Genomic DNA, 72,089 nt, shown 5'->3' with positions numbered 1-72,089 from the left:
CGGCACGTGGATGCTGCTAGGGGGAGGGGTGGCAGCGGCGCCAGCCTTGGCCACCTTCGGTGGTTTGGCGGCCTTGGAGGCGGGGCAGTTCTTGCGAACGTGCCCCACCTCCCTACAGGCATGGCACCGCACGCTGTCCGACGTCAGAAGACGCGGTAGGCAGTCCCCTCGTGCACCACATTAAAACTTCCCTCCGTCATCTCCTCCCGTGCCAGCCGGACAAAGAGCTGGCGGCGGAAGGAGAACACACGGCGCAGGCTGTTCTCCCTGAGGCCGAGCGGTATGGGGTTGATCCCTGACCTTCCCTCCCCCAGTTGGTGAAGGTGAGGGAGGAGGAGCCCAGCGGGAACAAAGGGTGGGACGTTAGAAATGATGACCCTCTGCATGGTGGCCTCGAGAGGGTCCACCGGCAGGAATGTCCCGCCCACCGTGAGCCCCTTTTCAAGGGCCAGGGACACCGCCCGCTCCGACCCCAGGAAGAATACAGCCTTCCCAGACATCTTGGAGGCTGCGACAATGGCCGAGGGGCCGACTACCCCAGCCATCGCCCGCACGCACTCCTCAATGCTCATTGTGGGGTGAGTGTAGCCCTTGATCCCGTGTTTCTTTTTATTAGTCTGAACGGTGGCAGGGCAGCAGGAGGGGCAGGAGGCGCCGTGGATGTGGACGCCGCCTGCGCATATGTCTTTGCTGGTCCTGCCACCGGCGTGGATGGGGTCGTCATCACGGGGTCCCTTTAAGGGTCACACCCACCCCAAAGTCACAGGCCTTAATGGTCTTAAATGGCCTCGTTGGTGTTTGAACAGAGGGAGCTCTAAAAGAGGCACACCTCTCCCCTAGTTGACAATTGGGGAGGGGCCTTGCTCCCCCTGCTCAGTTGTCTTAATTGTCTTATTTCCAAATTAGGAGGAAAGGGCTCTCAGAGAGGGAGGGGAGAGACAGAGAGAGAGAGAAAGAGTGAAGCGGGGTGGGAAAGAGGGAAGCTGTGAGGGCAGGTCTCCCCTCACAGCGATGGGTGGGTGTTTCTTGGGGTGCACTCCCCAGATGGCAAAAAACACAGTCTTTGTAGATGGTCTTCGGATGGGGGGAGAAGATGTCTTCACCTGGGTAGCTGGAGCCACCCAGGCACACACTCCCAACGTTGTAAAATAGGGTAATTAATGATTCTTCAGCCAGGTATCTCCAGCTATCCCAGGCTAGGCAATGGGGGAGGGGTGCTTCAGTGGTGTGTGGGGCCTAGCTGTAAGCAAGACCGCCACACACACACCCACCGCGATGTTCAGGCCCTCGAGATATCTTCTTTCCTCCCCCCACCGATACAACAAAGTCTTTCGGGGAATGCACCAAAACACACCCACCTGTCGAAGATTGTAGAAATGGCTCTCCCTCCTTCCACACTGGATGGTGTTTTCTCCGGTTGATCTTTTCCCTCTCTCTCCAACTCTCTGTAGTAATAATAAGTGATAAATTTTCTGCTCTCCTCCTCTCCCTCTGGACGTTGAATTGTAGGAAGCCAGCCCCCTCCTCCTCTTCCTGGGCTGGTCTCAGGGTTCACTCTCGGCCTTCCAGGCAGGAGCAAAGCAGGGAGCTCCTTCTCTCACAGCAACAGAGCTCCAACTGAATAGGCCACGCCTCCAAAGCTCCACCATTGGTCCACAGATCTCTTTTTGGGAGAAAATTAAAACATTAAATCATTAAATCGTGTCCCCCTGATCTGGGGGGCGCACCAAACATTTCCAAGGCCCTTTTTTGTGTGTTTTTTTCGGGATTATTTTTTGTTTTTTGGGGGTTTTTTGGGCACTAAAATCATATTTTTTCCTTCAAGTGTCCCCTATAAAAGGGGAGGGGGACACTAAAAACACCGTCAATTAAAACAAATTAAACTTTAAAACATAAAATCAAATTAAAATTTGGTTGCCGGGGGTGATGATGCACTCCAGTCCCTTCGGTGCCCACCTCTCGCGGAAGGCCGCAAGCGTACCGGTAGACACTGCATGCTCCATCTCCAAGGACACCCAGGCGCGGATGTACGCGCAGAAGAGAGGCAGGCAGTCAGGTTGAACGACCCCCTCGACCGCCCGCTGCCTGGACCGGCTGATGGCACCCTTGGCCGTGCCCAGGAGCAGTCCTACGAGGAGGCCCTTGGACCTACCCGCTCCCCTCCGCACAGGGTGCCCAAAGATCAGGAGTGTGGGACTGAAGTGCAGCCAGAATTTCAGGAGCAGCCCCTTTAAATAATAAAACAGGGGCTGCAACCTCGTGCATTCGGTAAAAACATAGAACACGGACTCTTCCAGACCGCAGAAATTGCAGGCGGCCTGGGAGCCCGTGAACCGGCTTAAAAATTTATTGCACGGCACTGCTCCGTGCACCACCCTCCAGGCCAAGTCCCCAACAAATACTGGGAGGACTCCCGCGTAGAGTGCCCTCCATCGGGGACCCCCGCCTCCTCCGGACGGCAAGATGGTACGCCATGGCGTGTCCGGACGGCAGGCGAGGATGGCAAAGTTGAGAGTGTGCAGGAGCAGCATGTACAGGAAACCCCTCCACGCGGAACTGAAAGGCACGGAGGGGAATTCCTCGAGGTGGCTCAAGTTGTGAGGCGCCGGCTCCCGAGGGAGGTTCCGGGGTTTGGCACCAATGAGGAATTCCGTCCGGATGGGGGTCAGTTCGGACGGGATCCACCCACGTGCTTGAGCCTCCTCGATGCACCTAATGGAGTCAGGGCCCAGAGCTGTTTTTAGCGACTCGATGGCATCGGCCGCGCGGCGGACGTTGGCGGAATTTAGGCGCCATCCAGCCTGCTCCTCCGCCATCGAGCAGGTCCCTGACCCTGGTCACCTCACCAGCCACAGCCCTCTCGTCCGACCACGTAGGAGGGGGCTCGACGTAAAGATATCTCTGCAGGGTCTGAAGACGGAAAGTCGCGAGCTGGGTGCTGACGCACACCAACGACTGACCGCCCTCCCCAAGCGGGAGACTCAAGACCGAGGCAGAGAACCAGTGCTTCCTGTTGTTCCAGAAGAAGTCCACGAGCTTCTTCTGTATCTTGGTGACAAACGCAGGGGAAGGGGTCAAAGTGACCAGCCGGTACCACAACATGGCGGCCACCAGCTGGTTTATGACTAGCGCTCGACCCCTGTAGGACAGCACTCGGAGCAGTCCTGTCCAGCGTCCTAGGCGAGCGGCAACCTTGGCCACCAGCTCTTGCCAGTTCGCCGGCCAGGCTTCCTCGTCGGGGCTAAGGTAGACTCCCAGATAGAGGAGATGGGTCGTGCTCCAGGCAAAAGGCGTGAGCTCCTCCGGCAGGGAGTCCACCCGCCACTGACCCAACAGGAGTCCGGAACATTTCTTCCAGTTGATCCTGGCAGAGGAAGCGGCCGAGTAAATCTCCTGGCACTCACGCATCCTCCGCAGGTCAGCGGGATCCTCTACCGTGAGGAGCACGTCATCGGCGTAAGCCGAGAGGATGATCGACACGCCCGGCCCTTGCAGAGGCAGTCCCGTCAACCTCGTCCGCAGGAGGCGCAGGAAAGGCTCCACGCAGATGGCATATAACTGGCCGGACATGGGGCATCCCTGGCACACCCCTCTCCCAAAGCGAAGGGGCGCCGTCAAGGACCCGTTAATCTTTATCAGACACTCCGCGGCGGCGTACAAAAGTCGGATCCGGGCGACGAAATGCGTCCCGAACCCGAAAGCGCGCAGAGTTCCGTGCAGATAGTCGTGATCCACCCTGTTGAACGCCTTCTCTTCGTCGAGAGATAGGAAGGCGACCGACAGACCAGCCTCCTGGGAATGATGGATGAGGTCCCGGACCAGATGGATGTTATCGTGGATTGTCCGGCCCGGGACCGTGTAGGACTGGTCGGGGTGGATCATGTGGTCCAGCACGGCGCCAAGGCGAGCAGACATCGCCCTGGCGAAGATTTTGTAGTCCGTGCTGAGGAGGGAGACCGGGCGCCAGTTCTTAAGGAGGCGGAGATCGCCCTTCTTAGGCAGCAGGACGATGACTGCCCTGCGCCAAGAGAGGGGCATCTCCCCGGTCACCAGACTTTCCCCCAGGACCCGCGCGTAGTCGCCCCCCCAGGACGTCCCAGAACGCCCTGTGGAACTCCACGGTCAGCCCGTCCAGCCCCGGGGCTTTTCCCCTCGAGAGTCGGAGAGAACAGAGCCCCGTAATATTCACGGGCCCTGTTGTTGACGCCCTCCGGATCCGAGACGAGAGAGCCGTCGTCGGCCAGCAGTGTCAAGAGCTGCTTACGGACACTCTGTCTTTTTTCCAGCGAGTAGAAGAAGGAGGAGCCGCGGTCCAGATCCTGCAGGAACCGGATCAGCGACCTCACGAACGCGCCTCGGGACCCGACGAGCTGCAGGTCCTTCAGCGCGGCCTTCTTCGCTTCGTTCACCATCCGCAGGGACGGGTCCTCGACGACTTGACCGAGACTGGACTCCAAGTCGAGCACCTCTTTTTCTACGCGCCCGACCCTGGCCGCCCGCCTCTTGGTCGACCCCCTCGCATACTCTTGACAGAAGACACGGACGTAAGCCTTGCCCATGTCCCACCATAGCCTCAAGGAGGGGAAGCCCCCCTGCTTCCTTCTCCAGTCGGACCAGAATCGACGGAACGAGTCCTGGAACCGCACGTCCTCCAGCAGCTGGTTGTTAAAGTGCCAGTACGCGGACCCCGTCCTCGCGCAGAGCGAAGCGAGCTCCGCCCACACCAGGTGGTGGTCCGAACACGGCACCGGCCGCATGGAGGCCGCCAGGACACAGGAAACGTACGCCCGAGACACGTAAAGGCGGTCGACTCTGGACCATCCTACTACAGGCCTCACCCAAGTAAAGGCGTTGGAGTCGGGATGGAGATTCCGCCAGATGTCCACCAAGTCGAAGGACCCGACCAGGTCCCTCAACTTCTCCATCGCCGTAATGCTCTGCGGGGCACCGGAGTGGGCCCTTGCCTCGAGGGTGCCGTTAAAATCCCCCCCGAGGACAATGCAGTCGCCGACGTCGACGGAGCCAAGAAGAGCGGACACTTCTTCGAAGAAGCACGTCTCCTGCGGGCCGGGATGAGGGGCGTACACATTCACGAGATGGAGTGGCACGTCCCCCAGCCGAACCGTGATGTGCAGCAAGCGGCCTGGCACGGGCTCCTCGACCCCTAAGATCTCCGGCTGAAAATGCGGGGCCAACAAGATGGCCACCCCACAAGAAGCGGTCGTGAGGTGGCTCATGCGGACCTCTCCTTGCCATTCCAGGAGCCACGTGGCTTCGTCTCCCGGAACGGTGTGGGTTTCTTGCAGGAAGCACACCGCATATTTCCCCTCCCACAGGAGCGAAAAATTGTTAAATCTACGGTGTGCCTCTCTGCTGCCGTTGATGTTGAGGCTGGCTATGGTTATCTTCATGACAAAAGCAGAGTGCAACCTCTACCTAACCTATTGTGGGGGGGGAGTGGAGTCGTTTGTTGACCTTCACTCCTTCAGCAGCCCAGCGAGGAACCTTTTGAGCCGGCGCAGCTCAAGGCCTTGCGCCTTTGATAAGGGCCCGCCCGCGGCCATGGTTTTAGCGGCGGCGCGGACGGACGCGACGAGCAGCCCCGGCTCGGACCTTCTTTCCAGGGCCAGATGGGCTCGGTTGCGGCGACCCTGGCTCTGGACGAAAAAGTCCCGGAGTTCCTTTGCAGGAATGAGGAGGGACTCAGCGGCGGGCACAAGGAGATCCACCGCCTCACCGGCGATGGACTCGAGATCTTCTCCCTCATTCCCCACCGAGTCCCCATCCCCCTCCGGGAGGTCGCCGCCAGCAGCCGGCCCGTCGACCGCACGAGGTACGGCAAACGGCCCGGCCGCTCCATCCGACCCTGGCTCTGCCCCGATCCCACCCCCAGGATCGTCGGCAGAGGGGTCCCCACTGGGCTCTTTTAAAAGCGGTGATGGGTCAGGAAGCGACAGCGGAAGGGGTTCCTCCTCCACCCCAGGAGCCGGGGAATGCGGAGAGACCTGGTCAAAGTAATTCTCCAGGTCCTCCAAGTACTCCAGCTCCAAAGTAGGGGGCGAGGGTTGTTGTTCTTCCCCCTTCCCACCGCCACCCCCCGGCCCAGCGTGGACAGAATCGTTAAAATTGTTCATATTTTCCGTTTCTTCCGGGCCTAGTGATTCCCGGGGGAAGTTGGTTAATAGCTGGGCGGGCTCAATTTCGGCCTTTCCAGCCCCGCCCGCCTCAGTCCCCGGGAAGCTCGACCCGGCGGCAACGCATTCCTCTGCTGGCCCCACGCCCCCCACGACAGGCAGATCTTCCACGCCATCCCCGGGAGGCAGAGGCTGGGCAGCCTCGACTGCCTCACCCTCCCCGGGGACAGATTCCTCGCACCTACGGCGCAGTTTGGGGGTGCTGGTGGGGGCGCGGGACACACGGCAGGCACTGACTCCTCCGCGGAGGGATGTTGTTTCCCCTCCGCCTCATTGGAACGGCGCCTCCTTTTGTTCCTGGGGCGGCGCGGAGGCAGGGAGACCTCCATGTCTGCCGAGGCCTCCCGCTCCACTCCCCCCTTTTTCTTATCTTGCCCGCACCAGAACCCCTCTGCGGTACTGGTCAAGGGCTCGGGCATGGGCTCAGGGCACCCCGCGCTCGCCGGTGACGGGGTTGGGCTGAGCGCGGTAAACAGATTGTCTGGCGCACTGAGGGGACCCGCCTCGAGATATTTCGCCTTCTTCCGCGCTTTCCTTCCGATCGGACGCTCTCTCTCCCCCCCTGCCGGACGCCGTGAAAACAAAGGCCCCCGACGATGCCCGCGCACCTACGGCTCCCGGCACGCGGACGCTACTAGGGGGAGGGGTGGCGGCGACGCCAGCCTTGGCCGCCTTCGGTGGTTTGGCGGCCTTGGAGGCTGGGCAGTTCTTGCGAACGTGCCCCACCTCCCTACAGGCATGGCACCGCATGCCGTCCGACGTCCAGAAGACGCGGTAGGCAGTCCCCTCGTGCACCACATTAAAATTGCCCTCTGTCGTCTTCTCCCACGCCAGCCGGACAAAAAGCTGGCGGCGGAAGGAGAACACGTGGCGCAGGCTGTTCTCCCTGAGGCCGAGCGGTATGGGGTTGATCCCCGACCTTACCTCCCCCAGTTGGTGTAGGTGAGCGAGGAGGAGCCCAGCGGGAACAAAGGGCGGGACGTTTGAAAGGATGACCCTCTGCGCGGTGGCCTCGAGAGGGTCCACCGGCAGGAACGTCCCGCCCAACGTGAGCCCCTTTTCAAGGGCCAGGGACACCGCCCCAGGAAGAACACAGCCTTCCCAGACATCTTGGAGGCTGCGACAATGGCCGAGGGGCCGACTACCCCAGCCATCGCCCGCACGCACTCCTCAATGCTCATTGTGGGTGAGTGTAGCTCTTGAGCCCGTGTTTCTTTGTTATTAGTCTGAATGGTGGAAGGGCAGCAGGAGGCGCAGGAGGCACCGTGGATCTGGACGCCGCCTGCGCATATGTCCTTGCTGGCCCTGCCACCGGCGTGGATGGGGTCGCCATGACGGGGTCCCTTTAAGGGCCACACCCACCCCAAAGTCAAAGGCCTTAATGGTCTTAAATGGCCTTGTTGGTGTTTGAACAGAGGGAGCTCTAAAAGAGGCACACCTCTCCCCTAGTTGACAATTGGGGAGGGGCCTTGCTCCCTCTGTTCAGTTGTCTTAATTGTCTTATTTCCAAATTGGGAGGAAAGGGCTCTCAGAGAGGGAGGGGAGAGACAGAGAGAGAAAGAGTGCGGTGGGGTGGGAAAGAGGGAAGCTGCGAGGGCAGGTCTCCCCTCACAGTGATGGGTGGGTGTTTCTTGGGGTGCACTCCCCAGATGGCAAAAAACACAGTCTTTGTAGATGGTCTTCGGGTGGGGGGAGAAGATGTCTTCACCTGGGGTAGCTGGAGGCACCCAGGCAAACACTCCCAACGATGTAAAATAGGGTAATTAATGATTCTTCAGCCAGGTAGCTACAGCTATCCCAGGCTAGGCAATGGGGTAGGGCTGCTTCAGTGGTGTGTGGGCCTAGCTGTAAGCGAGACCCCCACACACACTTCCACACACACACACTCCCCGCGATGTTCCGGCCCTCGAGATGGTCTTCTTTCTTCCCCCCACCGATACAACAAAGTCTTTCGGGGAATACACCAAAACACACCCACCTTTAGTTGATGAAGTTTCTCCCTCCTTCCACACTGGATAGTTGTTTATTTTTCCCCTCTCTCCAACTCTTTGTCGCAGTATTAAAGTTGTTGAGTTTTCTGCTCTCCTCCTCTCCCTCTGGATGGATTGGAATATAGAAAGCCCCCTCCTCCTCTTCCTGGGCTGTTTCACAGGGCTCATTCCAGGCTTTCCAGACAGGAGCTTCAGCAAGGAGTTCCTTCTCTCAGAACAGCACAGCTCCAACTGAATAGGCCACGCCTCCAAAGCTCCACCATTGGTCCACAGATCCCTGAAAGTAGCAGGTCAGGTGGATAAGGTGGTTAAGAAGGCATACAGAATGCTTGCCTTTATTTGCTGAGGCATAGAATATAAGAGCAGGGAGGTTATGCTTAAATTGTATAATACTTTGGTTCGGCCACCGCTGGAGTATTGCGTGCAGTTCTGGTCGCCGTATTACAGGAAGGACATGATGACACTACAGAGGGTGCATAGGAGATTTACTCGGATGCTGCCTGGAATGGAGAATCTTAGTTATGAGGACAGATTGGATAGGCTGGGTTTGTTCTCATTCGAACAGAGGAGGTTGAGAGGAGACCTCAGTAAGGGGTACAAACAGGGCCTGGACATAGTGGATAGTAAGGGTCTATTTCCATTGGTGGAGAGGTCTATTACGAGGGGGCATAGTTTTAAGGTGGTTGGTGGAAGGTTTAGAGGGGATTTGAGGGGGGACTTCTTTACGCAGAGGGTTGTGGGGATCTGGAACTTGCTGCCTGGAAGAGTGGTGGATGCAGAAACCCTCACCACTTTTAAGAGATGGTTGGATGGGCACTTAAAGTGCAGTAACCTGCAGGGTTACGGACCTAGAGCTGGAAAGTGGGATTAGACGGGATTACTTTTTGTTGGACGGAGCAGATATAATGGTAAGTACTGCAGGGAATAGAATACGGCCAGGGTGATCTCCTGGACTAGTTTCAATAGCCTGGATGGGTCGGAGAGGAATTTTCCCAGATTTTTTCTCCCAAAATTGGCCTGGGTTTTTATCTGGTTTTTGCCTCTCCCAGGAGATCACTTGGCTCCGGTTGGGGTGGAGTGTAGAATGTTTCAGTATAAGGAGAGTCACAGTTGTGGTGAGGCGGACTGGTTGGGCTGGGTGCTCTTTGCCTTACCGTCATTGTTCATAGGTTTATATGTAACCTTTAGGGCTGCTGACCAAGGGCCGTGCGGCTCTTTGTCGAATGGCGCGGACACGATGGGCCGAAATGGCCTCCTTCTGCACTGTAAATTTCTGGATTTCAGTGGAGGGAAACCAGTGAATATAAAACTGAACTCTGAGGTGAAAACTAGGAGTGGAGAACAAACTGTTGGAGCTAGTGTGATGGGTTTAGATTTCAGCACAGAGAGGGTGGGAGAGTGGGATGGGGAGGGGGGAGTGTGTGGAACAGGGAGGGGGGGAGAGTGTGTGTGTGTGGGGAGGGGGGGGAAGAGTGTGGGGGGGAGGGGGAAGAGTGTGTGGGGGGGAGGAGGAAGTGTGTGTGGGGGGGGAGAGTGTGTGGGGGGGAGGGGGAGAGTGTGTGGGAGGGGGAGAGTGTGTGGGGGGGAGGGGGAGAGTGTGTATGTGGGGAGGAGGGGGAGAGTGTGTGGGGGGGAGGGGGAGAGTGTGTGTGTGGAGGGGAGGGGGAGAGTGTGTGTGTGGAGGGGAGGGGTAGAGTGTGTGTGTGGGGGGGGTGAGTGTGTGTGTGGGGGGGAGAGTGTGTGGGGGGGGAGAGGGAGAGTGTGTGTGGGAGGGGGAGAGTGTGTGTGGGGGGGGAGAGTGTGTGTGGGAGGGGGAGAGTGTGTGTGGCGGGGGGAGAGAGTGTGTGTGGAGGGGAGAGTGTGTGTGTGTGGGGAGAGTGTGTGTGGGGGGGGAGAGAGTGTGTGTGGGGGAGAGAGTGTGTGTGGTGGGGGGAGAGTGTGTGTGGGGGGGAGAGTGGGGGGGAGGGGGAGTGTGTGTGGGGGGGAGGGGGAGTGTGTGTGGGGGGAAGGGGGAGAGTTTGTGTGGGGGGAGGGGAAGTGTGTGTGGGGGGAGGGGGAGTGTGTGTGGGGGGAGGGGGAGAGTGTGTGTGGGGGGGGAGGGGGAGTGTGTGTGGGGGGGAAGGGGAGTGTGTGTGGGGGGGAGGGGGAGTGTGTGTGGGGGGGAGGGGGAGTGTGTGTGTGGGGTGGGGAGGAGTGTGTGTGGGGGAGGGAGGCGGAGATTTACAGCTTTAGGGGAACGAGAGAGGAAAGAATGTTCCCTAGAAACTAGAAAGTCTTCTGAATTTCTTTGCTGTAGCTGCAGTGATGACTTTTGCAAATTAATTTTACAGGGTATTAGAAGGGAAACTCAAACCAAAGATCACATCAAGTTTTGACAGTCAAGTGACACATTAGGTCCTGAATATCAGCGGCCTTTCAGTGTGGATGGAGAAATGTTTGTCTGTTCTGTCTGTGGGGAAAGATTTCAAACATCAGTGTGACTGGAGAAGGCCCGAGACACACACACCCGAGTGAGAGTGTTCCAGTGCACTGACTGTGGAAAGAGCTTTAACCAGTTACACAGTCTGAAAACATCACCATTCACAGTGGGGAGAAACCGTACACGTGTTGTGTGTGTGGACGAGGCTTCAACTGATCATCCAACCTGGAGAGACACAAGGATACCCGCACCACGGAGAAACCGTGGGAATGTGGGGACTGTGGGAAGGGATTCAATTATCCATCCAAACTGGAAACTCATCGACACAGTCACAGCGGGGAGAGGCCGTTCACCTGCTCTGTGTGTGGGAAGGGATTCACTCAGTCATCCAACCTGCTGAGACACCAGCGAGTTCACAAGTGACTGAAGGGGTTGGATTCTGCTGTTATTGCTGCTGTTAATCACATCCAGGACTGAACCATGTTCACTCTGACAGTCGGGTTTGTTTCTGTTGATGATAACCCTATAACTGGGCTGCAGTTTAATATTCTGGATATGTAGCTTATTGTGTTGTCGGGGCTGCGGTGTCCCTTTATGAACCACTGTCTGTGATCTTTCCCCTTAACTTAGGAACTCTCGTCGCAAATTATTTTACAATAAAGTGATGAACTTTTACTTCAATCCTAAATTGATCTTTGGTACAAAATCCACAATTCAGTGTCTGAAAGGTTTCACTGATTAACGTCTCCAATGAGAAAGTGCTGATTAATCCTCGCTGACAATTCTTACTGATTTGCACAATACACTCAGTGGCCCCTCCATTATCCCCCAGAAAGAGGAATGGGAATTGGTGAGGAATCAGTGTCCCCAAATGTTGGCCCTCCCGTCAGCTACAGCAATCCCCTCTGCACGTGAATGGAGTCCAGTCCCAGTAACCGGCTGAGGTTAATCTTTCTGGGCCTGTGGGGTGGGTTTATATCAGACAGGAGGAGATTGGTGTCAGTGACTGTGGGTGGGTTTATATCAGACAGGAGGAGATTGGTGTCAGTGACTGTGGGTGGGTTTATATCATACAGGAGGAGATTGGTGTCAGTGACCGTGGGGTTGGTTTATATCAGACAGGAGGGGATTGGTGTCGGCGACTGTGGGTTGAGAGAATTATCCGTGGTTAACTAAGGAAGTAAAGGATAGTACCAAATTGAAAACAATGGTATACAATGTAGCCAAGATTAGCGATAGACCAAAGGATTGGGAAATTTTTAGAAACCAGCAAAGGAGGACTAAAAAAAATAATAGGGAGAAGATGGATTATGAGAGTAAACTAGCCAGAAATATAAAAACAGAAATGAGTTTCAACAGGTATATAAAAAAAGCGCGTAGCTAAAGTAAACGGGGGCGCTAAGAGGCTGCAGGGTAACTTGGACAGGTTAGGTGAGTGGGCAAATGTATGGCAGATGCAGTATAATGTGGATAAATGTGAGCTTATCCACTTTGGGGACAAAAACACGAAGGCAGAATATTATCTGAATGGCGGCAGATTAGGAAAATGGGAGGTGCAACGAGACCTGGGTGTCATGGTTCATCAGTCATTGAAAGTTGCCATGCAGGTACAGCAGGTGGTGAAGAAGGCAAATGGTATGTTGGCCTTCATAGCTAGGGGATTTGAGTATAGGAGCACAGAGGTCTTACTGCAATTGTACAGGGCCTTAGTGAGGCCTCACCTGGAATATTGTGTTCAGTTTTGGTCTCCTAATCTGAGGAAGGACGTTCTTGCTATTGAGGGAGTGCAGTGAAGGTTCACCAGACTGATTCCCGGGATGGCTGGACTGACAAATGAGGAGGGACTGGATCAACTGGGCCTTTATACATTGGAGTTTAGAAGGATGAGAGAGGATCTCATAGAAACATATAAAATTCTGACGGCATTGGGCAGGTTAGATGCGGGTAGATTGTTCCTGATGTTGGGGAAGCCCAGAACCAGGAGACATAGTCTTAGGAAAAGGGGTAAGCCATTTAGGACTGAGATGAGGAGAAACTTCTTCACTCAGAGAGTTGTTAACCTGTGGAATTCCCTGCCGCAGAGAGTTGTTGATGCCAGTTCATTGGAGATATTCAAGAGGGAGTTAGATATTGCCTTTACGGCTAAAGGGATCAAGGGGTATGGAGAGAAAGCAGGAAGGGGATACTGAGGGAATGATCAGCCATGATCATATTGAATGGTGGTGCAGGCTCGAAGAGCTGAATGGCCTACTCCTGCACCTATTTTCTATGTTGGTCCCCTGCAGGATGAGACTGGGGAATTAATAATGGGGAACAGGAAAATGGCAGAGATTTTCAACAAATATTTTGTATTGGTCTTGGCAGAAGACACTAAAAACATCCCAATAATAGATAATCAAGGGGCTTTAGGGAAGGGGGAACGTCATACAATCACATAAGAACATAATAAATAGGAGCAAGAGTAGGCCATACAGCCTCTCGAGCCTGCTCGCCATTTAATACGATCATGGCTGTTCCAATCATTACCTCAGCTCCACTTCCCTGCCCGCTCTCCATAACCCCTTATTGTTTAAGAAACTGTCTATTTCTGTCTTAAATTTATTCAATGTCCCAGCTTCCACAGCTCTCTGAGACAGCGAACTCCACAGATCCACAACCCTCAGAGGGAAGAAATTTCTCCTCATCTCAGTTTTAAATGGGCGGCACCTTATTGAAAGATTTTGCCCTCTAGTTCTCGTTTCCCCTATCAGTGGAAACATCCTCTCTGCATCCATCCTGTCAAGCCCCCTCATAATCTTAATACATTTTGATAAGATTGCCTCTCATTCTTCTGAATTCCAATGAGTAGAAACCCAACCTGCTCAACCTTTCCTCATAAGTCAACCCCCTCATCTCCGGAATCAACCGAGTGAACCTTCTCTGAACTGCCTCCACAGCAAGTATATCCTTTCGTAAATATGGAAACCAAAACTGCCCACAGTATTCCAGGTGTAGCCTCACCAATACCCTATATGACTGCAGCACTTTGCAATTTTTCTCCATTTAAATAATAACTTGCTCTTTGATTTTTTTCTGCCAAAGTGCATGACCTCACACTTTCCAACATTATACTCCATCTACCAAATTTTTGCCCACTCACTGAGCCTGTCTATGTCCTTTTGCAGATTTTTTGTGTCCTCACACATTGCTTTTCCTCCTATCTTTGTATCGTAGCAAACTTGGCTACGTTACACTCAGTCCCTTCATCCAAGTCGTTAATATAGATTGTAAATAGTTGGGGTCCCAGCACTGATCCCTGCGGCACCCCACTAGTTACTGATTGCCAACCTGAGAATGAACCATTTATCCCGACTCTCTGTTTTCCGTTGGTTCGCCAATCCTCTATCTATGATAATATATTACTCCCAACCCCGTGAACTTTTATCTTGTGCAGTAACTTTTTACGTGGCACCTTGTCAAATGCCTTCTGGAAATCCAAAAACACCACATCCACTTTATCCCCTTTTTCCACCCTGTCCTCAAAGAATTCTAGCAAATTTGTCAAACGTGACTTTCCCTTAATAAATCCTTGCATTTCCAAATGCTATTGCTTCCCAACCACAGATGCTAGGCTAACTGGTTTATAGTTTCCTGTTTTTTGTCTGCCTCCTTTTTTAAATAGGGGCGTTACATTTGCAGTTTTCCAATCTACTGGGACCTCCCCAGAATCCAGGGAATTTTGGTAAATTACAAGCAATGCATTCACTATCCCTGCCGCTACTTCTCTTAAGACCCTAGGATGCAAGCTCACTATCACTAAAGAAAAAGTACTCAATAAAATAATGGGACTAAAGGCAGACAAGTCCCCTGGACCTGATGGCCTGCATCCTCAAAAAAGAAGTGGTTGCAGAGATAGTGGATGCATTGCTTGTAATCTACCAAAATTCCCTGGATTCTGGGGAGGTCCCAGCAGATTGGAAACTACAAATGTAATGCCCCTATTTAAGAAAGGAGGGAGACAGAAAGCAGGAAACTATAGACCAGTTAGCCTAACATCTGTCATTGGGAAAATGCTGGAGTCAATTATTAAGAAAATAGTAGCGTGACATTTGGAAAAGCATGATTCAATCAAGAGTCAGCATGGTTTTATGAAGGGGAAGTCATGTTTGACAAATTTGCTAGTGTTCTTTGAGGATGTAACGAGCAGGGTGGATAAGGGGGGAACCAGTAGATGTGGTGTATTTGGATTTCCAGAAGGCATTCAATGAGGTGCACATAAAAGATTACTGCACAAGATAAAAGTCAGCGGGGTTGGAGTAATATATTAGCATGGATAGAGGATTGGCTAACTAACAGAAAATAGAGTCGGGATAAATGAGTCTTTTTCCGGTTGGCAAACAGTAACTAGTGGGGTGCTGCAGGGATTGATGCTGGGACCTCATCTATTTACAATCTAGATTAATGACTTGGATCAAGAGACTGAGTGTAATGTAGACAAGTTTGCTGATGATACAAAGATGGGTGGGAAAGCAAATTGTGAGGACATAAAGAATCTGCAAAGGGATATAGACAGGCTAAGTGAGTGGGCAAAAATTTGGCAGGTGAAGTATAATGTGGGAAAGTGTGAGGTTGTCCATTTGGTGGGAAAAATAAAAAAAATATATTATTTAAACGGAGAGAGTTTACAAAATGCTGCAGTACAGAGAGACCTGGGGGTCCTTGTGCATGAAGTAATCAGGAAGGCAAATGCAATGTTGGCCTTTATTGCAAGGAGGATGGAGTATAATAGCAGAGAAGTTGTGCTACAAATGTACAGATATGGGGGAGACGACACCTCGAGTACTGCGTACAGTTTTTGTCTCCTTATTTAAGGAGGGATATACTTGCATTGGAGGCAGTTCACAGAAGGTTCACTCGGTTGATTCCTGAGATGAAGGGGTTATCTTTTAATGAAAGATTGAGCAGGTTGGGCCTATACTCATTGGAGTTTAGAAGAATGAGAGGTGATCTTACTGAAATGTAGAAACATAGAAATCTACAGCGCAGAAGGAGGCCATTTCTGCCCATCGTGTCCGCGCTGGCCGACAAAGAGCCACACGGCCCTCGGTCAGCAGCCCTGAATGTTACACATAAACCTGAACAATAAATAATGGTGGAAAGGTAAAGAGCACCCAGCCCAACCAGTCTGCTCCACACAACTGTGATACCCCCTGCACAGCAACATTCTACACTCCACCCCAACCGGAGCCATGCGATCTCCTGGGAGAGGCAACAACCAGATAAAAACCCAGGCCAATTAGGGAAAATAAATCTGGGAAAATGCCTCTCCAACCCATCCAGGTGATCGAAACTAGTCCAGGAGATCACCCTGGCTGTATTCGATTCCCTGCAGTACTTATTATATCTGCGCTGGCCAACAAAAGGTTATCATTTGTCTAATCCCAATTACCTGCAGGTTACGGCACTTCAAGTGCCCAGCCAAGCAACTGTTAAATGTAGTGAGGGTTTCTGAATCCACCACTCTTCCAGGCAGTGAGTTCCAGACTCCCACAACCCTCTGTGTGAAGAAGCTTTCCCTCAAATCCCCTCTAAACCTTCCACCTTAAAACTAAGCCGCCTCGTAATTGACCCCTCCACCACAGCCTTTACTATCCACTATGTCCATCCCCCTCAAAATTTTGTGCACCTCAATGAGGTCTCCTCTCGGCCTCCTCTGTTCCAATGAGAACAAACGCAGTCTATCCAATCTGACCTCATAACTAAGATTCTCCATTCCTGGCAGCATCCTCGTAAATCTCCTCTGCACCCTCCCAAGTGCAATCACGTCCTTCCTATAATACGGCGACCAGAACTGTACGCAGTACTCCAGCTGTCGACTAAGATATAAGATATTGACGGGGTTCGACAAGGTAGATGCAGAGAGGATGTTTCCACTTGTGGGGGAATCTAGAACCAGAGGGCATTGTTTAATAATAAGGGGTCGGCCATTTAAAACTGAGATGAGGAGGAATTTTTATCTCAGAGGGTTGTAAATCTGTGGTATTCTCTGCCCCAGAGAGCTGTGGAAGCTGGGTCATTGAATATATTTAAGGTGGAGAGAGACAGATTTTTGAAATAAGGAAGTGAAGGGTTTTGTGAAGCAGGCAGGGAAGTGGAGCTGAGCCCAAGATCAGATCAGCCCTGATGGCTCGAGGCACCAAATGGTCTACTACTGCTCCTCTTTCTTATGTTCTTCTATCAGACAGGGAGGTATTGTTGTCAGGGACTGTGGGACTGGATTATATCAGGCAGGAGTAGATTAGTGTTGGTGACTGTGGGGTTGGTTTATATCAGACAGGAGGAGATTGGTGTCTATTAGACAAGATAAACTGGTCAATGTAGCAGAAGATATGTTATTTTTATATTTAATGACTGGTAGGAAATATTTTTTAAATTCAACCATGAGATGTGTGTGTCGCTCGCAAGGCCGGCATTTATTGCCCATCCCTAATTGCTCCTCGAGAAGGTGGTGGTGAGCCACCGACTTGAGCCGCTGCAGTCCGTGTGGTGAAGGAACTCCCACAATATAGTTAGGGAGGGAGTTCCAGGATTGTGACCCATGAAGGAACGGCCGATATATTTCCAAGTCAGGATGGTGTGTGACTTGGAGGGGAACGTGGAGGTGGTGGTGTTCCCATGCACCTGTTGCCCTTGTCCTTCTCGGTGGAGAGGTCGCGGGTTCGGGGGGTGCTGCCGAAGAAGCCTTGGCGAGTTGCTGCAGTGCAGCCTGTAGATCAGGGGTCCTCAACCGGGGTCCGCGAGAAGTTTTCAAGGGGTCCACCAAAAATTCTCTCCCTTTCGCTTGTTCTCTGTGATGACACGGTGCGTCGCAGGTCCCATTGTGGGAGCAGTCCCGGGGGGAGTGATGGGTGGAGCGATGGAAGAACCGATGGGCAATCGATGGGGAGAGCGATGGGAGGTCGATGGGGTGGGGGCGATGGGAGATCGATGGGGGGAGCGATGGGGGGAGCGATGGGGGATCGATGGGGGGAGTGATGGGGGATCGATGGGGGGAGCAATGGGAGATCGATGGGGGGAGCGATGGGGGATCGATGGGGGGAGCAATGGGAGATCGATGGGGGGAGCGATGGGGGATCGATGGGGGGAGCAATGGGAGATCGATGGGGGGAGCGATGGGGGATCGATGGGGGGAGCAATGGGAGATCGATGGGGGGAGCGATGGGGGATCGATGGGGGGAGCAATGGGAGGTCGATGGGGTGGGGGCGATGGGAGATCAATGGGGGGAGCGATGGGGGATCGATGACGGGAGCGATGGGAGGTCGATGGGGGGAGCGATGGGCAATGGGCGATGCGGGAGTGATGCGTGAGCGATCGGGGGCGATGAGGGATGGGGGGGGTGATGGGCGATGAGGGATGGGGGGGCGATGGATCGAAGGCTGCGGAAGCTGCACCTCGCTCGATGGGTTCAGATTCCCACCGTCCACCCTGCTTCCCCCACCTCCCCCCATACAGACCCGGGGGGGGAGGGGGTATTGGGGGATGGGCCATTGTGGTGAGCGGGAGGGGGGGGGGAGGGGGATCGGTGAGTGGGGGCGGGGTGGTGTCCCGGGTCGGGGGGGAGGGGGCGCGGCGGTGAGTGGGGTATGGGGTCGGTAAGCTGGGAGGGTGCTGTAAGAGTGGGCGGGGGTTGGTGAATGGGAGAGAGGGTGGTCAGTAAGCGGGGGGGGGGTGAGCGGAGGGTGGGGGGGAGGGGGTGAACGGAGGGTGTGGGGGGTGAACGCAGGGTGGGGGGGTGAGCGGAGGGTGGGGGTATCGTGTGCACCACCACTGAGCTCAGTGCGAACGATTGAGGACCGATCGAGCAGCTCAAAACTGCGTATCCATGAGGCTCTGTGGGCCATCAGCAGCAGCTGAATTGTATTCCACCACAATCTGTAAACTCAAGGCCCTGACTCCTCCATCACCATCAAGGCAGACACCTAACCCTGGTCAATGAGTGGAGTCGCAGATCCAGCCTGGCCAATTACCGTCCCGTTAGCCTACTCTCAATCATCAGCAGAGAGAGTCATCAACAGGTCCATCAAGCGGCACCTAGTAACCAATAAGGGGCAGAAGCGATGTTCCAGCTGTCCAGAGCTCTGGTTAGACCCCATCTGAAGAACTGTATTCAGATCTGGGCACAGCAACTCAGGAAGGATACACTGGCCTCGGAGGGGGTGCAGCCCAGATTCACCAGCATTATATTGTATTAAATGATGAGGAAAGGTTGCATGGACTTAGCTTGTGGTCCATTGAATATAGAAGATGAAATGGTGATCCAGACTAGGCTCAATGTACGACAGTTCGGCGAGTCAGATGTTTCTCACTTCGAGACCGACACTGACAGGTCAAACCCCAGACAGTTTATCCAGAATAATAATTCCTATAACTGGTCTGGAGTTTAGGATCAGCAGAAACAAAGTCTAACTGTCAAAATGAACATGGTTCAGTCCTGGATGTGATCAACAACAGCAATAACAGCAGAATCCAACCCCTGCAGTCACTTGTAAACTCGCTGGTGTTTTACCTGGTCAGATGAACGGGTGAATCTCTTCCCATACATAAGAACATAAGAAATAGGAGCAGTCGGCCATTTGGCCCCTCGAGCCTGCTCCGCCATTTAATAAGATCATGGCTGATCTGATCATGGACTCAGCTCCACTTCCCTGCCCGCTCCCCATAACCCTTCACTCACTCATCGCTCAAAAATCTGTCTGTCTCCGCCTTAAATATATTAAATAACCCAGCCTCCACAGCTCTCTGGGGCAGAGAATTCCACAGATTTACAACCCTCTGAGAGAAGAAATTCCTCCTCATCTCAGTTTTTAATGGGCGGCCCCTTATTCTGAGACTATGCCTCCCAGTTTTTAGTCTCCCCCATCAGTGGAAATATCCTCTCTGCATCCACCTTGTCGAGCTCCCTCATTACCTTACATGTTTCAATAAGATCACCTCATTCTTCTGAACTACATTGTGTATAGGCCCAATCTACTCAACCTATCTTGATAAGTCAACTAACTCATCTCCGGAATCAATCTAGTGAACCTTCTCTGAACAGCGTCCAAGACAAGTATATCCTTCCTTCAATATGGAGACCAAAACTGTATGCAGTACTCTAGGTGTGGCCTCACCAATACCCCGTACAGTTGTAGCAGGACTTCTCTGCTTTTATACTCTATCCCCCTTGCAATAAAGCCCAACATTCCATTTGCCTTCCTGATTACTTGATGTTTCTGTATACTAACTTTTTGTGTTTCATAAGAACATAAGAAATAGGAACAGAAGTAGGCCATGTGGCCCCTCGAGCCTGCTCTACCATTCAATAATGGCTGATCTGATCATGGACTCAGCTCCGCTTCCCCACCCGCTCCCCATAACCCCTTATCGTTTAAGAAACTGTCTATTTCCGACTTAAATTTATTCAATGTCCCAGCTTCCACAGCTCTCTGAGGCAGCGAATTCCACAGATTTACACCCCTCTAAGAAATTTCTTCTCATCTCTGTTTTAAATGGGCGGCCCCTTATTCTAAGATAGTGCCCTCTAGTTCTAGTCTCCCCCACCAGTGGAAACATCCTCTCTGCATCCACCTTGTCACATACGTTTCGATAAGATCACCTCTCATTCTTCTGAATTCCAATGAGTAGAGGCCAAACCTACTCAACCTTTCCTCATAAGTCAACTCCCTCATCCCCAGAATCAACCTTGTGAACCTTCTCTGAATTGCCTCCACAGCAAGTATATCCTTTCGTAAATGTGGAAACCAAAACTGCACGCAGTATTCCAGGTGTGGCCTCACCAATACCTTAAATAGCTGTAATAAGACTTCCCTGCTTTTATACTCCATTCTCTTTGCAATAAAGGCCAAGATATCATTGGCCTTCCTGATCACTTGCTATACCTGCATACTATTCTTTTGTGTTTCATGCACAAGTACCCCCAGGTCCCGCTGTACTGCGGCACTTTGCAATCTTTCTCCATTTAAATAATAACTTGCTCTTTGATTTTTTCTGCCTCACACTTTCCAACATTATACTCCATCTGCCAAATGTTTGCCCACTCACTTAGCCTGTCTATGTCCTTTTGCAGATTTTTTGTGTCCTCCTCACACATTGCTTTTCCTCCCATCTTTGCATCGTCAGCAAAGTTGGCTACGTTATACTCGGTCCGCTCATCCAAGTCATTTATATAGATTGTAAATAGTTGGGGTCCCATCACTGATCCCTACAGCACCCCACTAATTACTGGTAGCCAACCAGAGAATGAACCATTTATCCCGACTTTCTGTTTTCTGTTAGTTAGCCAATCCTCTATCCATGCTGATATATTACCCCCAATACCGTGAACTTTTATCTTGTGCAGTAACCTTTTTTGTGGCACCTTATCGAATACCTTCTGGAAATCCAAATACACATCCACCGGTTCGACCTTATCCACCCTGTTCGTTACATCCTCAAAGAACTCCAGCAAATTTGTCAAACATGATTCATAAATCTCTGCTGAATTGAATTACACTTTTTCAAATGTCCTGCTGCTGCTTCCTTAATAATGGATTCCAGCATCTTCTCAACGACAGATGTTAGGCTAACTGGTCTATAGTTTCCTGCTTTCTGTCTTCCTCCTTTTTTAAATAGGGGTGTTACATTTGCAGTTTTCCAATCCACTGGGACCAGCCCAGAATCCAGGGAATTTTGGTAGGTTACAAACAATGCTCTCTGCTGCTACTTCTTTTAAGACCCTAGAATGTAAGTCATCAGGTCCATGTTCCACATGGAGCAGATGAACGGTTTCTCCCCAATGTGAATGTGTTGGTGTCAGCAGATGCTTTTAAAGGTCTTCTCACAGACAGAACATTTAAAAGTTCTCTCATCACTGTGCACTCGCTGGTGTGTCTGCAGGTTGGATGACCGAGAGAATCCCTTCCCACACACAGAGCAGATGAATGGTCTCTCCCCAGTGTAACTGCACCGTGGAGCTTCCAACCAGGACGGAGAACTGAATCACTTTCCACAGTCCCCATATTTCTCCGTGGTGCGGGTGTCCTTGTGTCTCTCCAGGTTGGACGATCAGTCGAAGCCTCGTCCACACACACAACACGTGTACGGTTTCTCCCCGCTATGGATGGTGATGTTTTCAGGCTGTGTAACTGGTTAAAGCTCTTTCCAGTCAGTGCACTGGATCACTCTCACTCGGGTGTGTGTGCCTCAGGCCTTCTCCAGTCACACTGATGTTTGAAATCTTTCCCCAGACAGAACAGACAAACATTTCTCCTTCCACATTGAAAAGCCGCTGATATTGGGTCCCTGCTGAATGGAGTGTGTGATGTGGATGTGAAGGCTGTGAGTTTGCGGCCTGTAAATGCTGCCCCCCTTCTCTCACAGCCTGGAAAAAGAGTTGACAAAAGCCCTGAATGTGAGCCCAGGATAGAAACTCACAACATTCTCTCCTCCTGGTTCCTGGGCCAGGGAAAGGCCGCGCATGCACCCTGCTGCCCCTGCCCCTGCCCCAGCAAGATGGCAGCCGCTCCCCGGGCCTGTCACCGGGAGAAAGCCCCGCAGTTGCCCCTCCCCCGGGGACCCACTCGGGGGGAAGGCCGGAGGCCCACAGCGGGTGTGTGTGAAGCGGATAATGCGGAGTTTGCTGTGGGGCCTGAGCCGCATTCGGTGTGTGTGAAGCCCTCGTCCCCCCGGGGTTTATTAACCCGCTCCCTCCGCCCATGCCTCACCCGCGGCCCCGCCCCACCGCGCATGCTCAGCTCACACTGCCCGGGTGACTGACGGCAGCTCCCGACCAATAGGGAGAGCGGGGGCGGGTCTGGAGGACCGAGCGGGCGATTGGTCCTCGAACCAATGGGAGTGTGTGAGGGGCGGGGCCGAGCCCGCCTCTCCCTCACTGTCTGAGCATGCGCGGGCGACGGACACAGACTTCGGTCGGACAGACGGCTCCGGGAGGCGGTAGGAGATTGTGGGCGGTGGGGAGGAACTGGACCGGGAATCTTTATAAACACCCGGTGTAGGCCCGGCCGCTATCTTAGACAGGGCGGGGTCACGGTGCATGCGCTGCTGAAACAAAGAGTGGGCGGGGCTTCAGGGTGTCTGTTCCCAACCGGGTCCCGGGAGATGGAGCACTCTGGGCAAAAGGTTATTAGTCCCCTCCACCCACTCCCAGGCCGCAGGTGATGTTTGCGGCCTAGAGGGGTCCATGGGCCATGTAGATATTCAGTGTGAGAGGTTACAGCCCCTGGATAGTTACCTGAAGGGGCTGCTCCTCGTTCCTAATCTTTCACCACCCGGAGCGGAGCGGGTTGGGTAAGACGGAGGAGTAGCTCCTGGACCTGCTCTCCGGCCCAGCCCTGCCGGAGTCACTCTGGCTGCCTGCCTCTCTTCCGCCGTCAAGAAAGGAGGGAGAGAAAATGGGACCAGTTAGCCTGAAAATGCTGGAACCCATTATTGAAGAAGTGATAACGGGGCATTTAGAAAATCATGGTATGATCAGGCAGAGTCAACATGGTTTTATGAAAGGGAAATCGCGTTTAACAAATTTATTTGAGTTTTTTGAGGATGTAAATAGCAGGATGGATGAAGGGGAACCAGTGTATGTAATATTTTTGGATTTCTAAAAGACATTTGATGTGGTGCCACGTAAAAGGTTTCTATGCAAGGTAAGAGCTCATGGAGTTGGGGGAATATATTAGCATGGATAGAGGATTGGTTAATGGACAGAAAACCGAAGTTATTTAAACAGGTCATTTTCCGGTTGGCAGGCTGTAACTAGTGGGGGGCTAGTGCTTCAGCCTCAGCTATTTACAATCTGTATTAATGACTTGGTTGAAGGTATTGTATCCAATTTTGCTGATGATACAAAGCTAGGTGAGAAAGTAGGCTGTGAGCAGGATGCAAAGGGATATAGACAGGTTAAGTGAGTGGGCAATAAGGCATAATGTGGGGAAATACAAGATTATTCATTTTGGTAGAAAGAATAGAAAAACAGAATCATTTTTAAATGGTGAGAAACTTATAAATGTTGGTGTTCAGAGAGATTTAGGTGTCCTCGTGCAGGAAACGCAGAGAGACGGCATGCAGCTGCAGCAAGCAATTATGAAGGCATGTTGGCCTTAATTCAAGGTGGTTGGAGTACAAAAATAAGAAAGTCTTGCTACAATTGTAAAAGGCTTTGGTGCGACCACACCTGGAGTACTGCGCACAGTTTTGGTCTCCCGATCGGAGGAAGGATATACTTGCCTTAGAGGTTCACCAGACTGATTCCTGGGATGGGGGGATTGTCTTATGAGGAGAGATTGAGTAGATCAGGCCTATATTCTCTGGAAGAATGAGCGGTGATCTCATTGAAACATAAGATTCTGAGGGGATTGACAGGGTAGATGCTGAGAGGTTGTTTCCCCTGGCTGGCGAGTCTAGAACTAGGGGTCACAGTCTCAGGATAAGGGGTCGGCCATATAAGACTGAGATGAGAAGGAATATCTCCATTCCGAGGGTAGTGAATCTTTGGAATTCTCTACCCCAAAGAACTGTGGATGTTGAGGCTGAGTATGTTCGAGGCTGAGATCAATAGATTTTTGGACGCTCGGGGAATCAAGGGATATAGGGATCGGCAGGAAAGTGGAGTTGAGGTCGATGATCAGCCATGATATTGTATGGCAGAGCAGGCTCGAAATGGCCGTATGGCCTGCTCCTGCTCCTAATTCTTGTCGTCTTTTGTCTTGTCCGTGTCCGGATGACCCTGGAGAGGGAGCTTGCTCTGTCCACTGGTTCACTTAATGCCTTCTGCGACCGGTGGCACCTCAGGGTGCAGAGTGTCTCATGGACATGGGTGACAATATTCTGGCTGAGTTGGGAAGGTTCCCTTTGCTTTTGTTGCTTATTTTGGCTTCGTTTAGTTTGATTGGGAACAAGAGAGGAAAGATGTTCCATAGAAACTGGAATTGTCTGTTCTGAATTTCTATCCTGTACTCACAGTGATGACTTTTGTAAACTGCTTTTACAGGCTGTAAGAGGGGCAGCATTTACAGACCATAACTCAAACCAAACATCATGTCAAGATCGAACCCAGTCACTCCATTCACCAGGACTGGAATATCAGCGGCCTTTCATTGTGGAAGGAGAAATGTTTGTCTGTTCTGTCTGTGGGGAAAGATTTCAAACATCAGTGTGACTGGAGAAGGCCCGAGACACACACACCCGAGTGAGAGTGTTCCAGTGCACTGACTGTGGAAAGAGCTTTAACCAGTTACACAGCCTGAAAACATCACCATTCACAGCGGGGAGAAACCGTACACGTGTTGTGTGTGTGGACGCGGCTTCGACTGATCGTCCAACCTGGAGAGACACAAGGACACCCGCACCACGGAGAAACCGTGGGAATGTGGGGACTGTGGGAAGGGATTCAGTTCCCCATCCCCACCTGGAAACTCATCGACGCAGTCACACTGGGGAGAGGCCGTTCACCTGCTCCGTGTGTGGGAAGGGATTCACTCAGTCATCGCAGCTTCTGACGCACCAGCAAGTTCATACTGGAAAGAGGCCATTCATCTGCATTCAATGTGGCAAGGGATTTAATGCTTTATCAAACCTCCTGGCACACCAGCGAGTTCACACTGAAAATAGACCGTTTACATGTTCTTACTGTGAGAAGAGCTTTAAAAGCACTAATGGTCTGCTGAGACACCAACGCAGTCACACCGGGGAGAGGCCGTTCACCTGCTCAGTGTGTGGGATGGGATTCCCTCAGTCATACACCCTGCTGAGACACCAACGCAGTCACACTGGGGAGAGGCCGTTCACCTGCTCCGTGTGTGGGAAGGGATTCACTCTGTCTCACCACATGCTGAGACACCAAGTTCACAAGTGACTGCAGGGGTTGGATTCTGCTGTTATTGCTGCTGTTAATCACATCCAGGACTGAACCATGTTCATTCTGACAGTTGGGGTTTGTTTCTGCTGATAATCTCCAGCCCAGTTATAGGGATTAATATTCTGGCAATCTGTTTACTTTACTCTAAGCTTTACTCTTCAAATAAAGTCAATCCCTTCGGGCTATTCTCAGATTTCTTGGGATGAAACCGAACAGCGATTTACTTCTTGCAATGTAGTATACTATATTCACTGCTCACAATGCAGTCTCCTTTACATTGGGGAGAACAAACACAGATTATGTAACCGCTTTGCTGAGCATCTCCTTTCAGTCCACAAGCATGTCCCTGAGCTTCCGATCGCTTGCCGTTTTAATTCTCCATCCAACTCCCACTCTGACCTCTGTCCTCGGCCTCCTACACTGTTCCAATCAAGCTCAACGCAAGCTCGAGGAACAGCACCTCATCTTTCAATTGAGCACTTTTTCAGGGAGGCTTTGAGGTTGTCCCTATAATGTTTCCTCTGCCCACCTTTGGCTCGTTTGCTGTGAAGGAGTTCCAAGTAGAGCGCTTGTTTTGGGATTCTTGTGTCTGGCATGTGAACGATGTGGCCAGTCCATACTCACTCTTTGCCTCTCATTTCCTTTTTCACTTCCGCTCTGAACTTTCCATATTCAGCCTGGTTCTCGCTTGTATTCGCAACCTGACATCTGTCATACTCACTCTTTTTCTGCTTCATCTTTCTATCGCTTTCATCATCCAGGGAGCTTTGACTTTAGTTGCCCTATTCCCCTCGTGGGAATGTACCTTGACTGTACCCCAACCATCTCCTCTTTAAGGGCAGCCCATTGTTCGAATATAGTTCTGCCCGCCAATCTTTGATTCCAGTTCACCCAGGCCAGATCCATTCTCAACCCACTGAAATTGGCTTTCCTGCAATTAAATATTTTTACTCCAGATTGCTCCCTGTCTTTTTCCATAGCTAATCTAAACCTAATGATATTCTAATCACTGTTCCGGAAATGTTCCCCTACTGATACTTGCTCCATTTGTACCACCTCATTCCCCAGATCCAGCAATGCCTCCTTCCTCAGTGGGCGGAAACATACTGATCAAGAACGTTCTCCTGAACACACTTGAGAAATTCTTCTCTTTGGCGGTTCTGGGAGGGAGGGGAAGGGGTGAGAGCAGAGGTGCGGGAAATGGAACTGGCACGGTCGAGAGCCATGTGAACCAAGGTAGAGAGGAATCCTCGGTTGAGGGAAAGACATATCGGAAGCACGAGTATTGAAGGTGGTATCGTCAGAACAGAAGCGGCAGAGACGGAGAAACTGGGAGAATGGAACAGAATCCTTACAGGAAGCAGGGTGGGAGGAAGTGTAGTCCAGGTAGCTGTGGGAGTCAGTGGGCTTATGGTGGGTGTTTGTCGAAAGCCTATCCCCAGAAGTCGAGGCAGAGAAGGGATGAGTCAGAGATGGATCATGTGAAGGTGAGGGAAGGGTGGAAATTGCAAACAAAGAGAATGACATTTCCTAGCTCAGGGCGAGCGCAGGAAACAGCACCAATACAGACATCAATATACCAGGAAAGAAGGGGACCCGAGTAGGACTGGAACAAAGAATGTTCCACATATCTGACCGGAGGTGCTCTGACTGATAAAATGTCCCATTCCCCAGCACTGACATCCATCACCTCGATGAGCACAAAGATTCACCTAAAGGAAACACAAACCCACCAGATTCTCCCCCAGACACAGATACCGAGGGACAGGGAGTGTCCGGGACAACGACATTTCTCACACTAAGGTATAAATTCACCCTGTCCCTCTCCCCATTAATCCTGGGCTCCACACGGGTCGAATCCTGCTCCTGTTTCCCTTCCTGTAACAGCACTGAGCTAAATCCAGCCCATAATGAGCAGGGCTCAGAGAGGTTGTTGCTAGGCAGTGATGTCATAAAGCAGAGCTCTTCAACCCAGCTGGTCCTCTCCTTGTCCCTTTAAAGGTGGAGAGCTGGGACATCCCGTCTCAACACACATCCCCCTGTTCATACTGAGAATCCCTGGGGAAGGCCCAAGGCCCAGAGTGTGGAACATAACCCAGGGGGAAAGTGGAGGAGAGCTGGTGCTGTGTGGGAGATGAGAGAGGAGTCTGCTAACTCCCAGGGGCAGATCAGACAAAGTGCTTTGAGTGGTGGGTCCAGTGGTGAAACTGATCCCAAACCAAAGGGAATAAATAAAATGCAATCCAAGTGAACAAGCAACGGGACAACGGGAGGAAATCACAACCGGCCCAAAAGTGGGAATAATCTCCCCAACAGGTCGGTCCGGGTGTTTAGAAACTACTCCTGGTGACTGTGTGCCAGCAGGACTCGGCTTCACTCCAGTGTTTACAGGCTCACACCCAGGGGGCAATGTGTGGGAATTACAGGGCAGCAAGGACATGCCCAGAAATACCCCGGAGCACTGAAAGTCCACTGGGCCCCAGCCTATGCTCATCGCAAAACCCCAGGAAAGGGCAAATTGAAAACTAGGTTTTCAAGCATGATGCTCTGTTCACACATCGAAGGTGAGAGATGCTGTGGGGCACATGCTAAGTCCAGTAGGTGAAAGTGATTAACAGACTGGGTTTTTTGTTTAGTGATCCTGGGCATGTTATCGGGACCTTCCCTGGACACCAAGGCTGGGGGAGGCACTCTGGAAAGTATGGGGATCTGGGATTTGTCCATGAGAATAACCGAAGGTATGAGAACTGAAATAATCGAGTTAGATCACATTAGAACAGTGACTATACTCATTGGCTATAAAGTGCTTTGAGACATCCGGTGGTCATGAAAGGCGCTATATAAATACAAGTCTTTCTTTAGAAAAGAGAAAAGGCCCAAAACTGGAACAGTCGGGAACAGGACATTAATTAGTCTCACCTCATCTTGGAGACATCAAGGACTCGACACACTGTGCTTGAAAGCTGATTTATTTGACGTATATGCATAATATTAAACTGCAGCCCAGTTATAGGGTTAATATCAGCAGAAACAACCGCAACTGTCAGAGTGAACATGGCTCAGTCCTGGATGTGATTAACAGCAGCAATAACAGCAGAATCCAACCCCTGCAGTCACTTGTGAACTTGTTGGTGTCTCAGCAGGTTGGATGACCGAGTGAATCCCTTCCCACACACGGAGCAAGTGAACGGCCTCTCCCCAGTGTGAACTCGCTGGTGTCTCAGCAGGGTGGATGACTGGGTGAATCCCTTCCCACACACAAAGCAGGGGAATGATCTCTCTCCAGAGTGAACTGGCTGGTGTGCAATGAGATGGGATGAATTAGTGAATCCCTTCCCACACACTGAGCAGGTGAACGGTCTCTCCCCTGTGTGAACTCGCTGGTGAGCAATAAGGTTGGATGAATTAGTGAATTGCTTCCCACACACTGAGCAGGTGAATGGTCTCTCCCCAGAGTGAACTCGTTGGTGAGCAATGAGATGGGATGACTGCATGAACCTTTTCCCACAATGAGAGCAACTGAACGGTCGCTCCCCAGTGTGAACTCGCTGATGGTTCAGGAGGTTGGATGAGCGAGTGAATCCCTTCCCACACAGGGAGCAAATAAATGGCCTCTCCCCAGTGTGAATGCGTCGATGAGTTTCCAGCTGAGACGGGTAATTAAATCCCTTCCCACAGTCCCCACATTCCCAGGGTTTTTCCATGGTGTGATTGCACTTGTGTCTCGACAGGCCAGATGATTGGCTGAAGTCTCGTCCACACACACAACACGTGTACGGTTTCTCCCCGCTGTGCACGGTGCTTTTTGCTTCCATCTTCAAAAGCCGATGATATTCAGGTCCTGATGAATTGAGTGATTGTCAAATCTTACTGTTGTTTGATTTGATCGTCCGGTGTACAAATACTCCCCTTCTTATACCCTGTAAAATGAATTTAAAAGCAGGAAAAAGTGAATGTGAGAAAACCCGTGAAAATACAAAGGCAGGTTGTGAAATTGAGCTTAATTTATCTGGTCATTTGTGGGATAAAAACAAAATGCCCCAAACCCACAACCTCCACCACCTTGAAGGACAAGGTGCGTGGGAACACCATCACCTCCAAGTTCCCTTCCAAATCACGCATCATCCTGACTTGGTCATATATTGCCCTTCTTTCGTCGCTGGGTGAAAATCGTGGAACTCCCTACCAGCACTGTGGGAGTACCTTCACCACAAGGACTGCAGCGGTTCAAGAAGACAGCTCACCACCACCTTCTCGACAGCAACTGAGGACTGGCAATAAATGCTGGCCGTGCCAGCGATGCCCACACCCCATGAATGAATTAAACAAATCTGCATATGTAAAAGAAGATAAGAACATAAGAACTAGAAACAGGAGTAGGCCATATGGCCCCTCGAGCCTGCTCCGCCATTCAGTAAGCTCATGGCTAATCAAAGCCTCCCTGATAAAATGCGACATCTCCACTGACACCTGAGAGTCCTTGGCCATAGACCGCCCTAAGTAAAGGAAGTGCATTCGGGAGGGCGCTGAACTCCGAGTATAGTTGCCGAGAGCATGCAGAAATCAAGCGCAGGCAGCGGAAGGAGCGTGCGGCAAACCAGACTCCCTGCCCACCCTTTCCCTCAACGACTCTCTGTCCCACCTGTGACAGAGACTGTGGTTCTCGTATTGGACAGTACAGCCACCTGAGAACTCATGCTAAGAATGGAAGCAAGTCTTCCTCGATTCCGAGGGACTGCCTATGATGATGATGATGATGATGATGGCTAATCTGATCATGGACTCAGCTCCACTTCCCTGCCCGCTCCCCATAACCCCTTATCGTTTAAGAAACTGTCTATTTCTGTCAAATTTATTCAATGTCCCAGCTTCCACAGCTCTCTGAGGCAGCAAATTCCACAGATTTACAACCCTCAGAGAAGAAATTTCTCCTCATCTCAGTTTTAAATGGGCGGCCCCTTATTCTAAGATCGTGCCCTCTAGTTCTAGTCTCCCCCATCAGTGGAAACATCCTCATAATTTTATACATTTCGATAAGATCACCTCTCATTCTTCTGAATTCTGAATGAGTAGAGGCCTAGCCTACTCAAACTTCCCTCATAAGTCAACCCCCTCATCTCCAGAATCAACCGAGTGAACCTTCTCTGAACTGCCTCCAAAGCAAGTATATCCTTTTGTAAATATGGAAACCAAAACTGCATGCAGTATTTCAGGTGTGACCTCACCAATACCTTATACAGCTGTAGCAAGACTTCCCTGCTTTAATACTCCATCCCCTTTGCAATAAAGGCCAAGATTCTATTGGCCTCCCTGATCACTTGCTGTATCTGCATACTATCCTTTTATGTTTCATGCACAAGTACCCCCAGGTTCCGCTGTACTGCAGCACTTTGCAATCTTTCTCCATTTAAATAATAAACTTGCTCTTTGATTTTTTTTCCTGCCAAAGTGCATGACCTCACACTTTCCAACATTATACTCCATCTGCCAAATTTTTGCCCACTCACTGGATGAAAAGCTTCTACAGAAATACCTGTTCGTAAAACAATATTGTTTTACATTGTACATGCAGCATCTGGCTAACAACCTAATCTCCCTCAGAACCCGACTCCCCGGACAGACCCACATGGCCAATTGTTGGTGCCACTGGGCCCAGCAGTCGTGGGGGTGAAACCCAGCAGCTTCTCCTCCATCCCCACTACAGCTCAAACTGATGCAACAAACATATCCACACAGGAGGCCAGGGATATAAATCTGAAATAAAGAGAGAAAATACAGGAAATATTCAGCAGGTGAGGCAGCATCTGTGGAGAGAGAAACAAAGTTAACATTTCAGGCTGTTGACCACCTGTCTGCGTGCAATAAAACACTGCCTGACAGTTGCTGACTAATGACGGCTGCAGGACCCACAATTCTCTGCTCACCAGAAACCGTTCTGTACAACGCTGCGAGTGCGCATGCTCCCCAGGGCCACGCGCCATTCTGGGAGCGCCTGGGTCCTGTCCTTCGTCCTGAGTCGGACTCGGTGGACCCTGTTGAAGATTGCCCTCTCTCTCCTCCCCCGAAATGTGCTGACTCCAGCTGGGTTCAGTTCTACACTCACTGGTTCCCCACCTTTTGTGAAATGCTTCGGGCACTTTGTTAAACACACATACACAGCAGAGGCGCATTATTCTAATGGGAGATCACTTACGCAGGAGCAGCCAGTGGTGTGGAGCCTCCCGAGAGTCCGGCCACCTTCCAGCCAGTATTTACAGGAGCTGGGACACAGAAAATGGTCTCATTAAAATCAGAGAAATATTTGTTCACACAACCCTACCCCCCAAAAATACTGAGTAATTTCTCCTTCACTTATAGACGCTCCCCAACCGGTCACCACTGACAGACGCTCCCTGACCGGTCACCACTGACAGACGCTCCCTGACCGGTCACCAATGACAGACGCTCCCTGACCGGTCACCACTGACAGACGCTCCCTGACCGGTCACCACTGACAGACGCTCCCTGACCGGTCACCACTGACAGACGCTCCCTGACCGGTCACCACTGACAGACGCTCCCTGACCGGTCACCACTGACAGACGCTCCCTGACCGGTCACCACTGACAGACGCTCCCCGACCGGTCACCACTGACAGACGCTCCCCGACCGGTCACCACTGACAGACGCTCCCCGACCGGTCACCATTGACAGACGCTCCCCGACCGGTCACCACTGACAGACGCTCCCCGACCGGTCACCATTGACAGACGCTCCCCGACCGGTCACCATTGACAGACGCTCCCTGACCGGTCACCACTGACAGACGCTCCCTGACCGGTCACCACTGACAGACGCTCCCTGACCGGTCACCATTGACAGAAGCTCCCTGACCGGTCACCACTGACAGACGCTCCTTGACTGTAGGGATGTCCCGGAGTTTGGGTCTTAACCTGGCGCCAGTTGCGGGGAGGCGGATAATGCGGAGTTTGCTGTGGGGCCTGGGCCGCACTCGGTGTGTGTGAAGCCCGCGTCCCTCCGGGGCTTATTAACCGGCTCGCTCCGCCCATCCCTCAACCGCTCCGCCTCCTGGCCGCGCATGCTCAGCTCACCTCATTGATCTTCACACTCCGATTGGTTGGAGGACCAACCGCCCGCTCGGTCCTCCAGCTCCACCCCCGCTCTCCCTATTGGTCGGGAGCTGCCGTCAGTCACCCGGGCAGTGTGAGCTGAGCATGCGCGGTGGGGCGGGGCCGCGAGTGAGGCATGGGCGGAGGGAGCGGGTTAATAAACCCCAGGGGGACGCGGGCTTCACACACACCGAGTGCGGCCCAGGCCCCACAGCAAACTCCGCATTATCCGCTTCACGCACACCCGCTGTGGGCCTCCGGCCTTTCCCCCGAGCGGGGCCCCCGGGGGAGGGGCAACTGCGGGGCTTTCTCCCGGTGACAGGCCGGGGAGCGGCCGCCATCTTGCTGGGGCAGCAGGGCGCATGCGCGGTCTTTCCCAGGAACTAGGAGGAGAGAATGTTGTGAGTTTCTATCCTGGGCTCACAGTCAGGGCTTTTGTCAACTCTTTTTCCAGGCTGTGAGAGAAGGGGGGCAGCATTTACAGGCCGCAAACTCACAGCCTTCACATCCACATCACACACACTCCATTCAGCAGGAACCCAATATCAGCGGCCTTTCAATGTGGAAGGAGAAATGTTTGTTCTGTCTGTGGGGAAAGATTTCAAACATCAGTGTGACTGGAGAAGGCTCGAGACACACACACCCAAGTGAGAGTGATCCAGTGCACTGACTGTGGAAAGAGCTTTAACCAGTTACACAGCCTGAAAACATCACCATTCACAGCGGGGAGAAACCGTACACGTGTTGTGTGTGTGGACGTGGCTTCGACTGATCGTCCAACCTGGAGAGACACAAGGACACCCGCACCACGGAGAAACCGTGGGAATGTGGGGACTGTGGGAAGGGATTCAATTATCCATCCGAGCTGGAAACTGGGGAGAGGCTCCCTCTGTTGGAAGGGATTCACTCAATTGTCTAACATAGAAAATAGGTGCAGGAGTAGGCCATTCGGCCCTTCGAGCCTGCACCACTATTCAAAAAGATCATGGCTGATCCTTCACCTCAGTACCCCTTTCCTGCTTTCTTTCCATACCTCTTGATCCCTTTAGCCGTAAGGGCTATATCTAACTCCCTCTTGAATGTATTCATTGAACTGGCATCAACAACTTTCTGTGGTAGAGAATTCCACAGGTTAACAACTCTCTGAGTGAAGAAGTTTCTCCTCATCTCAGTCCTAAATGGCTTACCTCTTATCCTTATACTGTGACCCCTGGTTCTGGACTTCCCCAACATCCGGAACATTCTTCCTGTATCTAACCTGTCCAGTCCTGTCAGAATTTTATATGTTTCTATGAGAACCCCTCTCATCCTTCTAAACTCCAGTGAATACAGGCCCAGTCGATCCAGTCTCTTCTCATATGTCAGTCCTGCCACCCCAGGAATCAATCTGGTGAACCTTCGCTGCACTCCCTCAATAGCAAGAGCGTCCTTCCTCAGATTAGGAGACCAAAACTGAACATAATATTCCAGATGAGGCTTCACCAAGGCCCTGTACAACTGCAGTAAGACCTCCCTGCTCCTATACTCAAATGCCCTAGTTATGAAGGCCACCATACCATTTGCTTTCTTCACCACCTGCTGTACCTGCATGCCAACTTTCAATGACTGATGTACCATGACACCCAGATCTTGTTGCACCTCCCCTTTTCCTAATCTGCCGCCATTCAGATAATATTCTGCCTTCGTGTTTTTGCCACCAAAATGGATAACGTCACATTTATCCACATTATGTCAGTGTGCCAGTGCAGCCTTTGGCCATCTGAGGAAAAGAGTGTTTGAAGACCAGGCCCTCAAATCTACCGCCAAACTCATGGTCTATAGGGCTGTAGTAATGCCCGCCCTCCTGTATGGATCTGAGGCATGGACGATGTATAGAAGGCACCTCAAGTCGCTGGAGATAGATCACCGACAACGTCTCTGCAAGATCCTGCAAATCCCCTGGGAGGACAGGCGGACCAACTTCAGTGTCCTCAACCAGGCTAACATCCCCAGCATTGAAGCACTGACCACACTCGATCAGGTTCGCTGGGCAGGCCACCAAGTTCGCATGCCAGATACGAGACTCCTTTAGCAAATGCTTAATGCGGAGCTCCTTCTTGGTAAACAAGCCAAAGGAGGACAGGGCAAGCGTGATAAGGACACCCTCAAAGTCTCCCTGGTAAATGCGACATCACCACTGACACCTGGGGGACCCTGGCCGAAGACCGCCTGAGGTGGAGAAAGTGCATCCGAGAGGGTGTTCAGCTCTTTGAGTCTCAACGCAAAGAGCGTGACGAGGCCAAGCGCAGGCAGTGGAAGGAGCATGTGGCAAACCAGCCCCACCCACCCCTTCCCTCGACGAATATCTGTCCCACCTGTAACAGGGTCTGTGGCTCTCACATTTATCCACATTATACTGCATCTGCCATGCATTTGCCCATTCACCAAACCTGTCAAGTCACCCTGCAACCTCTTAGCATCCTCCTCACAGCTCACACTGCCACCCAGCTTCGTGTCATCTGCAAACTTGGAGATATTACACTCAATTCCTTCTTCCAAATCATTGATGTATATTGTAAATAGCTGGGGTCCCAGCACTGAGCCCTGTGGCACCCAACTAGTGACTGCCTGACATTCTGAAAAGGATCCATTATACCCGACTCTCTGGTTCCTGTCTGCCAACCAGTTCTCTATCCACGTCAGTATATTATGCCCAATACCATGTGCTTTAATTTTGCACACCAATCTCTTGTGTGGGATCTTGTCAAAAGCTTTTTGAAAGTCCAAATACACCACATCCACTGGTTCTCCCTTGCCCACTCTACTAGTTACATCCTCAAAAAATTCCAGAAGATTTGTCAAGCATAATTTCCCTTTCATAAATCCATGCTGACTTGGACCGATCCTGTCACTGCTTTCCAAATGCGCTGCTATTTCATCTTTAATAATTGATTCCAACATTTTCCCCATTACTGATGTTAGGCTAACCGGTCTATAATTACACGTTTTCTCTCTCCTTTTTTAAACAGTGTTGTTACATTAGCTCCCCTCCAGTCCACAGGAACTGATCCAGAGTCGATAAGACTGTTGGAAAATGATCACCAATGCATCCACTATTTCTAGGGCCACTTCCTTAAGTACTCTGGGATGCAGATTATCAGGCCCCAGGGATTTATCTGCCTTCAGTCCTATCAATTTCCCCAACACAATTTCCCACCTTATAATGATTTCCTTCAGTTCCTCCTTCTCATTAGACCCGCGGTCCCCTAGTATTTCCGGAAGGTTATTTGTGTCTTACTTCGTGAAGACAGAACCAAAGTATTTGTTCAACTGGTCTGCCATTTCTTTGTTCCCCATTATAAATTCATCTGAATCTGACATCAAAGGACCTACGTTTGTCTTCACTAACCTTTTTCTCTTCACATATCTATAGAAGCTTTTTCAGTCAGTTTTTATGTTCCCAGCAAGCTTCCTCTCATACTCTATTTTCCCCCTCCTAATTAAACCCTTTGTCCTCCTCTGCTGGATTCTAAATTTCTCCCAGTCCTCAGGTTTGCTGCTTTTTCTGGCCAATTTATATGCCTCTTCCTTGGATTTAACACTATCCTTAATTTCCCTTGTTAGCCACGGTTGAGCCACCTTCCCCGTTTTATTTTTACTCCAGACAGGGATGTACAATTGTTGAAGTTCATCCATGTGATCTTTAAATGTTTGCCATTGCCTATCCACCGTCAACCCTTTAAGTATCATACGCCAGTCTAATCTAGCCAATTCACGTCTCATACCACCGAAGTTACCTTTCCTCAAGTTCAGGACCCTAATCTCTGAATCAACTGTGTCACTCTCCATCTTAATAAATAATTCTACCATGTTATGGTCACTCTTCCCCAAGGGGCCTCGCACAACAAGATTACTAATTAGTCCTTTCTCATTTCACATCACCCAGTCTAGGATGGCCAGCCCTCTAGTTGGTTCCTCGACATATTGGTCTCGAAAGCCATCCCTAATACACTCCAGGAAATCCTCCTCCACCACATTGCTACCAGTTTGGTTAGCCCAATCAATATGTAGATTAAAGTCGCCCATGATAACTGTTGTACCTTTATTGCACACATCCCTAATTTCTTGTTTGATGTTGTACCCAACCTCACTACTACTGTTTGGTGGTCTGTACACGACTCCCACTAGTGTTTTCTGCCCTTTGGTATTCCGCAGCTCCACCCATACAGATTCCACATCATCCAAGCTAATGTCCTTCCTTACTATTGCGTTAATTTACTCTTTAACCAGCAATGCTCCCCACCTCCTTTTCCTTTCTGCCTATCCTTCCTGAATGTTGAATACTCCTGGATGTTGGGTTCCCAGCCTTGATCACCCTGGAGCCATGTCTCCGTGATGCCAATTATATCATATTCGTTAATGCTGCCTGCGCAGTTAATTCGTCCACCTTATTACGAATACTCCTCGCACACCAGCAAGCTCGCAATAGGCAGAAGCTGTTCTCTTGCTCTGTGTGTGGGAAGGGATTCACTTGTTCATACAACCTCACTGCACACCAACCTGATCATGCTGCTGAGAGACCTTTTGAATGCTCTGACACTTTACAACCTGAAGAACCGATTACACACCAGCGAGTTCACACTGACGAGAGACCGTTCTGCTGCTTTCACTGCAGAAAGAGGTTCCAGCAGTCATTCCGCCTGGCTGAACACCAGCTCCTTCACACTCATGAGAGTCCATTCTGTTACATTTAGAATAACTCAACAAGACTGTACATATTCAGCTCAAACTGTTGTGACCTTGGTCTCTTTATTGTAACTCCAGAGTGAGGAGGCAGCATGGTAGTCTGCCTTTTATATCTGCTTGCCCAGGGTGGGCAGGTGACCCTTGGGTCTGCCACAGGTGCGCCTCCTGGTGGCAAGTCTTACACATTGGTAATGTTTACATACATCACATCATTCCCCCCAAAGTCTTATGTACAAGTTATTTACAAGTTGGTGCGATCCGGGGCCCTGCATTCCTGGGTTGATCGCCTGAGTTGAAGTCCTGACATGGATGAGTCTGTTGGATCATTGCTGCGCTGCGGTGTAACTGGTCTGATCGGACTGTCGGGCATGGTGGGTTCATTCTCGTGGTTGACCGCGAAGTCGATTGCTGGTTGGGTGTGTGTGGATGAATCAATGATGGTAATGTCCTCTTCAAACTGTTCCTGGTTGCCAGTGAACCGCAGTTTGGTCTGATCTGAGTCCTTTCTGCACGTTTGGCCATTCAAAAGTTTGACAACAAACACTCTATTCCCCTCCTTGGCAAACACAGTGCCAGCAACCCATTTGGGACCATGACCATAATTAAGAACAAACACAGGGTCACTAACCTCAATGTCGCATGATACAGCCGCGCGATCGTGGTACATGTTATGCCGGTGATGCCAAGTTTCTACATGATCATTGAGATCCGGGTGGACTAAGGTGAGCCTGGTTTTGAGTGGTCTCTTCATTAGCAATTCTGCAGGGGGGACCCCGGTGAGCGAGTGGGGTCACGTGCGGTAGCTGAGCAGAATCCGAGATAACCGGATTTGTAGGGAGCCGTACGTCACGCATTTCAAGCTCTGCTTGATGGTTTGGACTGCCCGTTCCGCTTGATCATTGGATGTGGGTTTATACAGCGCAGACATGACATGCTCGATGCCATTGCGGGTCATGAACTTGTTGAATTCCGAGCTGGTGAAGCATTGTCACTAACAAGGAAGTCAGGCAAACCATGGGTGGCGATCATGGCCCAGAGGCTTTCAATGGTGGCAGTGGACGTACATGACGACATTATTATACATTCAATCCATTTAGTGTAAGCATCCACTGCTACTAAGAACAGCTTTCCTAGAAAGGGGAGCGAAATCTACGTGGACCCTTGACCTCGGTTTGGAGGGCCATGACCACAGACTCAGTGGGGCCTCCCTTGGTGCATTGCTCAACGGTGAGCAAGTATTACATTGGTGTATGCATGACTCCAATTACGAGTCAATGCCGGGCCACCAAATGTGTGACCTGGTGATAGCCTTCATCATGACTATGTCTGGGTGGGTACTGTGAAGGTCGTGTATAAACGTTTCCCTGCCTTTTTTGGCAAAATTACATGATTTCCCCACAGGAGACAGTCCGAATGGATGGACATTTCATCCCTGCATCGGTGGAACGGCTTAATTTCGTCTTGTATTTACCCTGGGACCGCCGACCAGCTCCCATTGAGGACACAGCTTTTTACTAGTGATAGCACCCGGTCCTGGCTGGTCCAGATCCTAATCTGGCTAGCAATGATGGGTGATCCCTCGCTCTCAAAAGCATCCATTACAAGGAGCAAGTCTGCGGCGATAGGCAATGGTAGCCGACTGAGGGCATCTGCATAATTCTCAGTGCCTGGTCTGTGGCGGATTGTATAATCATACGCAGATAACATTAATGCCCATCTTTGGATGCGGGATGTAGCATTGGTGGCAATACCTTTGTTTTCTAAGAACAACGAAATGAACGGTTTGTGGTTGGTTTTGAGCTCGAACCGGAGCCCAAACAGGTATTGGTGCATTTTCTTAACCCCGTATATGCATGCTAATGCTTCTTTCTCAACCATACTGTAGGCACTTTCAGCCTTAGATAAGCTTCTGGACACATATGCAACCGGTTGCAGTTTGCCTGACTCAATGGCTTGCTGTAACACCATACGAAGATGCATCACAAGCTAGTACTAAATATTTACATGGGTCACACAATACAAGTAAATTGTTAGAACATAGCAGGTTTCTGGCCTTGTTAAGTTGTCGGGGAGGCGGAGCGGCAGCGTTGGGTTACCTATAAAAGGCCCAGCGTCATCCAGGAACCAGCAGGGAGTTCATGAGGCAGAGCGGCAGCGTTGGGTTACCTATAAAAGGCCCAGCGTCATCCAGGAGCCAGTGGGGAGTTCGTGAGGCGGAGCGGCAGCGTGGGGAGGCCGATAAAAGGCCAGTCATTGCAGCTGCAGCAGGGAGAGAAGGCAAAATAGAAATAGAAAGAAATCGAAGGGTGATGTCACAGCCAAAGGGGCAAGTGATTGGCTGGTGATTGGTGAGTAGCTTTTCTTTTCCTTTACCAATAGGTAACTTTTATCATTATTGTTGCCAAATTAAGTTAATCTAAGGGTTAAGTCATGGCAGGAGAGCTCGGACACGTGTCATGCTCCTCCTGTGCTATGTGGGAAGTCAGGGACGCTTCCAGTGTCCCTGATGACTACATGTGCAGGAGGTGTATCCGGCTGCAGCACCTGACAGACCGCATTGCGGCACTGGAGCTGCAGGTGGATTTACTCTGGAGCATCTGTGATGCTGAGGATGTCATGAATAGCATGTTTAGTGCGTTGGCCACACCGCAGGTGAAGGGTACACAGCCAGATATGGGATGGGTGACCAACAGGATGTGCAGTGGAAGGAAAGCAGTGCAGGGGTTCCCTGCGGTCATCCCCCTGCAAAACAGATGCATCGCTTTGGGTACTGTTGAGGGGGATGACTCATCAGGGGAGAGCAGCAGCAGCCAAGTTCATGGCACCGTGGGTGGCTCTGCTGCACAGGAGGGCAGGAAAAAGAGTGGGAGAGTTATAGTGATAGGGGATTCTATTTTATGGGGAACAGATAGGCGTTTCTGCAGCCGCAGTCGAGACTCCAGGATGGTATGTTGCCTCCCTGGTGCAAGGGTCAAGGATGTCTTGGAGCGGCTGCAGGACATTTTGAATGAGGAGGGTGAACAGCCAGTTGTCGTGGTGCATATAGGTACCAACGATATAGGTAAAAAACGGGATGAGGTCCTATAAGATGAATTTAGGGAGCTACGAGCTAAATTAAAAAGTAGGACCTCAGGTGTAGTAATCTCAGGATTGCTATCAGTGCCACGTGATAGTCAGAGTAGGAATCGCAGGATAGCTCAGATGAATACGTGGCTTGAGGAGTGGTGCAGAGGGGAGGGATTCAAATTCTTGGGACATTGGAACCGGTTCTGGGGGAAGTGGGACCAGTACAAACCGGACAGTCTGCACCTGGGCAGGACCGGAACCAATGTCCTAGGGGGAGTGTTTGCTAGTGCTGTTGGGGAGGGGTTAAACTGATATGGCAGGGGGATGGGAATCTATGCAGGGAGACAGAGGGAAGTAGAATGGGGGCAGAAGCAAAAGATAGAAAGAAGAAAAGTAAAAGTGGAGGGCAGAGAAACCCAAGGCAAACAGCAAAAAGGGCCACATTACAGCAAAATTCTAAAGGGACAAAGTGTGTTAAAAAGACAAGCCTGAAGGCTCTGTGCCTCAATGCGAGGAGTATTCGGAATAAGGTGGATGAATTAACTGCGCAGATAGTAGTTAACGGATATGATGTAATTGACATCACAGAGACATGGCTCCAGGGTGACCAAGGCTTGGAACTCAACATCCGGGGGTATTCAACATTCAGGATGGACAGACAGAAAGAAAAAGGAGGCGGGGTGGCATTGCTGCTTAAAGAGGAAATTAACACAATAGTAAGGAAGGACATTAGCTTGGATGATGTGGAATCGGTATGGGTGGAGCTATGGAATACCAAAGGGCAGAAAACGCTAGTGGGAGTTGTGTACGGACCACCAAACAGTAGTAGTGAGGTTGGCGACAGCATCAAACAAGAAATTACGGATGCGTGCAATAAAGGTACAGCAGTTATCATGGGCAACTTTAATCTACATATTGATTGGGCTAACCAAACTGGTAGCAATGTGGTGGAGGAGCATTTCCTGGAGTGTATTAGGGATGGTTTTCTAGACCAGTATGTCGAGGAACCAACTAGAGGGCTGGCCATTCCAGACTGTAATGAGAAAGGACTAATTAGCAATCTTGTTGTGCGAGGCCCCTTGGGGAAGAGTGACCTTAATATGGCAGAATTCTTTATTAAGATGGAGAATGACACAGTTAATTCAGAAACTAGGGTCCTGAACTTAAGGAAAGGTAACTTCAATGGTATGAGACGTGAATTGGCTCGAATAGACTGGCGAGTGATACTTAATGGGTTGACGGTGGATAGGCAATGGCAAACATTTAAAGATCACATGGATGAACTTCAACAATTGTACATTCCTGCCTGGAGTAAAAATAAAATGGGGAAGGTGGCTCAACCGTGGCTAACAAGGGAAATTAAGGATCATGTTAAATCGAAGGAAGAGGCATATAAATTGGCGAGAAAAAGCAGCAAACCTGAGGACTGGGAGAATTTTATAATTCAGCAGAGGAGGACAAAGGGTTTAATTAGGAGGGGGAAAATAGAGTATGAGAGGAAGCTTGCTGGGAAAACTGACTTCAAAAGCTTCTATAGATATGTGAAGAGAAACAGATTAGTGAAGACAAACGTAGGCCCCTTGCAGTCAGATTCAGTTGAATTTATAATGGGGAACAAAGAAATGGCGGACCAGTTGAACAAATACTTGAGTTCTGTCTTCACGAAGGAAGACACAAATAACCTTCCGGAAATACTAGGGGACCGAGGGTCTAGTGAGAAGGAGGAACTGAAGGAAATCCTTATTAGGCGGGAAAATGTGTTAGGGAAATTGATAAGATTGAAGGCTGATAAATCCCTGGGGCCTGATAGTCTGCATCCCAGCGTATTTAAGGAAGTGGCCCTAGAAATAGTGGATGCATTGGTGATCATTTTCCAACAGTCTATCGACTCTGGATCAGTTCTTATGGACTGGCGGGTAGCTAATGTAACACCACTTTTTAAGAAAGGAGGGAAGAGAGAAAACAGGTAATTATAGACCAGTTAGCCTGACATCAGTAGTGGGGGAAATGTTGGAATCAATTATTAAAGATGAATTAGCAGTGCACTTGGAAAGCAGTGACAGGATCGGTCCAAGTCAGCATGGATTTATGAAAGGGAAATCATGCTTGACAAATCGTCTCGAAGTTTTTGAGGATGTAACTGGTAGAGTGGACAAGGGAGAACCAGTGGATGTGGCGTATTTGGACTTTGAAAAGGCTTTTGACAAGGTCCCACACAAGAGATTGGTGTGCAAAATCAAAGCACATGGTATTGGGGGTAATGTACTGACGTGGATAGAGAACTGGTTGGCAGACAGGAAGCAGAGAGTCGGGATAAATGGGTCCTTTTCAGAATGGCAGGCAGTAACTAGTGGAGTGCAGCAGGGCTCAGTGCTGGGACCCCAGCTATTTATAATATACATCAATAAGTTAGATGAAGGAATTAAATGTAGTATCTCCAAATTTGCGGATGACACTAAACTGGGTGGCAGTGTGAGCTGTGAGGAAGATGCTAAGAGGCTGCAGGGTGACTTGGACAGGTTAGGTGAGTGGGCAAATGCATGGCAGATGCAGTATAATGTGGATAAATGTGAGGTTATCCACTTTGGTGGCAAAAACACGAAGGCAACATATTATCTGAATGGTGGCAGATTAGGAAAAGGGAGCTGCAACGAGACCTGGGTGTCATGGTACATCAGTCATTGAAAGTTGGCATGCAGGTACAGCAGGTGGTGAAGAAGGCAAATGGTATGTTGCTTTCATTGCTTGGGGATTTGAGTATAGGAGCAGGGAGATCTTACTGCAGTTGTACAGGGTCTTAGTGAGGCCTCACCTGAATATTGTGTTCAGTTTCGGTCTCCTAATCTGAGGAAGGACATTCTTGCTATTAAGGGAGTGCAGCGAAGGTTCACCAGACTGATTCCCGGGATGGCAGGACTGACATATGAGGAGAGACTGGATCAACTGGGCCTGTATTCACTAGAGTTTAGAAGGATGAGAGGAGATCGCATCGAAACAGTTACCAAAATAGTTGAGGAGCATTCTTGATGGCCTCTGTCTTGGAGTCCGTGGGTCTGATGCCATCCGCCGCAATCTTTCTCCCTAGAAATTTGACCTCTGGCACCAGGAAAACACACTTGGAGCGTTTCAGCCTGAGTCCCACTCTGTCCAGTCGCTTGAGAACCTCAGCCAGTGATCAAGATGTCGTCTTGGAACACCACGGTGCGGGGAACCGATTTCAGCAGACTCTCCATGTTCCTCTGGAAGATGGCCGCCACCGAGCGAATCCCAAAGGGGCATCTGTGGTATATGAACGATCCTCTGTGCGTATTGATGCACGTCAATTTTTTTGAAGCTTCAGCCAGCTCCTGTGTCATGTAGGCGGAGGTTAGGTCCAACTTGGTGGACGACTTCCCCCCTGCTTGTGTTGCAAACAGGTCATCCGCTTTGGGTAGTGGGTACTGGTCCTGTAACAAAACTCGGTTGATCGTTACCTTGTAGTCCCCACAGATTCTGACCGTCCCATCGCTCTTCAACACCGGAACAATTGGACTGGCCCACTTGTTGAACTCGACTGGTGATATGATCCCCTCTCGTTGAAGTCTGTCCAATTTGATCTCGACTTTCTTTCGCATCATATATGGAACCGTTCGGGCCTTATGCTGAACGGGTCGTGCATCAGGGACTAGATGGCTCTGCACTTTGGCGCCTGTGAAGTTGCCGATGCCTGGCTCGAATAACGATGGGAATTTGTTTAGCACTTGGGCGTACGAGGCGCCATCCTCCGAAAACAGTGCTCTGATGTTGTCCCAGTTCCATCGGATCTTTTCTAGCCAGCTTCTGCCGAACAGTGTTGGGCCATCGCCTGGTACAATCCATAGTGGTAAATTACGCACAGCTCCATCGTATAATACCTTCACTGCCGCACTGCCAATGACTGATATGAGCTCTTTGGTGTAAGTGTGCAGCTTGGTGTGGATCAGGCTTAGTTTTGACCTTTGTGTCTTGTTACCCCACAGTTTCTCAAAAGCCTTCTGGCTAATAATTGACTGACTCACCCCCATGTCCAATTCCATGGAAATTGGAATGCCGTTTAATTTGACTTACAACATTATCTGAGGTTTTTGGTGGTGAAGGTGTGTACCCCATACACTTCCTCTTCAGCCTCGGATTGAGTTGCCTCTCTCACTCATTCAGCGTGATCCGCGCCCAATCGGTCATCTTCTGCCGACTCTGCCACGTGGTGAGTCACTGCACATTTGCTGGAGGTGCCCCATTGTTCCACAGCCCTTGTACATGTAGTGCTTGAATCGACATTGATGGATTCGCATTTATGCCCCACGGCGGACTCTGAGTCATCCTAGGTCTGGCCTTTGCAGGCGTGTAGGCCCTGCCATGTACAGTTCTGCCTGCTGAAGGCGTTATTTTATGCATAGTACTTGCCGGTGAGTTCCGATGCTGGAATGATATCTGTTTAGTGTTATCATTCATGGACATTAAAGCCTGGGCTATCGTGATGGCCTTGCTTAGATCTAGGGATTCGGCAGACAGAAGTTTGCGAAGAATGACCTCGTAGCCGATTCCAAGCATGAAAAAGTTCCACAACACTTCCCCCAAAAATCCAGCAAATGCGCAAGGTCCCACAGGGCGTCTTAGGTCAGCGACATAGCTCGCCACGTCCTGGCCCTCAGAGCGGTGGTGCGTATAAAAGCGATACCTGGCCATCAAGATGCTCTCCTTCGGCTTGAGGCATTCCCGAACCAGCGTGCACAGCTCTTCATATGTCTTCTTCGTTGGTTTCGTCGGTGCTAGCAGATTTTTGATGAGGCCATATATCGTGGACCCGCAAACAGTGAGGAGAATCGCCCTGCGCTTGACCGCAGTTTCTTCGTTTTCCAGCTCGTTGACCACGAAGTACTGGTTAAGGCTTCCCAATCATCACCCTCAACAAATCTCTCAAGAATACCAACGGCAGCCATAACTGCATGAAAGTTCGTGATCTGTTAATCGTCGCCAATTGTTAATAGAATAACTCCAGAAGACTGTATATCTTGAGCTCAAACTGTTGTGACTTTGGTCTCTTTATTGTAACTCCAGAGTGAGGAGGCAGCATGGTAGTCTGCCTTTTATATCTGCTTGTCCAGTGTGTGCAGGTGACCCTTGGGTCTACCACAGGTGTGCCCCCTGGTGGCAAGTCTTACACACTGATAATGTTTACATGCATCACACATTCAGTTGCTCTCACTGTGGGGAGAAGTACACCCAGTCATTGCAACTCGTTGAACTCCAGCGAGTTCACACCAAGGAGGGACAGTTCAACTGCTCCGTGTGTGGGAAGGGATTCATTCGTTCATCTGACCTGGTGACACACAAGCGAGTGCACACTGGGGAGAGGCCGTTCACCTGCTCCATGTGTGGGAAGAGATTCACTTGTTCATCCGGCCTGGTGACACACTAGCGAGTTCACACGTTACTGCCAAAGTTGGATTCTGCTGTTATTGCTGCTGATAATCACATCCAGGACTGAAACATAGAAACATAGAAACATAGAAAATAGGTGCAGGAGTAGGCCATTCGGCCCTTCTAGCCTGCACCGCCATTCAATGAGTTCATGGCTGAACATTCAACTTCAGTACCCCATTCCTGCTTTCTCGCCATACCCCTTGATCCCCCTAGCAGTAAGGACCTCATCTAACTCCTTTTTGAATATATTTAGTGAATTGGCCTCAACAACTTTCTGTGGTAGAGAATTCCACAGGTTCACCACTCTCTGGGTGAAGAAGTTCCTCCGCATCTCGGTCCTAAATGGCTTACCCCTTATCCTTAGACTGTGACCCCTGGTTCTGGACTTCCCCAACATTGGGAACATTCTTCCTGCATCTAACCTGTCTAACCCCGTCAGAATTTTATATGTTTCTATGAGGTCCCCTCTCATTCTTCTGAACTCCAGTGAATACAAGCCCAGTTGATCCAGTCTTTCTTGATAGGTCAGTCCCGCCATCCCGGGAATCAGTCTGGTGAACCTTCGCTGCACTCCCTCAATAGCAAGAATGTCCTTCCTCAGGTTAGGAGACCAAAACTGTACACAATACTCCAGGTGTGGCCTCACCAATGCCCTGTACAACTGTAGCAACACCTCCCTGCCCCTGTACTCAAATCCCCTTGCTATGAAGGCCAACATGCCATTTGCTTTCTTAACCGCCTGCTGCACCTGCATGCCAACCACTACCCCCAATCCCATGTGCTCTAACTTTGCACATCAATCTCTTGTGTGGGACCTTGTCGAACACCTTGTTCATTCTGACAGTTGGGGTTTGTTTCTGGTGATGTTAATGACACAAATAACTGGGCTGGAGATTAATATTCTATATCAATGGCAAATAAATCAGCTTTGTTTCCAACACACAGTGTGTCGAGTAGTTGTGTACTGCAAGATAAGAGGAGACTAATTGATATCCTTCTCTAACTCGAGATAATTTAAGTTCTCAGACCTTCGGTTACTCTCATGGACAAGTTCAAGCTCCCCATATCTTCCAGAGTGCCTCCCCCAGCCCTGATATCAGCGAAAGTCTCGGTAACACGCCCAGGATCACGAAACAGAAAACCCAGTCTGTTAATCACTTTCACCTACTGGACTTAGCGTGTGCCCCACAGCATCTCTCTCACCTTCGATGTGTGAATAGAGCATCACGCCCGCAAACCTGGGTTCAATTTAAATTCACTCGGCAAATGTATTGAACAAAAGATGAACAAGTAACAGATGATGGCCCAATCTCCCAGCTCTATATTGCAGGCCGATGAGGCTCTTAAGGAGCCAGTGAGCTGCTGGACTGCTCTGCATTTTGCCTGAATGATAAACTGACTGAAGATTTGTCCCAGTGTAACCTTTGCTGTTGTGAAATGTTTGTGTCTTTGAATGAGCTTCGCATCCTTGCTCCTGTTGGCTGCAATTGTGTAGAAAAAGGATGTGTAAAGAGATGGTCTTTGTATGGAAAAGTAAAACCAGGAAACGGTATGTATGTGTGACAGTGACACAGCCTTGTGGTCACAGTCAGAACTGTTATATTCATAATAAAGTGCTGTAACTGAGTACTGTAGACGTGAGTAAGTGTGACCTTAGTTCCTTTATGCTACTGTGTAACAAAATTTGCAGATGACACAAAGATTAGTGGGAAAGCGAGTTGTGTAGAGGACACAGAGAGGCTGCAGAGAGATTTAGATAGGTTAAGCGAATGGGCTAAGGTTTGGCAGATGGAATACAATGTCGGAAAGTGTGAGGTCATCCACCTTGGGAAAAAAAATCAGTAAAAGGGAATATTATTTGAATGGGGAGAAATTACAACATGCTGCGGTGCAGAGAGACCTGGGGGTCCTTGTGCATGAAACTCTTTTAGAGTCTACCTATACAACATAAAACATTAAACCATGCCACCCGACCTGGATGACACACCAGACATTTACAAGGCCCCTTTTTTTTTTGTGTTTTTCTTTTTTTGTGTTTTTTTTTTGGGCACTAAAATCACCTTTTTTCCCCAGTGCCCCCTATAAAAGGGAAGGGGACACTAAAAACACCGGCAATTAAAACAAATTAAACTTTAAAACGTAGAATCAAATTAAAATTTGGTTGCCGGGCATGATGATGCACTCCAGTCCCTCCGGTACCCACCTCTCGCGGAAGGCCGCGAGCGTACCGGTGGACACCGCGTGCTCCATCTCCAAGGACACCCTGGACCGGATGTAAGAGCGGAAGAGAGGCAGGCAGTCAGGTTGAACGACCCCCTCGACCGCCCGCTGCCTGGACCGGCTGATGGCACCCTTGGCCGTGCCCAGGAGCAGTCCTACGAGGAGGCCTTCGGACCTACCCGCTCCCCTCCGCACAGGGTGCCCAAAGATCAGGAGAGTGGGACTGAAGTGCAGCCAGAATTTCAGGAGCAGCCCCTTCAAATAATGGAACAGGGGCTGCAACCTCGTGCACTCAATAAAAACATGGAACACGGACTCCTCCAGACCGCAGAAATTGCAGGCGGCCTGGGAGTCCGTGAACCGGCTTAAAAATTTGTTGCACAGCACTGCTCCGTGCACCACCCTCCAGGCCAAGTCCCCGATGAATAGTGAGAGGACCCCTGCGTAGAGTGCCCTCCATCGGGGACCCCCGCCTCCTCCGGATGGCAAGATGGTACGCCATGGCGTGTCCGGACGGCAGGCGAGGATGGCAAAGTTGAGAGTGTGCAGGAGCAGCCCGTACAAGAAACCCCTCCGCGCGGAACTGAAAGGCACGGAGGGGGTTTCCCCGAGGCGGCTCAAGTTGTGAGGCGCCGGCCCCCGAGGGAGGTTCCGGGGTTTGGCGCCGATGAGGAATTCCGTCCGGACGGGGGTCAGTTCGGACGGGATCTCCCCACGTGCTTGAGCCTCCTCGATGCACCTAATGGAGTCAGGGCCCAGAGCTGTTTTTAGCGACTCGATGGCATCGGCCGCGTGGTGGACGTCGGCAGAATTTAGGCGCCGCGCCAGCGTGTCTGGCGCCATCCAGCCCGCTCCTCCGCCATCGAGCAGGTCCCTGACCCTGGTCACCTCACCAGCCACAGCCCTCTCTTCCGACCGCCACAAAAAACCTCGGTCGTGGAGGTACGGATTCCCGAGCAGCGGCTCCTGCAGGACAGCCGCCACTCCAGCCGGCGGAGAGCTGCGCTTGGTGGAGACTTTGTTCCAGACCCTGATGAGTTCCCTGTAAAAGACAGGCAGCTCCCGGAGGGCGGTCCTGACACCCCCCAAGTTCACAAACAGGAGCTGCGTGTCGTAGTTGAGGTCGCGCTGCTGGCGGAAGAAATACGTCGCCAGAGCGCACCACCTAGGAGGGGGCTCGACGTAAAGGTATCTCTGCAGGGTCTGAAGACGGAAAGTCGCGAGCTGGGCGCTGACGCCCTCCTCAAGCGGGAGACTCAAGACCGCGGCAGAGACCCAGTGCTTCCTGTTGTTCCAGAAGAAGTCCACCAGCTTCTTCTGTATCTTGGCGACAAACGCAGGGGGAGGGGTCAAAGTGACCAGCCGGTACCACAACATTGCGGCCACCAGCTGGTTTATGACTAGCGCTCGACCCCTGTAGGACAGCACTCGGAGCAGTCCTGTCCAGCGCCCTAGGCGAGCGGTGACCTTGGCCTCCAGCTCCTGCCAGTTCGCCGGCCAGGCTCCCTCGTCGGGGCTAAGGTAGACTCCCAGATAGAGGAGATGGGTCGTGCTCCAGGCAAAAGGCCTGAGCTCCTCCGGCAGGGAGTCCACCCGCCACTGACCCACCAGGAGTCCGGAACATTTCTCCCAGTTGATCCTGGCGGAGGACGCGGCCGAGTAAATCTCCTGGCACTCACGCATCCTCCGCAGGTCAGCGGGATCCTCTACCGCGAGGAGCACGTCATCGGCGTAAGCCGAGAGGACGACCTCCACGCCCGGCCCTTGCAGAGCCAGTCCCGTCAACCTCGTCCGCAAGAGGCGCAGGAAAGGCTCCACGCAAACGGCGTATAACTAGCCGGACATGGGGCATCCCTGGCGCACCCCTCTCCTAAATCGAAGGGGTGCTGTCAAGGACCCATTAACCTTAATCAGACACTCTGCGGCGGCGTACAAAAGTCAGATCCGGGAGACGAAATGCGTCCCGAACCCGAAAGCGCGCAGAGTTCCGAGCAGATAGTCGTGATCCACCCTGTCGAACGCCTTCTCTTGGGAACAATGGATGAGGTCCCGGACTAGATGGATGTTATCGTGGATTGTCCGGCCCGGGACCGTGTAGGACTGGTCGGGTGGATCATGTGGTCCAGCACGGCACCAAGGCGAGCAGACATCGCCCTGGCGAAGATTTTGTAGTCCGTGCTGAGGAGGGAGACCGGGCGCCAGTTCTTAAGGAGGCGGAGATCGCCCTTCTTAGGCAGCAGGACGATGACTGCCCTGCGCCAAGAGAGGGGCATCTCCCCGGTCGCCAGAGTTTCCCCCAGGACCCGCGCGTAGTCGCTCCCCAGGACGTCCCAGAACGCCCTGTGGAACTCCACGGTCAGCCCGTCCAGCCCTGGGGATTTTCCCCTCGAGAGCCGGTCGAGGGCACCGGTCAGCTCCGCCAGGCTTAGTGGAGCTTCCAGATTTTCGGCGCCCTCCGGGCTGACCTTCGGCAGGTCCTCCCACAAAACTCTACGCGCTTCCTCGCTGGACGGATCCGGAGAGAACAGAGCCCCGTAATATTCACGGGCCCTGTTGTTGACGCCCTCCGGATCTGAGACGAGAGAGCCGTCGTCGGCCAGCAGCGTCAAGAGCTGCTTACGGACACTCTGCCTTTTTTCCAGCAAGTAGAAGAAGGGGGAGCTGCGGTCCAGATCCCGCAGGAACCGGATCCGCGACCTCACGAACGCGCCTTGGGACCCGACGAGCTGCAGGTCCTTCAACGCGGCCTTCTTCGCTTCGTACACCGTCCGCAGGGCTGGGTGCTGGACGACTTGACCGAGACGGGCTTCCAGGTCGAGCACCTCTTTTTCTAGGCGCCCGACTCTGGCCGCCCGCCTCTTGGTCGACCCCCTCGCGTACTCTTGACAGAAGATGCAGACGTGAGCCTTGCCCACGTCCCACCATAGCCTCAAGGAGGGGAAGCCCCCCTGCTTCCTTCTCCAGTCGGACTCCTTGTGCATGAATCCCAAAAAGTAAATTTGCAGGTGCAGCAGGTAATTGAAGGCGAATGGAATGTTGGCCTTCATTGCGAGAGGGATGGAGTACAAAAGCAGGGAGGTCCTGCCGCAACTGTACAGGGTATTGGTGAGGCCACACCTGGATTACTGCGTGCAGTTTTGGTCACCTTACTTAAGGAAGGATATACTAGCTTTGGAGGGGGCACAGAGACGATTCACTAGGCTGATTCCGGAGATGAGGGGGTTACCTTATGATGATAGATTGAGTAGACTGGGTCTTTACTCGTTGGAGTTCAGAAGGATGAGGGGTGATCTTGTAGAAACATTTAAAATAATGAAAGGGATAGACAAGATCGAGGCAGAGAGGTTGTTTCCACTGGTCGGGGAGACTAGAACTAGGGGGCACAGCCTCAAAATACGGGGGAGCCAATTTAAAACCGAGTTGAGAAGGAATTTCTTCTCCCAGAGGGTTGTGAATCTGAGGAATTCTCTGCCCAAGGAAGCAGTTGATGCTAGCTCATTGAATGTATTCAAGTCACAGATAGATAGATTTTTAACCAATAAGGGAATTAAGGGTTACGGGGAGCGGGTGGGTAAGTGGAGCTGAGTCCACGGACAGATCAGCCATGATCTTGTTGAATGGCGGAGCAGGCTCGAGGGGCTAGATGGCCTACTCCTGTTCCTAATTCTTATGTTCTTATGTTCCAGAGTGCCGGTACAGCATGGGAGGCCTGCTTATATACAGTGCTCCCAAGGGATGCTGGGATCCCTTGGGACTCCAACAGGTATGCCCTCTGGTGGCGGTATAATACTGGTTACCTAGGGTTGCATACATAACATCACTCCCTCCCAAAGTCAATAGTACACTTATTTACAGGGTGAGACGATCTGGGGCCTTTCGCTCCCTAGTCAATCGTCTCAGTATAAATGCAGGTGTCGGTGAGTTGGTTGGTTCTTCACTGGGCTGCTGTGCAGCTGGCCTTGCTGGGCTGCTGGGGATGGTGAGTTCAGCTTTGTGGTCAACCGTGATGTCGGTTGCCACTTGTGTGTGTGTTGGAGGGTCAAAGTTGGTGGTGTCCTCTTCGGGTTGCTCGTGGCTGTCTGTGAATTGCAGTTTGGCTTGGTCCAAATGCTTTCTGCACATTAGTCCATTTGAGAGTTTGACCTGAAACATCCTACTCCCTTCTTTGGCTATGACAGTGCCAGCAAGCCATTTTGGACCATGTCCATAGTCGAGTACAAATACAGGGTCATTGACTTCAATATCGCGTGACAAATTTGCGCGATCATGGCACATGCTTTGTTGATGCTGTCTACCCTCGACGTGATCGTGGAGATCAACGTGGACAAGAGAGCGTCTTGTTTTGAGCGCCCTTTTCATGAGCAGCTCGGCTGGGGGAACCCTGGTGAGCGAGTGGGGTCTTGTGCTGTAGCTGAGCAGCACTCGGGACAAGCAGGTCTGCAGGGAGCCTTCCGACATGCATTTCAAGCTTTGCTTGATGGTTTGGACTGCCCGTTCTGCCTGGCCGTTGGATGCGGGCTTGAATGGGGCAGATGTGACGTGCTTGATCTGATTGCAGGTCATGAATCCCTTGAATTCAGCACTGGTGAAGCACGGCCCATTGTCGCTGACAAGGACATCAGGCAGGCCATGCGTGGCAAACATGGTTCGTAGGCTTTCGATGGTGGCAGTGGACGTGCTTACAGACATTATTACACACTCAATCCATTTTAAATAAGCATCCACAACAACCAAAATCATTTTTCCTAAAAACGGGCCAGCAAAGTCAACATGGATCCTAGACCACGGTTTGGAGGTCCATGGCTACAAGCTTAGCGGTGCCTCCCTGGGTGCATTGCGCCGCTGAGAGCAAATGTTGCATTGGCGCACGCAAAACTCCAAATCTGAGTCGATGCCGGGCCACCACATGTGGGATCTGTCTACAGCTTTCATCATTACTATGTCTGGGTGGGTACTGTGTAGGTCGCGTATGAATGTTTCCCTGCCTTTCTTAGGCAAAACCACGCAATTACATCACAAAAGACAATCCGCCTGTATGGACATTTCGTCTTTGCGCCTGTGGAACGGCTTAATCGCCTCCTGAATCTCCGCTGGGACGCTGGACTAGCTCCCATGGAGGACACAGTTTTTTACAAGGGACAGTAGGGGATCCTGGCTGGTGACTTTTCGTTTTCAAATGTCCCCATCACCAAGAACAAGTCTGCAGGCTGTGCCATTTTTACCATGGTGGTAGGCAATGGTAGCCGACTGAGAGCATCAGCGCAGTTCTCTGTGCCTGGTCTGTGACGAATTACATAGTTGTATGCAGACAGCTTGAGCGCCCATTTTTGGATGCGAGCAGAGGCATTGGTATTAATGCCTTTGTTCTCTGAAACTAGCGATATGAGCGGTTTATGGTCAGTTTCTAACTCGAACTTAAGCCCAAACAGATACTGGTACTTTTTTTTTACCCCGTAAACGCATACCAGAGCTTCTTTTTCAATCATGCTGTCGGCTCTTTCAGCCTTGGACAAACTCCTGGTTACATAGGCGACCGGTTGCAATGTTCCCGATTCGTTTGCTTGTAACACACACCTGACCCTGTACAAAGACGCATCGCAAACTAGCACTAAACGTTTACATGGGTCATACAGAACAAGCATTTTGTTGGAACATAACAGATTTCTGGCTTTCTCAAAGGTAGCCTCTTGTGACTTCCCCCATACCCAGTCATCTCCCTTGCGCAGGTGCTTAACCCGAGTAGGAAATTACCAAAATAATTGAGTCGTCCCAGGAATGACTGCAGCTCCGTCACATTCTGGGGTCTCGGCACGTTCTTGATGGCCTCCGTCTTGGCGTCGGTAGGTCTGATGCCGTCTGCCGCGATTCTTCTTCCTAAGAACTCGACCTCTGGCACCAGGAAAACACACTTCGAGCATTTCAACCTGAGTCCCACATGATCTAGCCGACTTAGAACTTCTTCCAGGTTCTTCAAGTGTTCGATGGTTTCCTGACCTGTGATCAATGTCTTCCTGGAAAACCACAGTGCGTGGAACCAACTATAGCAGGCTCTCCATGTTCCTTTGAAAAACAGCCGCTGCCGATCAGATCCCAAACAGGCATCTGTTGTAGATGAACAGACCTTTGTACATGTTGATGCAGGTGAGGCCTTTCGAAGGTTCCGCCAGCTTCTGCGTCATGTAGGCCGAGGTCAGGTCTAACTTGGTGAACATCTCCTCCAGCCAGGGTCGCAAATAAGTCGTCTGCCTTGGGTAGCGGGTACTGGTCCTGCAGCGAAAAACGGTTAATCTTTACTTTATAGTCCCCACAAATTCTGACCGTGCTATCGCTCTTGAGAACCGGAACAATCGGACTGGCCCACTCGTTGAACTCAACCGGTGCGATGATGCCCTCTCATTGCAGCCTGTCCAGCTCGATCTCCACTTTCTCTCGCATCATATATGGCACCACCTATGCATTGTGGTGGATGGGTCATGTACCGGGAACCAAGTGGATCTGCACCTTCACCCTAGAGAAACATCCGATGCCTGGCTCAAACAATGACGGAAACTTGCTCAGAACCTGGGCCCATGAGGTGTTGTCGATGGATGAGAGCGCTCGAATGTCATCCCAGTTCCAGCGGATTTTCCCCAGCCAGCTTCTGCCGAACAGTGTGGGGCCATCTCCTGATACAATCCATACTGGGAGTTCGTGCAGTGCTCCATCATAGGAGACTTTTACTGCTGCGCTGCCAATTGCAGGGATCAGCTCTTCAGTGTAAGTTCTTAGCTTGGTATGAATGGGGCTAAGCTTGGGCCTGTGTGTCTTGTTGCACCACAGCCTGTCAAAGGCATTTTTGCTCATGATAGACTGACTCGCACCCGTGTCCAGTTCCATGGATACTGGAATTCTGTCCAGTTCGACTTTTAACATGATCGGTGGACATTTCGTGATGAAGGTGTATACCCTGTACACTTCTGCCTCCTCGGTTCGAGTCTCTAGTTCAGTTTGATCCGCCATGGATCGGTCTTCCTCTGCAATGTGGTGGTTTACAGGGTTTGCAACTCGTCTGCACATTCGCTGGAGGTGTCCCATTGTTCCACAGCCTTTGCACACATAGTGTTTGAAGCGGCATTGATGGGCTCAATGATCACCTCCGCAGCGCCAACAAGGTGTTAACTGCCTCGCATTAACGTTTGATGGCGGACTCTGGGTCATCTGCGGTCGTGCAGCTGCCGGCGTGTATGTTCTGCCATATGCATTCCTGCCTGAAAACGACGTTACTTTGTGTACAGTACTTGTCGAAACCTCTTTATGCTGCGAAATTTGTTTGGTGTTATCGCTGGTGGACATAAATACCTGTGCTATCGTTATGGCTTTGCTCAGGTTCGGTGTTTCAACAGTCAATAGTTTGCGAAGGATAATCTCATGGCCAATGCCAAGCACAAAAAAGTCTCTTAGCATTTGCTCCAGGAATCCATCGAATTTGCAATGTCTTAGTTCAGCAATGTATCTCGCCACTTCCTGGCCGTTGACAAGTGTAAAATCGATACCTTGCCATCAGAACACTCTCCTTCAGATTTAGATGCTCCCAGACCAGCGTACACAGTTCTTCATATGATTTTGTTGTTGGTTTCACCAGAGCAAGAAGATTCTTCATGAGGCCATAGGTTGTTGCCCCACAGACGGTGAGGAGGATCGCCCTTCATTTGGCAGCGTTCTCATCCCCTTCCAGCTCATTGGCCATGAAGTATTGGTCGAGGCGCTCCACGAAGGCTTCCCAATTGTCCCCTTCTGAGAATTTCTCCAAGATACCAACAGTTCTCTGCATTTTCGCGATATGATTCGTTATCTCGTCGCCAGTTGTTATGTTCGTAATAAAGTGGCGTAACTGAGTACTGTAGACGTGAGTAAGTGTGACCTTAGTTCCGTTATTCTACTCCAGAGTACGGGTACAGCATGGGAGGCCTGCTTATATATAGTGCTCCCAAGGGATGCTGGGATCCCTTGGGACTCCCAACAGGCACACCCTCAGGTGGCAGTATAATACTGGTTACATAGGGTTGCATACAAAACAAGAACGATGTTCAGATATCCTGGTCATGGTTTGAGCAGCGTCAGATCACGAATGTAGTAAACAAGTTGAATATAAATATCGCCAGTGCAGCCGCAGCTTGTTAGAAAGAACTGGGTCAAAGACAGCTCTGAATCCACTGCATTATCCGTTTTCTGGATAGGGTAACTATACTCTCTGTATTTGTGCAGTGCTGTTAATAAAGTAAGTGAAAGATAATCTGTTGTGTTGATTATCTGGTGTCTGAAACCACAAGATTCAATATTTAGAGACAAGAACAAGTAAACACATCACGGCCCAATAGTCCAGCTCTATATTCACAGGAGAAAGTCTGTTATCTAACTCCTTGAGAGGACAGAATAAACAATGATCCCAACTCTAAGAGCCCCTTGAAGCATTTATAAATATCTTTAAAATCTTGACATATCAATTGAAGTCATTGGGAGCCGAAAGAGGGGCTGGAGAGCAAAGTTGAAAGAGTTGGGGTGAGGGGGACTGGAGAGTAAGGGTGAAAGAGGAATTGGGGAGAGGGGGGGCTCACTGCCCACGAATAGACTCTGTTGAACTATAGTGGGTTTTATTTTCTCTTTACCATGTTTTCAGTTGTGTGTTTAACTGAAGTCAAGCGCGGGGCTGCAGTTACTGCAGGCCCTGGGTTGTTTCTGGTGAATGAATGTGACCTGTGTTAATGGGGAACAGATTTGTGTGGGATCATTCTGTGCTGAACACATTGCTGGGCAGCGCCTTTGCCCTCAGTCCCAGTGAAGAAGTGCTGTTGGAACACAAACCCGCCAGAGATTTAAACTCATGGGCAATCCCTCAGTGACGTCATTGTGGTGGGGGGAAAGATTCCTTCCGGTCTGTGCAGGGACCACTTACACTGAGACATAAAATCCTGGGACCGCTTACACTGAGACATAAAATTCTGGGACCGCTTACACTGAGACATAAAATCCTGGGACCGCTTACACTGAGACATAAAATCCTGGGACTGCTTACACTGAGACATAAAATCCTGGGACCGCTTACACTGAGACATAAAATCCTGGGACCGCTTATACTGAGACATCAAATCCTGGGACCGCTTACACTGAGACATAAAATCCTGGGACCGCTTACACTGAGACATAAAATCCTGGGACCGCTTACACTGAGACATAAAATCCTGGGACCGCTTACAGTGAGACATAAAATCCTGGGACCGCTTACACTGAGACATAAAATCCTGGGACCGCTTACACTGAGACATAAAATCGTGGAACCACTTACACTGAGACATAAAATCCTGGGACCGCTTACACTGAGACACAAAATCCTGGGACCGCTTACACTGAGACATAAAATCCTGGGACCGCTTACACTGAGACATAAAATCCTGGGACCGCTTACACTGAGACATAAAATCCTGGGACCACTTACACTGAGACACCAAATCCAGGGACCACTTACACTGAGACTTTAATTGGGAATCAGAGAGCCTCAGTGTGGGGGATGGTCATGGTGGTGAATCGAGCCTCAGTGAGGGCGAAAGGCGGGTAATGGATGAAGATATGACGGTGGAATCAGATGGTGATTGGTGGGGCCTGGTGAAGGGTTCAGGCAGGCTGATGATTGGATGTAACCAGCGCAACACCTGGATCTGCCTGTTCTTGTCCCCAAATCCCAAAGTCTAATGTCCCTGATGTCTTTTCCGTGAGAAATGTCAAGATGTGAAAGGGAGCAAATCAGACTTGGTCAGAAAGAATGTTCCTTGAATGAACAATCCCTGAGACTGTTTTGTGACTCATCTGCGAGTGGTTTAAAAACATGAAATGAATATCGACACATCTAGTGACATTATGTTGGCAATGGTGGTTTCTATCTCTAACCCCTAACCTGTAAACATAACCACAAACCTCTAATCCTACCTCATAACCCCAATCCTACCTCCTGACCTTACCCAATAACCCGTAACCACAGCTACAAACCCCTAAGTGTAACACTGGCCCAGAACCCCAAGACGCCGACCATTAACCCTAAATCGTTTGGTGTCAATAGTTATTGTGATGTCACTGATGATGCAGGTTGATTGTGTTGTCAATATTCCGAACTGCAGGGGAAAGGTCACCAAAGAAGCTTGAAAGAACTGGCAGGGAGATGGTTTATTTGAAGAGTAAAGGTTACAGAGTAAAACACGCAGATTGCCAGGAGAAGGAACGGCTCTATTTTTCCCCTCTTCTTGCACTTTTCCTCCCCACTGCGGAGGCCCAGAGATAATGCTTACCAGGTGTGAGCAGCAGAGAATGTTAGCTGCTTGTGGTTTATCGCTAATCACTGAGGCTGAGAGTTGTGGGTGTAAACAGATCAGGAGTACAGGAAGTCAAACAAGGTGCATTCCTGGCCAGAATGGTCGCTGGCTCAGTCTCAGGCCCATTCTGACTTTGTGTCCTTTCTGTTAGGACTCAACCTTCTCATATTCAACACATATTCCAGGGCAATATGACAGAAATGTTTAAAATGATGAAAGATGGAATGGGGTAGTAGGCTGTTTCTAGTGGTTGAGGGATCAAGACAAGGTCCCACAGATATATGATTAAATGTAGGAGATTTTGAACAGTGATCAAGTGAAACTTCTTTACACAGGAGAGTTGTGAGGCTGTGGAATTCACTTCCAGGGTCAGTGGTTGGTGACAAGGGGTCCTCGTGTTTTTCTCCAAGACAGGCTCAGCCCAGTCATTTGCTCCAAATGTTGATGCAATGGTTCAAGCTCAGAGGAAAAATGTTCACACACATATCAGAGAAATACAGGTACAAAATCAAATCAATTCTCTCGTTCACATACCAGATGGGCAGATACAGAATAAATCCTACGCTCACATAGCAGGAACTGACAGGTAGTCAAAAACAAACAAGCAAATAGCAGGAACTAAGAAGTGCAGATTAAACCCAGACTAACATACCAGAAACTGAGAGGCACAGATTAAACCCACACACATACCTTAATCTGACAGTAACAGAAAAAGACACACTCTCTCATATCAGAGACTGAGAGATACAGTATAAACCCATATTCATATATCATAGACAGAGTCAGAGTGAAATACATTATCACATAGCAGAAACTGAAACATAGAGTAAAATCCAGTCACATCTCAGACACGGACACGTACCAAGTGAAATGCACACGTACGTGGGATTGTGGGAGGTATGATCCCTTTGGCCTGCTCCGCATTCAGTAATATCACGGCCGAGTATCAACATCAACTCTAGTTTCACAGGCCAGCAATTGACAGGTACAGATTAAACCCCACACTCACATACGAGAGCGGGCAGGGAAATGGAGCTGAGTCCATGATCAGATCAGCCACGATCGTATTAAATGGCAGAGCAGGCTCGAGGGGCCAAATGGCCGACTCCTGCTCCTATTTCTGATGTTCTAGGTGCCAGGGTTCGGGAGCAGCAGCAGCAGTAAATAAAATCTAACTGTAAATACCGATATAGTTTATCTTCACTTATTCCTAATTTAATAACTTTTACTGAATGTGGCCCACACCAAGTGTCAGGATATCGGATCAGGCCCACCATGGAAAATGTGATTGACACCCCTGAGGTAGACAATGTCAACCGGATTCCCCTCATCCACCAACCGAGCAACTTCTTCACAAACACAAGCTCGTTTGTAAGACGCGATCTTCTTTTCCGGAAGCCGTGTATTTCTAATGGCCCCGTCCTTTTCCCTGTGATCATAAACAGCATCTCTTGGGATCCCTTTAAGCACCTTCCTTGTGTTCAAGGTCACGCTGATTGGCCTGTAGTTCCCTGGCTCTGATTTGTCCCCGATTTGGAAAATGGGAACTGAGTGAGCTGCCTTCCAATCTCAGGGAACAATCCCTGACTATCGAGCTGTTGAAGATACGGGCAAGGGGCTCACAGAGCACCCGTCTCATCTCTTTACACACCCTTGGCTGGATATCATCTGGGCCTGGAGCGCCAGCTAATTTCAGGTAATCTATTTTATCCAAGATGATAATCCCTTTCTATTTGAATATTTATAGTTATTGTCGACAACGCATCCCATAGCTGGAATCTGAACATCATCCACAGGAGTGTAGACTGATGTGAAATAGTCCTCGAGCAACTCTGTCACAGCCTGGGAATCTGATTCAATCTGTCCTGAACTTTTCAGTGGCCCGAAACCATCTTTAACGGTCTTCTGACTTATGACGTAGCTGGAAAAGCTTTTGCTGTTATTGCCACAATTGTGCACCATCTTCAATTCCAAAGGTCTGTTAGCTTCTCTAATGGCTGCTTTTGTCTCCCTCAGTTGTGGGTTATATTTGTCCCTATTCTCCTATAAACTGAATTCATCTTGTTCTTAACTGGGTTCAACATAAGACAGTTCGGGGAGTCAGGAATCACTCACCCCTCGACCTACACTGGCCGGTACCTCAGTCAGGATTCCTCTGGTTCCTCGCCATATATTTGTCAGGATACCGAAACCCAGCTTTCTTACAGTCCACTCCTGAGCCTACAACCTTCAGCGGGGTCAGTGGTGGAGTTCCGCAACGGGAGTGATCCCAGAGTAACTGTCGGATTCGCACTCTGTGTATTTTTAGTTATCCTGGTGTTTAACACACAAACATCAATAAAACAGGGAATTCCTGGGAACACGCTGCAGGTCCTTCTTTATCTGGAGTTCGAATGTCTGTGGTATAATTATACCAGCAGTTAACGGGCTCCTGTGAATTCTGTCTGCTATTTTAATGTAGACTTTAATATTCAGTTTCAGTTAACGCCTGCCTTAAAATGATAGACTGCGACTGTCACATAAACACAATAAACCGTAGAAATGTTGAGGCACATTTCATACACACCTCAAGATTAACCCATACGGGGACTTTGCTGTTGTTGAAGAGACATGAGAAAGACCAATGTGCCATTTGCCCCTCTCAGTGTGGCCCTAAAAGACTGTGTCCGGCAGAAGTTCTGTTCCCCCCCCAATACAATCTTCCACCAGATTGTCCTCTCTGAGCTCCAGCCAGGTAATGCTAAACACTCAGTGGGTGGAAAAGACAAAAATCTATAACATTGTGTTTAAAACAAAGCTGATTTATTTGACATGTATCCAGAATATTAAACTCCAGCCCAGTTATAGGGGTTAATAACATCAGCAGAAACAAACCCCAACTGTCAGAATGAACTTGGCTCAGTCCTGGATGTGATTAACAGCAGCAATAACAGCAGAATCCAACCCCTTGCAGTCACTTGTGAATTCGCTGGTGTGTCACCAGGTTAGATGAACGTGTGAATCCTTTCTCACACACAGAGCAAGTGAACGGCCTCTCCCCAGTGTGAAGTCGCTGATGTGCCAGCAGGCTGGATCTTTGAGTGAATCCCTTCCCACACACAGAGCAGGTGAACGGCCGCTCCCCAGTATGAACTCGCTGGTGTGTCAACAGATGGGATGAATGGGTGAATCCCTTCCCACACACAGAGCAGGTGAATGGCCTCTCCCCAGTGTGAACTCGCTGGTGTTCCACCAGACTGGATGACTGAGTGAATCTCTTCTCACACACAGAGCAGGTGAATGGTCTCTCCCCAGTGTGAACTCTCTGGTGTTTCTGCAGAGTGGATGACTGAGTGAATCTCTTCTCACACACACAGCAGATAAACGGCCTCTCCCCAGTATGAGTGCGTTGGTGTGTCAGAACTTCACTTCTGCTTTTAAAACACTTCTCACACTCAGAACATTTAAAGGGTCTCTCCTCAGTGTGAACTCGCTGGTGTGTCAGCATGGTGGATAATTGAGCGAATCCCTTCCCACACACAGAGCAGTGGAACGGCCTCTCCCCAGTGTGGACTCGCATGTGCGTGTGGAGCTTGGATAACTCAGTGAATCCCTTCCCACACATGGAGCAGGTGAATGGCCTCTCCCCAGTGTGAATTCGCCGATGAATTTCCAGCTGGGATGGGTAATTGAATCCCTTCCCACAGTCCCCACATTTACATGGCTTCTCCCCGGTGTGACTGCGTTGATGAGTTTCCAGCTCGGATGGATAATTGAATCCCTTCCCACAGTCTCCACATTCCCACGGTTTCTCCGTGGTGCGGGTGTCCTTGTGTCTCTCCAGGTTGGACGATCAGTCGAAGCCGCGTCCACACACACAACACGTGTACGGTTTCTCCCCGCTGTGAATGGTGATGTTTTCAGGCTGTGTAACTGGTTAAAGCTCTTTCCACAGTCAGTGCACTGGATCACTCTCACTCGGGTGTGTGTGTGTCTCGGGCCTTCTCCAGTCACACTGATGTTTGAAATTGTTAAGACACCCCCTGTGTGCAGAGCGAGCATACAATCAATGAGTCAATGATATTCTCTCCTTTTCAATGGGACCTTGAAGCCCCGCCCACTCTTTGTTCCAGCAACAATGACGCAGCGCATGCGCCGTGACCCCGCCCTATCCAAGATGGCGGCCGGGCCTGTCCCCGCGAGACAAACACGGGGCCTGCGGGCTCTCACTCGGGGTCTGAGGCCTACACCGGGTGTTTATAAAGATTCCTGGCCCACCCGCCGGTCCAGTTCCTCCCCACCGCCCACAATCTCCGACCACCTCCCGGAGCCGCTTGTCCGACCAAAGTCTGTCTCCACCGCCCGCGCATGCTCAGACAGTGAAGGAGAGCCGGGCTCGGCCCCGCCCCCTGAGTGCCGCAAGCCCCGCCTCACACACACTCCGATTGGTTGGAGGACCAACCGCCCGCTCGGTCCTCCAGCCCCGCCCCCGCTCTCCCTATTGGTCGGGAGCTGTCGTCAGTCAACCGGGCAGTGTGAGCTGAGCATGCGCGGTGGGGCGGGGCCGCGGGTGAAGGACGGGCGGAGGGAGCGGGTTAATAAACCCCGGGGGGACGCAGGCTTCACACACACCGAGTGCGGCCTAGGCCCCACAGCAAAATCAGCATTATCCGCTTCACACACACCCGCTGTGGGCCTCCGGCCTTTGCCCCGAGCGGGGCCCCCGGGGGAGGTTCAGCTGCGGGGCTTTCTCCCGGTGCCAGGCCCGGGGAGCGGCCGCCATCTTGCTGGGGCAGCAGGGCGCATGCGCGGCCTTTCCCTGGCCCAGGAACCAGGAGGAGAGAATGTTGTGAGTTTCTATCCTGGGCTCACAGTCAGGGCTTTTGTCAACTCTTTTTCCAGGCTGTGAAAGAAGGGGGGCAGCATTTACAGGCCGCAAACTCACAGCCTTCACATCCACATCACACACACTCCATTCAGCAGGGACCCAATATCAGCGGCCTTTCAATGTGGAAGGAGAAATGTTTGTTCTGTCTGTGCGGAAAGATTTCAAACATCAGTGTGACTGGAGAAGGCCCGAGACACACACACCCGAGTGAGAGTGTTCCAGCGCACTGACTGGAAAGAGCTTTAACCAGTTACAAGCCTGAAAAGTGGTGTAAAAAGGTCAGATTTCCAGCATCCGCAGTAATTTTCTGTTGTTTGATTGACCGTGTTGCTCATAGAACGGAGTCCGGAAACACAGAAGGAACAATTCAGAGCTGTTTTGCATTGTGGTGGGTGCTGGATGCGGAAGTCGGTCCCTGACCTGTCTGGGTCTGTTTGTTGCGTCAGTTTGAGCTGTAGTGGAGATGGAACAGAAGCTGCTGGATTAAATCCCCCGAGTACTTTTGAAACATAGAAAATAGGTGCAGGAGTAGGCCATTCGGCCCTTCGAGCCTGCACCGCCATTCAATAAGATCATGGCTGATCATGCAACTTCAGTACCCCATTCCTGCTTTCTCTCCATACCCCTTGATCCCTTTAGCCGTATGGGCCACATTTAACTCCCTTTTGAATATATCGAACGAACTGGCCTCAACAACTTTTTGTGGTAGAGAATGCCACAGGTTCACAATTCTCTGACTGAAGAAGTTTCTCCTCATCTCGGTCCTCGATGGCTTACCCCTTATCCTAAGACTGTGTCCCCTGGTTCTGGACTTCCCCAATATCAGGAACATTCTTCCTGCATCTAACCTGTCCAGTCCCATCCGAATTTTATATGTTTCTATGAGATCCCCTCATTCTTCTAAATTCCAATGAATATAAGTCTAGTCGATCCAGTCTTTCTTCATATGTCAGTCCTGCCATCCCGGGAATCAGTCTGGTGCACCTTCACTGTACTCCCTCAGATTAGGAGATGAAAATTGCACACAATACTCAAGGTGTGGTCTCATCAAGACCCTGTACAACTGCAGTAAGACCTCCCTGCTCCTATACTCAAATCCCCTCGCTCTGAAGGCCAGCATGCCATTTGCTTTCTTTACTGCCTGCTATACCTGCATGCCTACTGTTGTGTATCTGTAAAGCATGCACTCCCATGTTCCGCCACCAGGGAGTGCATCCCCTGAAGTCCCAAGGGATCTCAGCATCACTTGGGAGCACTGTATATAAGCCGGCCCCTAAGGCCTGTTCCTCTGGAGTGTCTTAATAAAGACTGAGCTCACTTTTACTTTAATCTCCCTGTGTGCAGTCTCATCTATGTTAGGAACACAACAACTGGCGACGAGTATACGAATCCAACGCAAAGATGCAGCAAACTTTGGGCATCCTGGAGAAGTTCTTGGAGGGTGAGGACTGGGAAGCCGATGTCGAACAGCTAGACCAGTACTTTGTAGCCAATGAGCTGGACGGAGAAGGAAGCGCTGCAAAAAGGAGAGCGGTCCTCACGGTCTGCGGGGCACCGACCTACAGCCTCATGAAGAATCTTCTGGCTCCAGTGAAACCCACAGATAAGTCATATGAGGAGCTGTGTACACTGAATCGCGAGCATCTTAACCCGAGGGAGAGTGTGTTGATGGTGAGGTATCGGTTCTACACGTGCCAGCGATCTGAAGGTCAGGAAGTGGTGAGCTACGTCGCCGAGCTAAGGCGACTTGCAGGACAATGTGAGTTTTTGTACTGCTCAGAGACTTTTTTGTACTGGGCATTGGACACGAGACCACCCTACGAAAACTTTTGACTGTAGAAACACCGACCCTCAATAAGGCCATTACGATAGCACAGGCATTTATGTCCACCAGTGATAACACCAAACAAATCATTCAGCACACAAGTGTTAACAATGTTCATAAATTAACTGAAACTGTGTTTGCAAGCAGAAATGTACAGGGCAGAAACCACGAGTCTGCAGCTGCCAGCAGGCTCTGCAAAACCAGCTAACCACCACGTGGCAGAGTAAGATCGGTCCATGGTGGATCAAAGCAATTTCGAGCCTCAGAGAGAGGAGGCAGATGTTGAAGTGCACAGAATGAACACATTTTCGACAAAATGTCCACTTATAATGCTAAATGAAAAATTGAATGGCTTACCCCTAGCCATGGAACTGGACACTGGAGCTAGCCAATCCATCATGAGTAAAAAGATGTTTGAGAGATTGTGATGCAACAAGGCACTCAGACCAGCCCTGAGCCCCATCCACACGAAACTGAGAACGTACACCAAAGAGCTTATCACTGTCCTGGGCAGCGCCATGGTCAAGGTCACCTACGAGGGCGTGGTGCACGAACTGCCACTCTGGATTGTCCCGGGCGATAGCCCCACACTGCTTGGAAGGAGTTGGCTGGGCAAAATCCTCTGGAACTGGGATGACATCCGAGCGCTATCACATGTCGATGAAGCCTCATGTACTTAACAAATTTCCTTCCCTTTTTGAGCCAGGCATTGGAAACTTTTCCAGGGCGAAGGTGTGGATCCACTTGGTCCCACAGGCACGACCCATTCACCACAAGGCACGAGCAGTACCTCACGTGATGAGGGAGAGAGTGGAAATCGAACTGGATAGGCTGCAAAGTGAGGGCATCATCTCCCCAGTGGAATTCAACAAGTGGGTCAGCCCGATTGTTCCAGTACTCAAAAGTGATGGCACGGTCAGGATTTGCAGTGATTATAAAGTAACTATTAATCGTTTCTCGCTACAGGACCAATACCCACTACCTAAAGCAGACGACCTGTCTGGCAGGAGGCAAGACGTTCACCAAGCTCAACCTGACATGACACAGGAGCTGGAGGAGTCTTCGAAGGGCTTCGCCTGCATCAACACGCAAAAGGGACTGTTCATCTACAACAGATGCCCGTTTGGAATTCGGTCGGCTGCAGCGATCTTCCAGAGAAACATGGAGAGCCTACTCGTCAGTACCATGCACGGTGGTTTTTCAGGACGACATATTGGTCATGGGTTGGGACACTGTTGAGCACCTACAAAACCTGGAGGAGGTCCTCCAGCGACTGGATCGAGTAGGGCTGCGGCTGAAGAGGTCAAAATGCATCTTCATGGCAACAGAAGTGGAGTTTTTGGGGAGAAAGATCACGGCAGATGGCATTCTACCCACAGATGCCAAGACAGAGGCTATCAGGAACGTGCCCAGGCCACAGAACGTCACGGAGCTGCTGTCGTTCCTGGGACTCCTCAACTATTTTGGTAACTTCCTACCATGGTTAAGCACCCTCTTAGAGCCCCTACATGTGTTATTGCATAAAGGTGAGAACTGGATATGGGGAAAAAAACAAGTAATTGCTTTTGAGAAAGCCAGAAATATTTTATGCTCCAACAAGCTGCTTGCATTGTTTAACCCGTGTAAAAGACTTGTGCTAGCATGTGATGCGTAGTCGTACAGAGTCGGGTGAGTATTAGAACAAGCTAACGTTGCGGGGAATGTTGCAACCTGTCGCCTATGCCTCCAGGAGCTTGTCTAAGGCCGAGAGTGCCTACAGCATGATTGAGAAAGAGGCATTAGCATGTGTGTTCGGGGTAAGGAAAATGCATCAGTACCTATTTGGCCTCAAATTTGAGCTGGAAACCGAACAAGCCCCTCATATCCCTGGTTGCTGAAAACAAGGGGATAAATACTAATGCCTCAGCCCACATACAAAGGTGGGCACTCACGCTATCAGCGTATAATTATACCATCCGCCACTGGCCAGGCACCGAGAACTGTGCCGATGCTGTCAGTTGGCTACCATTGCCCACCACGGGAAATGACGCAGCCCGCAGACTTGTTGATGGTCATGGAAGCGTTTGAAAATGATAAATCACCTGTCACGGCCCGCCAGATTAGGACTTGGACCAGCCAAGATCCTTTGCTGTCCCTAGTAAAAAAACTGTACTGCATGGGAGCTGGGCCAGCATCCCCGTTGAAATGCAAGAGCCAATCAAGACATTCCAGTGGCGAAAGGACGAGCTGTCCATTCAGGCAGACTGCCTGTTGTGGGGTAACCGCGTAGTGCTACCCAAAAAGGGCAGGGAGACGTTCATCTCGGATCTCCACAGCACACACCCGGGTGTAGTAATGATGAAAGCGATAGCCAGATCCCATGTGTGGTGGCCCGGTATCGACTCTGACTTAGGGTCCTGTGTACGGCAATGCAGCATATGTGCTCAGTTGAGCAACGCGCCCAGAAAGGCACCACTAAGTTTGTGGTCCTGGCCTTCCAGACCATGGTCGAGGATCCATGTCGACTATGCGGGCCTGTTTCTCGGTAAAATGTTCCTGGTGGTGATGGATGAGTTTTCACAATGGATTGAATGTGAAATAATGTCGGGAAGCACCGCCACCATTGAAAGCCTGAGGGCTATGTTTGCCACCCACGGCCCACAACACACACCCAAAGGATCAATGACACCACCCCGGACCAGGAAATTGAACGCATCATGCCCAACAGCCCATCAAGGCCAGGCTTACCCAGCAGCCCTGCAGGGCTAACAACATGCCAGCCAGTGAGGGCACAGCCAACACACCAGAACAGACATTTGTACCGAGGCGGTCCACCAGGGAAAGAAAGGCTGCCAACTGCCTCACCTTGTAAATAGTTTTCACTTTGATTTTGGTGGGGGAGTGATGTTGTGTATCTGCAAAGCATGCATTCCTATGTTCAGGCACCAGGGAGTGCATCCCCTGAAGTCCCAAGGGATTCCAGCATCCCTTGGGAGCACTGCATATAAGCCTGTTCCTCACTCTGGAGTATCTTAATAAAGACTGAGGTCACTGTTACTTTAAGTCCTCTGTGTGCAGTCTCATCTGTATTAGGAACACAACACCTACCTTCAATGACTGATGTACCATGACACCCAGGTCTCGTTGCACCTCTCCTTTTACTAATCTGTCACCATTCAAATACTAACCTGCCTTCCTGTTTTTGCCACCAAAGTGGATAACCTCACACTTATCCACATTATACTGCATCTGCCATGCATTCGCCCATTGAAGAGGGAGTTAGATATGGCTCTTACGGTTGAGGGGATCAAGGGGTAGGGAGAGAAAGCAGGAAAAGGGTACTGAGGGAATGATCCGCCATGATCTTATTGAATGGAGTTGCAGGCTCGAAGGGCCGAATGGCTTACTCCTGCACCTATTTTCTATGTTTCTATTCACCTAACCTGTCCAAGTCCCCCTGCAGCCTCCTAGCATCCTCCTCGCAGCTCGTGCTGCCACCCAACTTAGTGTCATCTGCAAACTTGGGGATATTACATTCAATTCCTTCGTCTAAATCATTAATGTATTTAAAGAACTTAAAGAAGGGTAACTTTGAAGGTATGAGGCGTGAATTGGCTAAGATAGATTGGCGAATGATACTTAAGGGGTTGACTGTGGATGGGCAATGGCAGACATTTAGAGACCGCATGGATGAATTACAACAATTGTACATTCCTGTCTGGCGTAAAAATAAAAAAGGGAAGGTGGCTCAACAGTGGCTATCGAGGGAAATCATGGATAGTATTAAAGCCAAGGAAGTGGCATATAAATTGGCCAGAAATAGCAGCGAACCTGGGGACTGGGAGAAATTTAGAACTCAGCAGAGGAGGACAAAGGGTTTGATTAGGACAGGGAAAATGGAGTACGAGAAGAAGCTTGCAGGGAACATTAAGGCGGATTGCAAAAGTTTCTATAGGTATGTAAAGAGAAAAAGATTAGTAAAGACAAACGTAGGTCCCCTGCAGTCAGAATCAGGGGAAGTCATAACGGGGAACAAAGAAATGGCAGACCAATTGAACAAGTACTTTGGTTCAGTATTCACTAAGGAGGACACAAACAACCTTCCGGATATAAAAGGGGTCAGAGGGTCTAGTAAGGAGGAGGAACTGAGGGAAATCTTTATTAGTCGGGAAATTGTGTTGGGGAAATTGATGGGATTGAAGGCCGATAAATCCCCAGGGCCTGATGGACTGCATCCCAGAGTACTTAAGGAGGTTGCCTTGGAAATAGCGGATGCATTGACAGTCATTTTCCAACATTCCATTGACTCTGGATCAGTTCCTATCGAGTGGAGGGTAGCCAATGTAACCCCACTTTTTAAAAAAGGAGGGAGAGAGAAAGGGAATTATAGACCGGTCAGCCTGACCTCAGTAGTGGGTAAAATGATGGAATCAATTATTAAGGATGTCATAGCAGCGCATTTGGAAAATGGTGACATGATAGGTCCAAGTCAGCATGGATTTGTGAAAGGGAGATCATGCTTGACAAATCTTCTGGAATTTTTTGAGGATGTTTCCAGTAAAGTGGACAAAGGAGAACCAGTTGATGTGGTATATTTGGACTTTCAGAAGGCTTTCGACAAGGTCCCACACAAGAGATTAATGTGCAAAGTTAAAGCACATGGGATTGGGGGTAGTGTGCTGACATGGATTGAGAACTGGTTGTCAGACAGGAAGCAAAGAGTAGGAGTAAATGGTACTTTTCAGAATGGCAGGCAGTGACTAGTGGGGTACCGCAAGGTTCTGTGCTGGGGCCCCAGCTGTTTACATTGTACATTAATGATTTAGACGAGGGGATTAAATGTAGTATCTCCAAATTTGCGGATGACACTAAGTTGGGTGGCAGTGTGAGCTGCGAGGAGGATGCTATGAGGCTGCAGAGTGACTTGGATAGGTTAGGTGAGTGGGCAAATGCGTGGCAGATGAAGTATAATGTGGATAAATGTGAGGTTATCCACTTTGGTGGTAAAAACAGAGAGACAGACTATTATCTGAATGGTGACAGATTAGGAAAAGGGAAGGTGGAACGAGACCTGGGTGTCATGGTACATCAGTCATTGAAGGTTGGCATGTAGGTACAGCAGGCGGTTAAGAAAGCAAATGGCATGTTGGCCTTCATAGCGAGGGGATTTGAGTACAGGGGCAGGGAGGTGTTGCTACAGTTGTACAGGGCCTTGGTGAGGCCACACCTGGAGTATTGTGTACAGTTTTGGTCTCCTAACTTGAGGAAGGACATTCTTGCTATTGAGGGAGTGCAGCGAAGATTCACCAGACTGATTCCCGGGATGGTGAGACTGACCTATCAAGAAAGACTGAATCAACTGTGCTTGTATTCACTGGAGTTCAGAAGAGTGAGAGGGGACCTCATAGAAACGTTTAAAATTCTGACGGGTTTGGACAGGTTGGATGCAGGAAGAATGTTCCCAATGTTGGGGAAGTCCAGAACCAGGGGTCACAGTCTAAGGATAAGGGGTAAGCCATTTAGGACCGAGATGAGGAGAAACTTCTTCACCCAGAGAGTGGTGAACCTGTGGAATTCTCTACCACAGAAAGTAGTTGAGGCCAATTCACTAAATATATTCAAAAGGGAGTTCGATGAAGTCCTTACTACTCGGGGGATCAAGGGGTATGGCGTGAAAGCAGGAAGGGGGTACTGAAGTTTCATGTTCAGCCATGAACTCATTGAATGGCAGTGCAGGCTAGAAGGGCTGAATGGCCTGCTCCTGCACCTATTTTCTATGTTTCTATGTTTCTATGTAAATAGCTGTGATCCCAGCACTGAAGCCTGCGGCACCCCACTAGTCACTGCCTGCCATTCTGAAAAGGACCCGTTTATTCCCACTCTGTGCTTCCTGTCTGTCAACCAGTTCTCTATCCACGTCAATACATTACCCCCAATACCATGTGCCTTAATTTTGCACAGTAATCTATTGTGTGGGACCTTGTCAAAAGCCTTTTGAAAGTCCAAATACACCACATCCACTGGTTCTCCCTTATCCACTCTACTAGTTACATCCTCAAAAAATTCCAGAAGAATTGTCAAGCATGATTTCCCTTTCATAAATCCACACTGACTTGGACCGACCTGTCACTGCTTTCCAAATGGGCTGCTATTACATCTTTAATAATTGATTCCAGCATTTTCCCCTTCACCGATGTCAGGCTAACTGGTCTATAATTCCCTGTTTTATCTCTCCTTTTTTAAAAAGTGGGGTTACATTAGCTACCCTCCAATCCATAGGAACTGAACCAGAGTCCATGGAATGTTGGAAAATGACCACCAATGCATCTACTATTTCTAGGGCCACTTCCTTAAGTACTTTATGATGCAGACTATCAGGCCCTGGGGATTTATCGGCCTTCAGTCCCTTCAATTTCCCTATCACCATTTCCTGACTAATAAGGATTTCCTTCAGTTCCCCCTTCTAGCTAGACCCTCGGTCCCCTAGTATTTTCGGGAGGTTATTCGTGTCTTCCTTAGTGAAGACAGAACCAAAGTATTTGTTCAATTGGTCTGCCATTTACTTGTTCCCCATTATGAATTCCCCTGATTCTGACTGCAAGGGACCTACATTAGTCTTCACTAATCTTTTTCTCTTCACATATCTATAGAAGCTTTTGCAGTCAGTTTTTATGTTCCCTGCAAGCTTACTCTCGTACTCTATTTTCCCCTTCCTAATTAAACCCTTAGTCCTCCTCTTCTGAATTCTAAATTTCTCCCAGTCCTCAGGTTTGCTGCTTTTTCTGGCCAATTTATATGCCTCTTCCTTGGATTTAACACTTTCCCTCATTTCCCTTGTTAGCCATGGTTGAGCCACCTCTTTTTTATTCTTACGCCACACAGGGATGTACAATTGTTGTAGTTCATCCATGTGATATTTAAATGTCTGCCATTGCCTATCCACCATCAACCCTTTAAGTATCATTCTCCAGTCAATTCACGTCTCATACCATCGAAGTTTCCTTTCTTTAAGTTCAGGACCCTA

The 72,089-nt window shown here is 50.3% G+C and overlaps 1 pseudogene; it reads right to left on the bottom strand.

Moving 5' to 3' along the window:
- Positions 1-28,459: 28,459 nt before the first annotated feature.
- Positions 28,460-62,703, bottom strand: LOC139277416 (zinc finger protein 420-like; annotated as a pseudogene).
- Between the last annotated feature and the right edge of the window lie 9,386 nt (positions 62,704-72,089).

The sequence above is a fragment of the Pristiophorus japonicus genome, chromosome 12 (assembly GCF_044704955.1).
Source record: "Pristiophorus japonicus isolate sPriJap1 chromosome 12, sPriJap1.hap1, whole genome shotgun sequence".
Classification (NCBI taxonomy): Eukaryota; Metazoa; Chordata; class Chondrichthyes; family Pristiophoridae; genus Pristiophorus; species Pristiophorus japonicus.
The sequence above is the reverse complement of the archived record's forward strand: the minus strand, read 5'-3'. Positions and strand labels throughout refer to the sequence as shown.